Source organism: Ziziphus jujuba, chromosome 10 (assembly GCF_031755915.1).
Source record: "Ziziphus jujuba cultivar Dongzao chromosome 10, ASM3175591v1".
Lineage (NCBI taxonomy): Eukaryota > Viridiplantae > Streptophyta > Magnoliopsida > Rosales > Rhamnaceae > Ziziphus > Ziziphus jujuba.
In genome coordinates this window covers 1,715,582-1,777,051 of record NC_083388.1, presented here as the reverse complement: position 1 = coordinate 1,777,051, position 61,470 = coordinate 1,715,582, and the positions used below count along the sequence as shown (strand labels likewise).

The following is a 61,470-nucleotide window of genomic DNA, read 5'->3' as shown; positions in this document are numbered from 1 at the left end:
CTTTATTTGTTCTTGCTGATCAAGAACAATGAGGTCAAGAAGAAGAGAGAGAGAGAGAGAAGAAAGTACAGAAAACAGGGGAATACAGGGGAAGCTTATATCAAACAAGAGCGTAATTCAACATTTACCGAGACTATATAGTGCACATGATGGTCTTTTATTATTATTATTATTGATTATTTAATAACAATGTTTTTATGATTGTTTCGCTTTAAGTTTCCTCATATGAAATGAAAAAAGATCCATGTGGTTATTTATGGGATTTAAAGTAACAACTGGGGTCTACTGGGGATGATGATAGATGGTATACGCCATCAAGTGCCTCCCACGCGAGGGCTGTCGCTAATATCTAAATATTTATGTGGTGCTTTCCAAACTAATTGGAATTATCAAGAAAGAGACAAACTCTTGTTAACACCAGTCCCCAATTGTAAATAAACTAATTCAAGAAATTCATTTGAAAGAAAACAATTTTAAAGGCTTTAATTAAATTCGAATTTAGTACTTTTCTTTTCCAATGGAAAAAAAATCAAATTTAAAGTACTAAAAGGTATTAATTCGACCAATAATATCAAAATAATAAAAAGAAAGTACCGAAAAAGAGACCGAAATTAATTGAAACACTAGCCTAGCTAACTGCTATACGTATGTAGAAAACCGAATCGATTATTGATCAGAGTTTCTTAATTAATCAGTTCTTGGTGATGAAAATATGAAGTGGAGTCCTAAAAGATCAGAAAAGAAAGACTGGGGAAGAACGTGTAGAGAACAGAGTACGATCAGACTTTACACATATAGACACCGAATATACATATTTACATGCAAAAATTGAACGTAATTTAAATGGAAGTTGGAATTTTAACTATATATCCTTCAAAATTACATTTTTTTTTTTTTTATAAATTTTGCTAGTTGTTGTTTTATTAGTTCTGCTTCGGTGATATATAGAGTCTGTTCAAACTATTTACATACCATCCAATCTTTTATTGTTGAATGCAGATGTATAAGTCTAATTAATTGCATGATATTTTTATTTTTTATTTATATTTTTAATCAAGGTGTCATTAAAAGAATAATAGGATTAAAAAAAGAGAGAGTACTAATGAACCAAAGATCTCCATGTGGATAAAGTACCATGACATAGAAGTCATACACTAGCTTTATGAATAACTCCCTCAATACTAACAAAAATAAATAAATAAATAATATAATTCCCTCAAGATTCACTTATTTCATAATTAGGAGGTCCTATTTATATCTTAACTAATAAACAACTTCTCATTCACTTAATTACCAAAAAAGAAAAAAAACAAAAAACCATCTCATTCACTTGGAAAACATTTTGGTAGGCTACTTTTATATTTTATTTTGTATTGTTTTTTGCATTGAGATATTTTTTTTGTGAATAACTTTTAAAGAACCCAATTTGATTATTTATTTTATATTATGTACATAAAATTTTACCATTTCAACTTTGCATTATTAATTTTAGAATGACGTTTGATGATCCAAATGTGCTTTTAAGTGTTACTATTACTACTTTCGATTTATAACAGAAACATTTAAAAGATCTAATTAAAAGCTAATTTTTGAAAATATATATATATATATATATATATTTATATAAAAGCTACATGCATTTCACCATGAGCGGGATCAGTCTTGTTCCTAGTTGGAAATTACATATTAGTATTGTTTTCAACAACCTTCCTACTAACCTTAAATATTAATCAATATATATTAAGAATACTTTGTTTTTGGGAAAAAGAAATTAAAGAACCTTTAATATTAATCCATATATGTCCTTATAGAATACCCTAATGGAAAAAAATTATTATTTCTTAATATAATGATCTGAGTTTAATACAATAATAGTAATAATAATAATAATAACAATAATAGTAATAATTCATATATATATATATATATATATAAACATACATGTTTAATCCTTGTAAAGATAAAAGGAGAGACATTAAGCTACATACATATGTCAAGAGTTTTTTATGTATTTTTTATTTTTTTTATCCTTCAATTTTCTAACTAATAGTGAAGAAGGCTGTTGAAAAATAGTACATTTTATGAACTTTAGTAATTCTGTTGGTCCTGTAAAACTTGTAATGATAAATAAAAAGTTTAAAAAACCATTCAAAATTTTAATGAAGAAACACAGAGGAAAATAACGAAGGGTATTTTGTTGAAATTTTATTTTAAATAAGCATGCGAGAGATTTGTTGAAAGCAAAAATAAAAGACTGTTTTAAATTGGGTCTTGGAGATTACGTAAGCCCAAAGAACTTTTTAGAGCCTATTTACCAAAAACCACAAAGACCCATTATCTATACCATGCCATCAACTTGGCACGGTTGACTCGAGAAAACCATTTCATTTGAGAGTGCTTGTTACTTGTTAGGAGCTGCTCTTGTTCTTTTATAAGAGGCTTCTAATCATTTTATAATAACACAAAAATATTTGTTTCAAAAAAACATATATATATATTGAAATTTTTTTTTTAGCTAAAAAAAAAAAAAGAAATATACGATATATTTGGACTGATAATGATAGTATAAACCAATAAAGCTATTTGTCCAACTAGACCTTGTGTTTTTTTGATAACTTCCAACAGCTAGACCGAGTTGTTAAAGCATACTCATCAAAAAGAAATCTCTTCTTGCTGGATTCTAATATCAAGTATCATAACATAATTCAAATTCTTTTTGGATAGAATCCCAAATACATTCAAAGAAAATCATCTGAGAAGATTGAAGTTTTTTTCAAAAATACAAATAAATAAGCAATCAAACTTACTAAATGAAAAAAAAAATATATATATATATATATATATGCGAGAATTGATCATCTTCTAAGATATAAATTCCGGAGACATACCGGTGCGGCTTCGATGTTCTAATTAACGACATTTGTTCTTCATAAACATCAAGGAACTAATGGAATTAAGCTTGACATTAGCGAAATCATATACAAAGATTAACAAAAGTGAGCGATAGAATTAGACAAAATGTCCCAATATCAACACCATTAAATTGAAAGGTTCACTGAAACAGTGAAACAATAACCTACGAACACAAATTGTAACTAAACATATCATAATACACCATAAGATTCGTTGTAACTAACTAACCCTTTTTCCTAGCTAAAGATTCTACCACAAATTTTCAGGGAAGGAAAAAACAATATTATTAGTCAATATGGAGTACTTAGCTAGCTTCCATGAAAATCAGACCTGAATTCAAACTCAAATATAAATAGTATCAATTAGCTCCTTCTTCTTCATCGTCTTCCATAACATAAGTCTCATTAAGATCAAAATCCAACACTTTTCTAGGACCAGTATGACTGCTTTGTGAAGCTTCGGAAGTCATCAATGCAGCTTGATCTTGATCATCAACTTGTGATGATGAAGATTTACCACCATTACCGATTTTCTCATTGTACATACTTTTACTTGTCACATTATCAACTTTGACTTGGACTTTATTATTTCCGGCACCGGCACGGCCATCGATTCCGACTTCGGCGGAATCCTCAGCCAATGTGTGTGGATGATTTGTGTGCTTGTCTTTGTTATGGCTGGATCTATGCCCACCCAAAGCCTGAAAAGTTGGAAAAGATTTTCCACAGCTACTACACTTGAAAGAAGTCTTTGGCTTTTTTCTGACACCACCACCACCACCACCATCCAAACTGTTGACCTCCAATACTCCTCCCCCACTTTTTCTTGGCCTTTTCTCGGAATAAGAAAATTTGTCTTTCTTGGCTGTTGTCATTTTCCTTTTATTGCTGACGGCATCATAATCATTAGGCTGGTGCTGTCTACCTTGATAGGACCCATAATCGACATTCTTCTTCACATTCACATTCACACTCCATTGTTGTTGATGTTGATGTTGTTGTTTATCCACGTGATGATCCAGCTCCAGCTCCTGGTCTTCTCTCAGCCAATATGAATCGTCAGAATCATAACCACTGATTTTGGATCCAATTTTCTTCATCATCATCAAACTTTGTTGTTGCTCTTCCCCTTGCTCTTGTTCTCCGAGAGATAAAGACACAAGCCTCTCAGCAGCAACTTGATCCCCAATGCTTTTCCTGCCTCTTTTGTCGGTTTTGCACCAGGTCCGCAAAACCTCCACTGGCTCAAAAGTCCTAGATTCAGTGAACTCCAAACTGGTATTCTCAATCTGATTATAATAATCTTCAGCTTCGTCTTCGACATCATCATGATCAAGCTGCTGCTGCTTCATCTCTGTTGCCACCGCGGCCGCCATTGGAGGAGAACAAGAACTGCTTCTGCTTCTATCGGAGGACATCATCATCGGAGGTGGTTGAATCCCTCTCCAATCTCGGTCCCGGTGAGATCTCATGTGCCCGAACAGCGACTTCTTCGAGGGGAACTCCTTCTGACAAAGACAGCATGTGGATTTCTCTTTCTCTTCTTGTTGGCTGTTGCTGTTGATTTTAGCTGATGATGGTGATGGCGATGAGGTGCCATGATGGACATCATCATAGAGGACTTTGTGTTTCTTGAGTTTTAACTTCATGGTCTTTCTCGGAATGATAAGTCCATATTTACGAGCTTCTTGAATATGATACCTTTTGTGACCTCCCAAAGCTTTGCCGGAGCTGAATCCTTTGCCACAGTACTCACAGATTCGAGGAAGAGGAGGAGGGGTGGTGCTAATTTCATGATGATGATGATGTACTTGGTCGATCTGATTTTCTTCATTATCATCATCGATTTCGGTTTTGATCACTGCTGGTTTTCGTTCATCATCACCAATATTCCAATCAGAGCTCTTGATGATCTTCAGCTTCAGCTGCTGTTGTTTGTGATCTTCAATCTGGTTTTCCCGATCTTCATCCATAAAAAAAAAGCTTTTTCTTTCTTTGTTGTTGGAAAAGAATAAAACTAAGAAAAAAAAAAAAAGTAGCCGAGATTTGAAAGAAAAAAAACCAAGAGTTGATTAAGGAGGAAAAGCTAGAAAAGGAACTAGGGTTGAAGAGATGGACTAGATGAGAAGATAGAGGAAAGGAAGAAAAAAAAGAAAAAAAATCAGAAATTTGAGAGAAATTTGAAAGAGTAGTAATTAAGTTTAAATTGTAAATAAAATAAATAAATATGGATAGAAAATATTATATGCAGTTAGAAAAGTAGAAAATTGGGATATGGAAGAGTGTAAAAGGCTAAATTTTGGGTGAGTATAGAAGAAGGAAACCAATTCCGATTAGACTGAATAATGCTAAAATCTCTCATGAAAGATGTGTAATAAAGTCATTCTTCATTTAATTTCCAAAATTATAACAGATTTTTCTGTGCCAATGAATCTTTTATTACTCCAATTTATTAACCTCTTTTTGCCACCCTTTCTCTCTTTTGGCCTTTTCGGTTTCTCCCTCTTAATTTTCCTTTTCTTTAATCCAAGTTTTCTATATTAATCTACTCCCTTAATTTCTACCTATTTTTCTCCCTTTCATTAAGAAAAAAAAAATACTTTCTTACAAAAAAATAATAAGCATAATATATACATATATACTAGTGATTTTTTTGGACGATATTCTTTTCTATTTTTTTAAGATGGGACGATATGCTTGTATAGTTATTTGGTAATTAGTTTGTATCGTCACTCCTTTGATCTTTTTAGTAACATATTAATTAATATATAGTAGGCACTGTTTCATATTCTTTATGTGATTTTTTAAAGTCGTAGTTATTATTAATATATATCCAAACATAAAAGTTGGTGTTGGTATTATTAATATTATTTAGTTATTTATTTAATATTAATATTATTGTTATTATCTGTATTCAAAATTACCTAATTTATATCATATATATATATATATCAAGTTATATTTTTTGTCTATTCATTGGTATAAGATATATATATCAAGTTATATTTTTTGTCTATTCATTGGTATAAGATATATATATATCAAGTTATATTTTTTGTCTATTCATTGGTAATCATCTTATACATACATATATATATATATGTATGTGTGTGTGTGTGTGTGTGTGTATCCACATTGTAACAAAGTTCTTCCCAGCTTGAACAACTATTATAAGTAATACATTTTTGTAAAGCAAATCAATCTTGAATATGAATTCTATAATATGATGTGAAATTATTTTAAAACAAATGTAAATTTCAATGCAAATTCAGCACGTCGGACTAACATTTACAATAGCTTTGCTGAAAAAAAAAAAAAAAACATTTATCATAGCTTTCTGATAAGAAAACGTGTACAGTTATAATAGTTTTCTGATACAAAAAACATGTACATTTACTATATCTTTCTGCTACAAAAACAAGTACATTGACAACAGCTTCAGCAAATCATGTATATTTATGCTTATTTGCGATGAACTTTCACATTTAAACAATTTTACCATAATGTCCAAAAGAAAAATTCAAGCATTCCTAGATATTTGTATAAAAAGAGAATCTTGTGTCCTTTAAATTTTGGATTCAAGAGCTAATGCCAAAATCCTTTTCCTACGTAAGTAATTTGATATGTATACATAAATGATATCATCCATATGAAATTTGAAAATTAAATAAAAATAATAATTTTTTTAAGAATAATCCCTTAAACTTTCGTAATTCAAACAATATGGATTTACTTATTTATTTCGTTTTGATATATAATATGGATTTATTTTGAATGGTGATATATACTAATATAATACCAAGTTATATAGTAAATATATCTATATATTGAACTAGGTAAATATATAATATATATTTATATATATATATATATATATATATATTTTGAAAAGGAATTGTTGATAGACATTTATTTACCATATCGTCCTTATCTCTAGGCATTAAAAAGGCTGAAAAATGCAATCTTCCCATTAAGGAAGCCAAATAAAATTCCCAAAGTAGCCTAACTACCATTAGGGAAATTTTAAATGTATTTTTTGTTTGGCTGTGGGCTCTCTGTTAAAAGTGACACAAGAAAGCACCAAAGAGCATGTAGATGTTAAAGTCGATGGCTTATTATAAGAATAATGATAAAGATATCAAATACCAACTAATTGATAACTAATCTACCAATATGTTTATCAAAATAATAATTATATCATTATATTATTAGCCCTTTTGAGAGATGTATTAAAAAATGTTACACTTATTTTTTTAAATAGTTCGCTTTGCTGTTAGATAGTATAGCTCACCAAAATATTAAAAACCATCTTAAAACAAAATATGGTATTTAAAAAAAAAAAAAGCAAAAAACATATATGAATCAATATTATATGATTTTTAAATTGGTTCATTAAATCATTGAAAATGCTTTTAGTCAAACATCCTTTTTCTGTTGTAGTATGTACATACATTTGAAATAAGAAAATCAATAACATGGATATAGAAAGAAAATTATGTTAGAATGTAAAAACAATTCCAGAAAAACTTATGACTAAAATGGAACTAATGGCAATTAATATTCGAGAAGTTGAGAAAATCGTAAAAAAGTAATTCTACACAACATGGATATAATTCTTTAAAAAAAAAAAAAAAAAAAAAAAACAAACAAACAAACAAACGTGAATGAATAGAAGAAAATGTCGACCCTTAAGGATCGTGCGGATCCTTAAGAAAGAGATAGTTTGATGGTAAAATCTGTATTGAATTTCTAACAATTGTTTTTACAAATTTCCAAATATATATTGGAAAGAACATTTACAGTTATATATAGGTCTATGTACACATGCTTGTCCACATTATGTGGATTTTACAAGTAATATACAAATTGAGTTTGTAGTATTCTATGTATACTAGTTGGTTAATTCTTAGTCATTCCATCTTTATCAAAAAAACAAAATGTTAATTCTTACTCATAGGGAAGAGTTCAATGCTAAAAAGATCATCTTCATCTGGGGATCCTGGTATCATTTCATTATATGATAGCCTAATACTTTGCTGACTCCATTTCTGCGTGGAGAATTTGTCAATTTCTACTGATCTTCTTAATTGTTCAATGATGTTATTCTTCTTTATCATTGATATTCCACACGGAAGGTTATCAAGCATGTAGTTCTTATCTCTCTTCATTTTCCTGTTCCAAACATGAGAATTTCTCATAACCAATTTCTTGAGATCTTAAGATTATATATATATATATATATATATATCAATTACTTTCAAAATTTTAATAAAACAATTTTTAAGATATACACTGTTTTGATACGGTTCCAGGAATAAGATCCATAAATAAATAAATATATATAATTATCTTATTTTTAACGATATACTTTTTATTATTTGTATAAAGAAGGAAAATTTAAATCAATCCTCAATAAATATTGTTTTTTTTTTTTTTGGTAAATACCTCAATAAATATTGTTAAAAAAAATTATTTATATATATTTAAATATATAATAATAATAAAATAAAATATTAAAGCATTAATGTCGACGTCATGATCATATCTACATGGTGATCTGGAAAATTGAATTCGAATTAAGAAAAGGGAACAGAGTCTCAGCGTGTTGTGATTATCCAATCATAATACGACACATGTCCTTTAAACAGAGAAAAACTTAAAAATCAGAAGCATTGGTAGATTAAGAAGAAACAGAGGAGGAAGAAAAACAGGGAATCTTTGTCAATTGAAAAAACTTTCCGTTTATTATTTGAAACTAATTAGCTAGGAATGCTTAAGAAAATTCTTATATTTTTTGCAATATTAAAATTTGTTATAGATTAAGATCTAACTTCGTTAATATTTTATTTTTCACAACTCCGGAGTCTAAGAGGGATGTATTCAATTTAGAGTTTGATGGATTTAAAATGAATTATAGACTTTAAAGGATTTGATGAATTGTTATGGAATTCTACAGACTCCATAAAGATTTTGTAAGAATCCAATGAAATCTTTGGATTTAAAGGTGGATTTCATATTGACAATTTTCTTCACAATTTCCCTGTTAAAATCTTTTTAAATCCATTAAAATTCATCATTTTTTAAAGTCTTTTAAAATCAATGACTTTTTGAATACCACCAGATTTTAAAAGAATTCTATAAAGTCCTAATTGAATACATCTAGATTTTAATAGACTTTTATAAAATCCATCAAAATCTGAATTGAATATCATTAGATTTGTATGGACTCCTTTAAAATCTAAATCGAATACCTCAAAACTTTAAAAGACTTTTAAAATCTTTCAAATTCTAAATTGAATACATCCCCTAAGTTTATTATGGTTTTGATCCAAAAACTCTTACTTTGTATTCCACGGCCTGAGACTTGCAATTAATTTTCATAGATATTTATATAAAGAGCACCATATAAACATTCACATCATACTTATCAAAAATATATTTTCTATATATATATATATATATATTTGACATCATGGTCGTGTTTTTATCTGCCACAGACCTGTCAAGAATCACCATTGTTGCCTTTAAATTTTTGGCTGCTTCTGTAGCTACCACCTTAAGCGAAGGTCCTTTGGCCAACCTCATACGAATTTTTACCTGAAATTGTAATAAAACTAAACGATTAAATTAATTGTTCATTGCTTAAAGAATAAAATTTGAAGTTAGTTAATTGGATCTAGTACTGCTTTTTCTTGGGTTGTTGGCCGGATATTTAAAAAAAAAAGGAAAAAAAGAAAAGAAAAAGAAAAAAAGAATGATACTAATTCAATTTTTAATTCGGTAATTTTTTTTTAAAAAAAACAGGATAGAATTGGATTAATTGAATTATAATGATAAAATAAATAACTTTAATTTACTCTGATTTCTTGCCTTCTAACCTTTCGTTCTCGGTACAGCTTAGAAATATGAATAAGCTCGGCATGGTTTTTATACTCTTTCTTAATCCTTGTTACTTCTGCACGGATGATTTTCTGATTGGCTCCAAAAATAGAATTGGAATCAATTTTGCTTTTATATCCCACTGCGATATGCACAGGAATATTGCAATAAAAACATATAAAATTTAATTTAGGAGATAAAGGAAAATATAAAAAGTGTGTAAATTAGATTAATATACGCACAAGGGGTGTTAACCTCGTGAAGAAGAACAAGGAGGATAGGCTTATCACCACGGTTAAGCGGCAAACCATCCAATGCCCACCTCATAAAATGTAAAGTGGTTGCATTAATTTCTCTTGAAGCATCCTGGATAACCACCACCACCTTTTCCGCTTCCATGGAAGAAATTCTCATTTCTGATCTCTCTGAATTGCGCCTCCTAATTACTAGAGAAAATTCTACATATACAAAACTAAAATGAGTTATAAATTTAATATGGATAGGGAGCTCAAAAAACCTGAATGAACTTCAAATTAATTTACCTCAGCTTATGGGTTATATATAATATGAAGAAAATGAGAAAAATAATAGGTGGTGATGATGGAAGAACAACATTTTAATTTTAAAACAGATCAGAGGGCATATTCGAATATCTAAAGGAAGTCTTAGGAATAGATTGAAGGTTTAGAATGTCCTGTCCAAACTCTTTTTCTTGTTATTGTAACTTGTCGGTATACATGGACAAGATAGAGTTTTGATTATTTTGATAAAAGCAGAGTTTTGATTTCAGAAAGGTTAAAATTGCTGAGTATTTTTATGATTATGGATTTGGTCAATTTTGAGGAGTCAATGTTTGGTCCTATGATCAATATATAAAACGATTTTAATTTTTCAAGTTAATTTGTCTTTCTGAAAAAAAGCTAGTTTACTAAGACAGAGGAAAGTTTACTATAAAAAGAAACTAGTTTACCATAAATAATTGACAAAATGCCAACTCCAATATGTTGGATATATCCATGCTGGAAAACAGAGGAAAGTTTCCAAGTCAAATTAATCTCATCATCCAAAATGAAAGCCCCAATATTATTGCAATGGGCAATTAAGTAGTTTTTTTTATTATTATTATTACTTTTTTCATTTAGTGGTAATTCAAAAAAGGGAGGAAAAAGAAACAAATTAGTTCAGTCAGATAACTATGATATTACACCTTGTAATTCCATTTTTTGTATAAATAAAAAAAAAAAACACAAATGTAATTAAAAAAAAAGAAAAAAAGAATAACAATATAGACATCCGGTAAAGTGTAGGTAGTAACCAAGTTGGTCCATTCTGTATGCAGGTTCGAAATGAATACAATGATAAAGAGTAACTGGCTTAATATATGGGCCCCTTTATTTGCTTCTCTAGGTGCAAAAAGTACATTACAAATTACTATTAGAAGCTAATACATGCTTAATTTTTTCCAACAAAAACACTCTATTTGCTTCTCCAGGAGCAAAAAGTACAATGAAAATTACTATTAGAAGCTAACACACGCTTAATTTCTTCCACCAAGAAAATTTCACACCCAAACAAGAACAAGGATCATGTATAAGGAGGATTGTCTACCGATTCCAGTGTGAAGCCAAACAAGGCTTCTCTTATAGCTGGCATTTTTTTTCCCATCCTTATCTACGCATTTTTACTCTCAACCGTGAATGGCCAATTCAATAGATGACATCAAACACTTCATAGCAAAAAAATTAATATATAATAAAGTTCAAATAATATATGTGTAAATATGTATTTTCAGTGTTAATAGACAAGTATAAACAAGAATAGAGAAAAAACAAGTAAAGGAGCTCCAGGTTTTTAAATATGATGGTTAATTATTAATTGGTGTTATGATAATTTTTGGCCCAATAACCACTATGGTTTAGCTTATTCTATTTTTTTTTTTTTTTAAATTGAAATGTAAAAGAAGAAATAATAATATTAAGAAAAAGAGAGGCATATCATGCATGGTTGAATAAACGTATTTAAGAACCAAAGTTATTTTTCAAATATGTATGTGGAATAATGTCCCTAGATAATTTAATTAATCTTTTTGTTGGTTTATTATTTATTAAAAATGGGGAAATTTTTGCTTAGAAAATTGTAAATAGTTGCAGAAGATGAACATCGATGTACATGTTAATTATTGATAATATATATATATATATATATATATTTTTAAAAAAAAAAAAAACATGATCAAACGCTAAAACTAAAAAACTCGTGTAGCACATAGTTTGCTCATCATTAAGGTTCTTATCTGTACTTTTATCCATTAAAGACTTGACTAAATGATAGAATATTTACTACCCTTTCCGTTTAAACAGCATCCCATAATAACTACAATGTCTATTTTCCAAAACATATATATAAGATATATTATTATATAAAATAGAAACAATAATAACTAAATACTTATTTTTATATATAAAAACAAAAGTAGATCTTTTCATAAATTTATTTGATCAAGGAAGTAATTATTCTTCAAATTTATGATTTTCAGTATGCGGCCCCCCCCCCCCAAAAAAAAAAGAAAAAAGAAAAAAGGAAGGAGAAGATAAATTTTCAACCAAAAGGGGCTAAAAGATAATATTACAATTTAAGAGGGAGAAATATAGCAAAAAGAAAGAATATCCAAAAGATTCCTATTCCATCATCAACAAAGCTAGGGTTTGCGAGTATTAGATACAAACCATATAAATACTCAAATTCTGATAGACGGAAACTTCCTCTTTTCCGCCTGGTCCTTTGTAATTTGGTAAAGCACTCCGCCTCACTCACTCACTCCCTCACAGTCTCCTCTACTCCTTCTCCAATGGCTGTCACCTTCTCAGATCTCCACACTGAAGCTGGCCTCAAATCTCTCGACGATTTCCTTTCTTCCAAAACTTACATTTCTGGGTCTCTATTTTCTACCTCAATATATTTATTTCTTACAATTTTATTGTTGTTTTGAATAACAAGGATTTGGGTTGCTTGATTTATAAATTTTTTTTATATTTGGGTGGTTCAGAGATCAATTGACCAAGGATGATATAAAGGTCTACGCAGCGGTTTTGGCCAAGCCTGGGGATTCATATCCCAATGCAAGCAGATGGTACGACAGCGTTTCTGCCAGTCTCGCCCCAAGGTTCGTTTTCTGAATAAATTTGTGTTTGGGTTTTTGTTTCACTGTGAATTTGAACGAAACCCATCTTTCAAGATCCAATTTTTACAAACTTGGGACTTAGGATTTCTGCCTTTAGTTAGTAAGTTAGTTTATTTACTTGAATTTTGGGTTTTTCATTTGTTGGAGTAGATTCCCTGGAAAAGCTGTTGGTGTGAGTGTATGCGGCAAAGGTGCCCCTGTAGAAGCTGCTCCTGCTAAGGTAAGAAAAGGAAATTCCTTTTTTTAGTTTGTTTAGCTGATTTGCTTCCTTAGTAATAATTGATTCAACGTTTGCATGTATGGATTAATGGGTTTCATTCAACTGTATGGCTTCTTTACAAAGTTTACTTTCTTCCCCCCCTTCTGTGCGAGTTTTCTTTCAATCAAATGTATGATGGTGCTGTAATTAGAATAATGGTTTAGTTATCTGGGTATTGTACAATTTTGAATTAAATGTAATAACTAGATATAGGTGTCGACAGTTTGAATTTTTTTGTTTTTGTTTTTTTTTTCACATGTAATACTTCTAGACTTGAATCTTTTGACCGCTCGCTAAGAATGGGTATAATATAAGGGGGTAACTTGTTTCCCCAACCGACTAAATTCCTACATCAAATGCTGGACACAATTTTTAGTGCTGATGCTAACTTTATCATTTATTAGATTGTTGGTGGTTCCGTATGTTGATTTTAAACTAATCGTTGTCTTGTGTTTCTAAAGAACTTGTGTCGTTGTAAGGATTGCTATTTCCCGGTTGCTTCGACTTATAATTTACTTTTGTATTTCAACTTTCCAGGCTCCTGCTGCTGACGATGATGATGACCTAGATCTCTTTGGTGATGAGACAGAGGACGACAAGAAAGCAGCCGAGGAGAGGGAGGCAGCTAAAAAGGCCTCCGGCAAGAAGAAAGAGAGTAAGCTAGATTTCCTTCTATATTGATTTGCATGAATGAATTAGAATGGAAATACCCCAATTAATGAAAATGTTCCTTCCCTTCTGAATTTGGTATTTTAAATGGACTTGCCATGGAAACTGTATAAAGTTGTACGTCTTGTAAGGAAAGCTTTATCTTCAATCTTTTGACATTCAGTCACTTCTTGTAGGTGGAAAATCTTCTGTTCTTTTAGATGTGAAGCCTTGGGATGATGAGACAGACATGAAAAAACTGGAAGAGGCTGTTCGAGGTGTTGAAATGCCTGGTCTCTTTTGGGGTGCATGTACGGTTTGGCTAACTCCTCTTTCTTATTGACTGAGCATGCTTCATTTAATGCAAAGAAATCACAAGAATTACAGCGAAAAATATACATATATATATATATATTTTGACACTCTGGTATTGTTCTATGAGTGTTGAGTCTAAAAAAAAAAATAATATTTTGACTCTCTGGTATTGTTCTATGAGTGTTGAGTCTAACTCGTATTTTAGTTATAATATTCTTCTCTGATTTGATAGTGCTTGTATGTTTTTTCAATTCTGTTGCTCATTCTTGAATGTTGGTCCTTTAATTTCTTTTCATACTCTTTTTCTCAAATAATGTGGCATATCCTACTTATTTTTTTATGCACATTGACAACTCATCACTTTCATTGGTCTCCTCTTACCTAATCCTGATCAATTTTTCCTAATCCTGGTCAATTTTCTTTTATCAACTATGGGATTCGAAATTTGACGCAAGCGATGAATAAGCTCTGTTCTACTTTTAAATTTCCTTTGGTTCCTAATTTTCTATTATTAGTTACCCATTTAAATTTCCCTTCATTTTTCGCGTTTCAAAGTTCATACATCAGCATAAACTTGAATTTACAGTTTGGTTTCAAAGTATAGCTAACGCACTGTATATTAAATTGTGACAGCGAAATTGGTTCCAGTTGGTTATGGGATCAAGAAGTTGCAAATAATGCTTACCATTGTTGATGACCTTGTATCCGTGGATACCCTTATCGAGGAGCATCTTACAGTAGAGCCTATCAACGAGTTTGTCCAAAGCTGTGACATTGTTGCCTTCAACAAAATCTAAGTACCTTTTTGTTTGCGTCAGATTTCAAGTGTCCTTACGCTATCATATGAGCTGTGTTTTTTTTTTTTTTTTTAATTGCCACTGTTGTTTACAATGGATGATGAGAGAGGAAAAAAGCTGAACATAATTTTCTACTAAATAGTGTTTTTAATAGATGTGATTCTAGGCTTTTTGGATTAATTACCATTCTCTTCTGTCTCTGTTAACATTTATGGTGGAGTATGGACTTGTTTATTTTTTTATTCTCACTTTGAAAGTGTCAATCTGACCGCAAAGAGACGTAATATGTTTGTGGAGAGAATATATAAATGAATAATAAAATGTTTCTAAAGACAATTTCAAATCTACTTTAACAAAAAAACTAACAATAATAAATAAATTTGCTCTTCGAAACTTTCTAGATTATTCGTCTATCCTCTAGTAATTTTTAGTTGTGGCACCGAAGTGTCAAATCAAACAATTTCCAGGGGCATAAATGGTTTTTCGTCCTTTTTGTAACCAGTTGTGATTTTTTGACTTCTAATTAAGGTGTTGAAATGTCGAAATCGTTTATTTATTTATTTATTTATTTTGGTAAAAGAAATCGTTTATTGTTTTATGACATCAATTGACCCAAAAATAATGAACATACCAATGCTTTTTTTATTTTGTAAATTTTTTAAAGTGATTTGAAACTTAATTAATCTTAAATATTAGTAAATATTGTTGGCTAAAAAGAGAAGTGTAAACTGTTGGTTTTAAAAGTAAATAATTAAAATGAAATTCTCAATATGAAACTTATAAAACACTAGAAGAAGGAAAGAAAGCAAATTATATTATTTTCTTAATAAAATCTTAATTTATTTTAAAGGATTTTAGCCAAAAAAAAAAAAAAAGGCATGGATGAGTTTTAATATGAGAACTATGATTAATATAAATTCGGTAATAAATATTAAATAAAATTTATAATATGGTCATTTAGATAAATGGATTATAGACAGAATTTGGGTGTCTGAAGGGGAATTGAGAGACTGCATAAGGAGAAAATGGTAAAACCACCAGCAAGTCTCTTTCTGTCTGACCTTTTCTCTCACTCAAATCTTTGGCGTCTATCCCGATAAGTGACGACCTGCAACCCCGAGTCGTCTTCTTTCTCTTTGATAGTCTTGGACTCTGAGTCTCTCTCTCTCTCTCTGTATGTCCCTCCTCTCCAATCTTAGCTCTTTTGCTTTCCATAATAAATTCTCTCTGTGCTTCTTCTTCTTCTTCTTCATATTTGTTACGGTAATTTTATCGCTCATCAATTATTTCGATTTTGAAATCATCTGAATCTGAATTCATGCCCTGTCAATTTTTTTTTTTTTTCCTTTGTTCTTTTTTCAATTATCTGATCTTTGATTTTTTATTTTTTTTCGTTTGAATGGTTTCTTTTTTCCTTTTATTTCCGATTGATTAATTCACATAAAAAATAGGGTTTTTTTTTTTTTTTTTTGTTTTTTTACTGTTCTGCGAAAATCAGTAAGGTCGAATTTATGGGTTTTGGAATGAATTAGGCGTATCGTAATACCCATATTTTAATAAAATTGCCCACATTGTTTTATCACTTTAATTTTTTTCGTTGATGAATTATATTGTTTCAGCTCACTTGTTTGCCTCTACTTTTGTTGTCTGCATTTTTTTTTGGTTGCCGACACTTGAAATTTTTTGTACCCCATGAAGATAATGTTCTGATATTTTGTTTCAATGGATTTATATCATAAACTGTAGGTCTTTTTGTCTTGTGATGATCTAGATGCATTATTTTATAGGTACCCAATGAAGAATATTTCTGATTTTACGTTTCAATATATTTACATCATATAATTATGGTACATATATCATAAACTGTAGCTATTTTGGTCTTTAGTGATTTCTTGCTCTGTTGGTGATTCAAGTGCGATCTTCACTGTTAGTGTAAGATCCTACATGGTTGTATATGCATCAGGAGTCTTATTTTTGCATTATTTTCATTATAATTGCCTTGTTATTCTTAAGCTTCAATGCTAAGTTTGTTATCTTGGTTGGTTAGACGCCAAGATCCTTATTTTCAGTGCCTTGGATTTTAACTGAATTGCAATTCAGGAAAATTTTCCTGCTCCTTTATTTCTTTCCATTGTGTCCATCAAGTGGACTGGATTATTTTCAGTGCTATGGTGGTTATTGCTCTTAGATATGAGAAATCCTTCTTATGTCAGCTGGTTGATTACATTATTTTATATTTGAGAGTATGGTGCTGATTTCTTTTAGTTGGTAGCTGATTTGAAATGATGATCCAGATTTGCATCGCTTCATCTTTGGTTAATATAGTAATATACACATTGTTTTGGTTTCATTTCCACACTGCAGTCTGGTTTTGGTTGTCCTCTAAAATTACTTTCACTTTACAACTTTTTTATTGATTTATACTTATTTTAGGTAGAAAAAAAGCAATTTGGTTTCAAGAGTTGGTAGTTAAGGATGTCAAGTGTTGCAGCAACACACTGGTGTCACCAATGCAGGCAGCCTTTCTGGCTTCAGGAGGGGGATATCTGTTGCCCTGATTGTGGTGGAGGATTTGTAGAAGAACTCAGTGAGATGCATGGTCTCCCGCAAGCCTTCATGCCAGATTCAGGAGACTTTCCCCATCAAAATCCTGATTTTTTGGAAATGTTATATGCTCTGATGGGCCGAGGTGATCCTCTTATTGATGCTTTTGTGAGACAAAGAATGGCTGCAAGAAATCCTAACTTTGATGTTCGAGGGAGATCTAGCCTTGTATCTCAGCGGAGTTCTGGGGTTCCAAACCCCGTTCCGTTTTTGATATTCCATGGTCAACTTCCGGGTTTGGCCTTCTCTAATGGAATTCCAGGAAGTGGACATAGGCGAGTTGATATTGGTGACTACTTTATGGGCCCAGGATTGGAAGAGCTGATTGAACAGCTTACCATGAATGATCGACGGGGTCCTCCTCCCGCATCTCGTACCTCTATTGATGCTATGCCTACTATAAGGATTACACGTAATCATCTTCTCACTGAATTGCACTGTCCTGTGTGCAAGGATAAATTTGAGTTGGGGTCTGAAGCTAGGGAGATGCCGTGTAACCATATCTATCACTCTGATTGCATCGTTCCTTGGTTGGTTCAGCACAATTCATGCCCTGTATGCCGTGTGGAGTTACCTTCTCGTGGTACTGCTAGTGCTAGTGCTCGTAGCAACCGAAATTTGGGTGGAGAGAACAATAGCAGTGACAATGGTAGCTCTAGTAGTAGGGAGACCAGTCGCCAGAATAATGGAAGGAGAAGTCCTTTTTCATATTTGTGGCCGTTCCGCTCATCAAATTCAAACAGTCGTCAATATGGGGAAGCAAACAGTCATCAGTATGGTGAAACAAATAATCGTCAGTATGGTGAAACTGGAGGAAGTAGCTCATCAGCTACCCATGAACCGAATCACGAGATGGGTTACTCTGGTTGGCCCTTTGATTACTGAGGATTAAAAGTTGCCTTTCCTGATGGTGAGTGAAAAATGGCATATTGGTTAATAACGCTAGCCAAGTTTGGTGTGCGAATGGCTTTAGGGATGGTACATTGAAGGTATAGGTACTTGGTCTACACTGTGTTGTAAATATATGCTAGGTGGATTTTTCTTTTTAACTTTTTTGCAATTTTTCTTTTTCTTTTTGTTTTTGCGTTTCTTTTTTCTGCTGGTGGTATGCTAGGTGGATTTGAAACTGGAGGGTTCAATTTGTTAAGGAAAAGTTCTTATTGTATGAGCAAATGGGAATTTATGCATGTAATCTTGTTTTCTAGAGCTTAGCCAAACCAAATGCATTTCGTTTTCTTCCCGTATGCCAACAAACATGTTGGAAAATGATTCTCTTACTGATAAATGGTCTTATCCCTCTCAAGTGATGGCTGTTTTCATTTATTTGTGCGGTTGGATTTATTGTTTTGGGAAATGGGGATGAAAAGAAAATAAGCGTTTTTTCCTTCTTGACGTTGGTATTATAAAAATTAAAGCACACCTGCAGATTTTTATGCTCCTACTTAAAGCTCCAGATCGAAAATCAAGCCTGCTAATCACTTCTTCCATGCTAAACACTTATTATTTGCACATTTTTGTGCTCCTACTTAAAAGAGCAAAAATAAAGTTTTACAAATTTTTTGTAAAACCTGTTTGGGTGTCATTAACTTTTACCAACTATTACGACGTGGCATTATTTAGTATCCAAAATTTTGTATAATTAATTCGATACTTGTAGTAATCGTGAGTAATACACTTATATCATATATATATATAGGTATATGTATATCTTTATTTATATTGCCAGGAAAGATAATAATATGTGTATTTTGCTGTTCTTACATTTTATTTGCATTAATTGAATTTTTGTTAGCCTTTTCCGATTGAGTTAACAAATTCTGAATCTTTTTATCTCAAAAGAAATAATTTATCGTCTAGTACGTAGACGATTGGATATCTCTTAAATCGATCTATTTAATCCTATTGACCATATTTAAAAGGGGAAAAAAATGGAAATGAAACCTGTAACTTTTACCAAGCTCTTGAAAATTCAACTATTCAGTACATAAATATGTGGATTTCGTCATGGATTTTCTGTATTCTCAATTGTCAGGCAATGCAATTCAAGAGTCAGAATTTTCTTAGAAGCAATGGATGATTGAATTTTTATATCTTTAGAGAAGCTGTTTTCAGACCTCTATAACTTTAAACCAAACCTAGTCATTCCATTTCTTGGAATGGTACTTATGAATGCCCAAACTTGCCTAGTAATTCGGAGAAAATGACAAATCCTGAACCTCCGATAATAAGTGAAAGTGTGACTCTTCCTCCGGGAACCAACTGGGGTAATTTCAGAGATGGAGATGGAGATGAGTATCTATCGGACCATGACATTGCAGCCGGAAGAATTCCAAACAGCAACAATACTAACAAAAATGGTAAAACAAGGTCCAGACTAACTGTATCAGTTTCAAATTGATCAAGAAAATTGAAGAACATAGAAAAGTAAACATATAGTAACGATAAAATTTTATTAATATAAGTTTTTTAAATATACAAAAGAATAATGTTTTTACCTCCGTAGGTTCCAGCAAAGTCCAGTGCTTTGAAAAATATTTCAGGGTCTAGAAGTGAAAGTGCCAATGGTGGAAACAAAGTTAGAAGGTATGGCAGAGGTGTTCTGTCACCAGATGGTAGTTTTAGCACTGAGACATAACACCAAACAACATAAGTAACTTAATGAACTTGTAGAACAAGAAAAGGAAATGAACATAGATCAAACATGGATTATTCATAATGGTGAAAGTGAAGTGGAACACTTACAATCAGCAAGAAAGTCTGAAAGACCCAATACAAATCCAATGTATGATGTTGCAATTGCAAGAAGCGAGAACACCTCAACTATAGGCTGCAGAAAATTTTTAACAAGAAAAATAAGAAAATTTTGTTCTTTAGAACCCTATGCTTTTATTCTTTAGTGTAAAGAAGCACGAGTGAACTTACTCCTACAGCTCCATTTGAAGATCTCAGTTGTTCTAATGGATCTATAATCTTATCAGAGGCCATTTCAAGATTTGTGATGGTTCCAAGAATAACAGCATTCCATACAAGAAATAAAACAAGTGGTATAGCTGTGCCTAGAACAATTGCAGTCCTGCATAGAAATATGGTAAGATTTCTAAGTTGGCTTGCATTGTTAACTTATACGAAGATAATAGAGCTAATCACTTTCTATGCCTTTTTTTTCAGTCAATAGTGCAATGATATTTTTACCTTATTTTTGACAGGTTTCCTTCAAGATTCGTACAAAGAACGGGCACTACATTCTGGAAAAACACAGACAAAATTTCACAAACTTATTCGATACTGGACAGCTGCAAGTTTGGTGAGTTTTACCTGGTAGACAAATGAAAGCACAATTATGGGTATGCTCATAGGAGCAGCTTGAAAGTTGGCTTTTAGAAGTGCTTCCCAATGCAGATCACCACTTGCAACTGCCTAATGAAAAGAACTTAATGTATGCTAGTCATAAGATGCACAAGACTAAATCCACTGCTGAATAACTCCATGTGTATGCCGACATATTTAAACAGAAAAGCTTAACAAGTCATTACTATAAACAGAAGATATTTATCAGACATGGATTGAAATATGCAATTTGAATTCCACAGAAAATGATATTTTAAATAATGTAGTTTGTGAAGAGGGATACTTTACCACAAGAGCTGCAAAAGAAACAATAATTCCCAGTACTAGAGCCCCATTAAATGCACCAAGTAAGCGCTGGCTAGAATTGAAAATAAGTTCAGTCATTACACAGGCAGGTATTACTTTCTTTCTTTTTTCCTTGAAAAAGAGCTACGTTTTTCATTTTACAAAAGAGAATGGTTAGATGAAAGAAAAGCAAACCTCCCAAAGTAGCATATGCCTCCCAAAACCAATGAAAACAAGGTCGCACTTTCCCATCTGCAACCATAATGCTGCCGTCAACACCTAACAAACACAAAAGATACACTTGAACTAACATAAAACTACTCGCAAGGCTAGAAATGGAAAGCACAAATTTGATACAACAATTTAAGCATTCAGGAAAAGTGTTTCATGGTATTTACAGTGGAATGCCGAGAAAATTTGTCAAAATATCTGAAGAACGAGATATTTGTCAAAATATTTGGCAACAAGGAGTGCATAGTGTATAAAAATGTATGACCAACTGCAAGATAAAGAAGATTGTTATGAGATATTGACAAAATAGGGTGCATAAATATTGTACTAAGCTATAATAATTAAAATTTGGATTTGAAGCAGTGAATTCAAGAGTAACAGGGTTTGAAAGGAAATACAGGTAAAACGAAAAATTTGGGGGAAAATATTATATGTGAAAATTTGGCTAGGAAACTATATAAAAACTATGCATGTGTTTGTATGCTAGGTGTCTTCTCTTATGGAGGACTTATAATTCAATTAAGTTGTTTTCTTCTATGTGTCTGTGATGGCCTGTATACTTTGTGACACACTTTCTTATGAATGTTTCAACATACTTCAATCTGTAAAATGGATTTTACCAGCCTTTATACAACATACTTAGCTGTATTATCAGGAAACTATATCAGCATTTGTTTAGTCATTTCAGTAATATGCATCTTGTATTTTGATATTTAGTGATAAAAATGCATCAAAGTTTGTTGTATAATATAAAGCCTACCAAGCAATTTGAACTCCAACTGTCCCCAAAGTCCTCATGGCCATCGATACCTGAAATCAGTCACAAAGAAAATGAGGTATGTTTAGCTTTAGGTAGACGCGTAAAGAACAACAACTTCAAGGGCAATCTTTTTGGAGTCACCATGTATCTTTTTCTTCTTGAAGAAGATAACAAATTTATCTCCACGGATTAATTTCAAGAATTCAACAAAAAAAGGATGAAGAAATTACCAACGAAACACCACCAGAACCAAGTTCGCACATAGTGTTTACATTTACTTCAGCAACTAGCAGCCCCGTTGCAACCTGCAATATGTAGGGTTACATTAAAGTTCCTTCTTTCATATGCTCAAATTTACAAACACTTAACAAAGGGTTACATTAAAGTTCCCTCTTTCATATGCTCAAATTTACAAACACTTAACAAACAAATGCATGCTGGAAACACGAACATACATTTCCATCATTAAAGATTTACAAAGGCAAAGTTGAGCTCATGATCAATTTCCATTTAAAGTCATCCATCCTTAGTGAGAGCTTAGAGAGTGAGAGAGATAAAGAGCAACTGTAATTACCATGAAAACCCAAGACAGGATACAAATAACTGCAGAAGCTAGAAATCCAGATTCTTGAGTAACAGCCGGTATTGCAAGGATTCCAGCACCTACCTGTACCAAATCTAATACCAAGTGGCTAAAACAATGTATATATATATATTACACCCAATTCATACATTAGCCACAGAGAGCAACTGAAATTCATATCAGACTAATCTAAAACATCTACTATTTTTTCAATTCTACTCTTCTACCTGTCCTTCAGATATGTACCATTTTTAAGCAATCAATCTCCAAGTGTCCTTCAAATATTACCTTTTTATATATCTAAATTCAGAGTAAAAAAATGATAGAATTCTATATTGATGGGAATTGGTTGTTGTGGTCAATGTAAGTAGGTTGCATACCGTTGTTCCAGCTACAAGGAATATTGCACTCGATAAACTTCCTGTCAAACACATCATAACATAACGTGTATGTAAGAAAAATCACAAAAATAAAAGCTTCAGAATCTCCTCCCCTTGCCATAATCGCCACAAATGTATATGTTGAGAGAAAAAGGGGAAGATAAAAACCGGGTTCTCTTTTCAATGTGGCTTGGTTGAGGTTGGAAAAGAGTCTCTCGAATTCAAATTCAGAATCATCGGATTGAAGTTGCCTCCTTGAGAAGCATTTGAAGTGGTTTCTTGGAGCAGGAACCACAGGATCATAGGAAGAGGATCGGTGTGTGAAGGTCCACTTTAGGAGTGCATGGTTGTTATGGTACTTGGGAAAATCCAGACACTTTAGGAGCTGTTTTCTGGAAGAAGATGAAGATGGAGTAACAGGAAGTGGAATATGGAAGCAAGTAGGTGAAGACAAAAATGCCATGTCTTTTCTTGAGTGTGTTGAGTTTGTCCCTCAGTCTTCTTTATGTGTTTCAGCTGGGAGAGAGACTTGCTCACAGAAACAGAGAGCGAGAGAGAGAGAGAGAGACAGACAGACAGAGAGCGTGTCCACAGCATAACCGAAGCTTTTAACTGATACCTACCCAAGACCATCTCCAGATAACGTGGGCCCTCCCTCCCTTTTTTTTTTTTTTTTTTTTGGGTTATACAGATTTTCATTTATTATTATTATTATTTTGGCTTATTATTATGGACTTCTATATATACCAGTTTAATACCACCTTTTATTTTACAAATTTTGTGGATAATATTGAAATTTTTATTTTTTTTAATAAAATGTTGGTACTTTATTTATAAACTAGTTTTGCTGTTATATGCAAATTCATTAAATTGGATGTGCTCAATCAATTGTATATAATTATTAGCTAGTATGAGTAAATGTTTCAATGTCTAATCCACCGACTTTAATTTGGACATATGTGCAAATATTGTAGCAAAATTAACTAGTAAACCATCATTTTTTTATTTTTTATTTTTTTTCCCCTTTGATAGACTAGTAAACTTTTGTTAGAAATTAAATTTTTGAAGACTAAAAACCATACAATGGCAAATACAGTTTAGCTTTAATAACGCATAAAACAAAGAGGATATAAATAAAATGTTTCATTGGTCTTCCTTATTAGTTGTTTTTGTTCATATAGATAAAATGATATAAATCCACTAAAATTATTATATAAATTTTTTTTCATAAAAAAATATTATAGAAAATTGGTTTATCAAATTTATTAATTTATCAAAAAAAAAAGTTTAATTATAAAATAAAAAAAAGAAAGGACTTGTTTTTATAATTCCACTAAATTATTATATGAAATTGATTAGTCGAATTTATTATTTTATTAAAAAAAACAGTTTGATGACAAAAAATAAAAGAAAAAGAAAGGACTCTTTTCAAAACAATTTAAAAACCAGGTTAAGGCAATCTAATCCTGACCTCAGAATACAGTATCCAAGGTACCAAACAAACCCTATCTAGCAACTCTCAAAACCCTAACCCTCGGTCTCCCCCATATAAAGATTGTACTCCACCATTTTGTCCCGTGTCTCCTTCTTTGGACGTATAGCCTCTGTATCACTCGCATTAACCAAGCACTCAACCATGGTGGCCGCCAAGAAGACCGTAATCTCTCTCTCTCTCTCTCTCTCTCTCTGTGAACTTGTTGTTTGAGTTTGTAGTCCATCATTTGCTGTAGATCTACCAAACTAAATCTTATTCAGTCTTATTCCCTTTCTATTTTCTTTTCTTTTCTATTTTATCAAATGGGTTGTGATTTTGATAATCACTGATGGCGTTTTTTTGGTTATGGTATTTGTGAATCTGCAGAAGAAGACCCATGAGAACATCAACAACCGGCTTGCTCTCGTTATGAAGAGTGGAAAGTACACCTTGGGCTACAAGACAGTTCTCAAATCCCTCAGAAACTCCAAAGGTAATTATTTATTTAAATTTTGTATTTTTGTGTGTTTCGAATTTTAGTGTCAAATGGAAACCTTTATTTTTTTCTTGATAAACAGTCCAAAGTTATTTTGTTTTCCCCCAAATCTGCACACCTAGTTAACCCTAATTGTGTTAAACTGAGTTCTCAGATTCACTCTCCTTTGAAATTTTCTCGAGGGGAGTATTTTCTTGGAAATTCGTCTTAAACCATTGATTAGGGGATGTGGTGGTGGCAGATGTTTAATCTTTATTCTGTATCTTTTTGACATATCTTCCTATAGGTTTTGAGTTGGTTGTTTTTTGTGAAAAGGGATACAGTGACCATATAGACTGAATTTGTAGATTTATGAAGGTGATTTATTCGGAAAATTTTTGACATTCTGATCCTAATGTGAATCAGCTTAATTGTAAATTTGACCTACTGAACATGGGTTTTTTTATAGATATAATGATTTAGCATTTCTACATAATATTCGTGGATATTGTTCTTTTACTTGATTTGTGATTTGATGAATTTGTTGTGATATTCATTTATTACCTCCGCAGGGAAACTGATTATCATTGCCAACAACTGCCCTCCTCTCCGAAAGTCTGAGATTGAATATTATGCTATGTTGGCTAAGGTTGGAGTTCATCACTACAATGGGAGTAAGTGTCTAACCTTAGATTTCGAAATGTGTTCATTTCTATTGCTTCATGCTTTTGAACCTTCATTTGGGAAATATGTATTTAGATTCCATTAGTGGACTACGTATTTATATTTGTTTGTTATCCAATTTGATATCTGATTATATTGGTCTTTTGAGGGCTGTAACGTGTTTCGATATTGTTCCTGTTTTGAGGTGCATAATGTGCTGCTGAGTTATTCAGTGTTTGTTCTTGTTTCTTGAAATGGAATCATGCATGAATGATGTTTTGTCTACATGTGTTCCTTCCCATGTTTGGGTGGTTGCCATGCTTGAGATTTATTGGAACTCAAGCATCTAGATGAATTGATGAACTAGGTTATTGAGCCTGACACACTGGCTTACTTCACCATTTGGAAAATTAGTATAACCTATTCTGTAGGCCTCCTTGTTTTGGGTTTGTCTAAATGTTCAAAGTATAGTTCCTTTTCAAGATTACTTTGAAAGGCTGCACAGCTGTGGAGGAGTCTTGAACAACTTAGCTCTTTCTTATTTAACGAGAGGAATAGCAGTTAATGTGGAAGAACTGGCAAATTTTTGTTGTGTTTAGGTAGTTAGATGAACCTATGGATAGGAATAGCAATTTAATGTTGCTGCCTTTTTTTTAAAGTATACTCCTTACCGTAAGAGAAGGATAAGAGGAAATATAGTTTAATATAATTTTATGCAGCTTTATATACTCTCGCCGTTATCTTACTTGAGCCTTGCAAGTGAGGGGATTTGGAATTTTTTTTTTTTTTTTTTCTTCTACGGTTTCTTAATTTCTGTAAAACATGGACTTGAAAATTTTACTTGATTATACCAGACAACGTAGACTTGGGAACAGCATGTGGGAAATATTACAGAGTATGTTGCCTGAGCATTATCGATCCGGGTATGTGCTTTGTTGGTATCTTTTTTTTTTTTTTTTCCCTTTTTATTTTTGGGTTTTGCTTTGAAACTTCTGATTTATGTTATTTTGTGTGTTTGTCAGGTGATTCGGATATCATCAAAAGCATGCCTGGTGAACATTGAGTAGGCTATGATCTATAACAGATCGTAGATTTTGGTCGATCTTTTGTTCTTTTCCCTTTTTTTGGAATTGTGATGTGGGAATTTTATTCGTGAGGTTAGCTTTCAGTGTTATCAATGACGATGTTATTAGAATGTTTTATGATATACTTACGGGTGACCTATATATTTGTTACGTGCGTCGATCAATTCCATGAACAACTTTGACTTAATTTTATTGCGTTATTTTTTCTTGGTTATTATTATTACTACTATCTGGATATGTTTTTTTATTTCACTTTACTAGTTGCATTTATAGAAATTTTTTGCATATATTGTTAAATATAATAGAATTGTTACCCCTTAATCGGTCAGCAGGTATGTTATTATTTTGATGCCAAAAGTTTGTTTCGGAAAAACAAGGTTGAAAGACATGAGCACAAAGCAAATGGTAATTAATCAAATATACATTTAACATGTCAAACCTTTTATCATCTAATTGTTGTTATGACTACAAATTCCATTTTCGTCGCAAATAAAACTAAATGACTGGTTTCTTGAGATGTTTACAAACTTTACCTTATGACGCAAATGATCCATTTTACGTGAAGTTTGCAAACTTTGTCTTAAAAAGCATTGCGTTTATTTCAGGCAAGTCTTCAGATAAGACTTGAAGGCAAAATAAAGAATAGTAATAATAAAATAAAATGAAATAAAAGTCTTTTGGGTAGGACGTTTCACCAAGAAATCCGTTTTTATATTTGTGTTTTCGTTTATAAGCTATATAATTTTGGATAATAATTTACAGAAGAAAAATAAAAAGAATAAAATACATAAGCGAACAATTAAATTCATGAACAAGTAATACTCTCAAATCTAGCAAAAAATAATATTATAAATTGCATAAATGTTTTCTTTTAATTATAGCAATTATATTTAACGAGGTGTTTGTTAGATATCCACATTATCCAATCTATTTTATGTTGTTAACATTTCTTAATCCTATATAGATGTTTGATACCAATTTTACATCACCCCAATAAATATCCAAATTTTAATGAAGAAATTTATATAATTCTGTTATTATTGAAACAATAAAATTAACAATATGAAAACAAAATTGGTAAATATTTTTGGTGATTTAGATGAATTACATGTGGAATGAAAGTGAGACGAACATAATAAATCTTGACTTTGTTTGATAAGCAGAAATACTTTACCAGCTCGAAACTTCTTAGTTTTCCGTTTTCTAAAATTTCACTCGCTTGTTGTTCTTCAACTAAACGAGATTTAAAAAAATCTGTTTCCAAATTAAAAAAGTAAAAAAGAAAAAAAACTTCTGAGAAACCCCCAAACCAAACCGCATATGAAATGAAACCCAACAGATTTTAGATTTAAGAAAAGCGCAAAAAAGCTTGTAATGTAATCTGGTTTTTACGCATCGAAAATCGTCATTGATTTGCTTTAGTGTTTCATTGGAAAAAAACCAGAAAATCCAAGGAAAATGGATAGTTTCAGCGCAGAAGATCTGTCGAAGATCGGAGGCATCGCAACGGTGTCGCTTCTTCATTCATTCATCCCAACGCATTGGTTACCTTTCTCTATCGTTGGCCGAGCCCAGAAATGGACGCTTTCTCGCACTGTTCTCGTCAGTATGTGCTTGTTCTCTCTCTCTCTCTCTCTCTCTCTCTCTCTCTCTCTTCCCCCTCCCCCAACCCCCCCAAATCCTTTCTTTCTTTTTGATTTCCAACTTTCAGATCCATGAGACCCAGAGCTTTAGCATCAGTCTTATGCGCAAATAATTTGTGGGATTTTTAGTGCCTTTACTGGGTATTGTTAGTTTGGCATTCTTAGAGCATTATTTCAATGTCTAGTATTTTGTTGATAAAAATTTTATTTTGGTGATGATGTTGTATGGTAGATGAATTTGGGTTGACAACGTTCTGGATCTAGAATAGGAAATTGTGCTTTACATTTAAATTAGGGCTAGTAATGCTTTTGATTTTTTGTTTGGGCTTGGTGATTTTGTTTTTCTCCGGAATATGCTCCACGGTATTTGCATTTCGATTTTAGCTCAGTATTATTATCCTGGTTGCTAAATTGTTATATAGCTTGTAGGCTGTCAATCTCTTTGAATTTGGTTTGGTGCAAAACAAAGCAACCAATGCTATTTTGTTGTAAAGCTAGTTTGTTTAATGCTCTATGTAAAATGAGAATTATGTAAAGCTAGTTTGTTTAATGCTCTATGTAAAATGAGAATTAAATTGTTCTTGAAAATGAAATAGACTCGGAGCTATTCTTTCTTTAAGCTACTTGTGCGTCTGGTTCTTAGTGGTGAAGCAATAGCTAATAGGTTTAGATGGTACTGATCTTTGTTATAATTGTTGGCAGCTGCATTTGGAGCAGTCTTGCATGTAATATCCACTGCAATCCTCGGTATAACAGCGGTCACTATGGCAAATACCATTGCTGGCGAAGAAACAGTGCATAAACTCGCTTCACTTTTGCTTGTAATTCTCGGTGGTAGTTATATATTGTTGTTTTTTACTGGGAAGGGTGGTCACAGTCATTCCCATAACCAACCCATGGAAAAAATGGCTGTTGCCGGGCTTGTCCTTGTTCCTGCATTGTCTCCTTGTGCAACAACACTTCCGGTATTTCTCGCTGTTGGGAATTCATCTTCCATGATGGTTCTTGCTATCATAGTGCTGTTATTCAGGTATCGTAGATAGAAAGCATTCAGTTTCATGTTTATTTTGACCTGTTTAACTATTATCTGGATTAATTCATTTAGTTCTTCCAAACAATATGACAAAAATATAAGCATGCAATGAGTAGCAACCCAGAAAAAAATAAAAAATAAAGAAATAAAAATAAAAAATAAAAGAGAGAATATAAAATCTGTTTAAACTTAATTTGGCCCATACCGCTAAGTATTAGACGCTGAAAATAAGCTAGAGGTGGTCTGAATAGTAATAATATGAACAAGACCACACTTTGCTTTACTTTTGGGGTCAAGCATATCTCTAAGTTTGCCCATCCAGACTTTGTTATTTGGTTTTCTCACAAGAACTTTGTCTCGAGAAGAAATGGGTTACCTGTGATAATTTCTTGGCTGGTTTTTTTAGTTTCCCAGACAGAAGCTTAGCTTCTGGGTGTAGCATTTCTGCTTTATTCACTTGTTTGTTTGTTGTCTTATCTTGTCTGGTGTACCAAATTGTCCATAAGTTGGTGAATCTGAGTTTAAGATCTGTCTACCTAGTTTGGTGCTATTACTAGTGATTGTCAATTCTTTTAGTGCGATTTCAAAGTTAGATGATCCATCGTATAACTTCTCACAAAGTGATTTTGAATTACAGCACCATAACTGTGATGACCTCGCTGGTTGCTCTGTCATTCTATGGTGCTAGCCAGCTCAAGTTTCACTGGGTGGAACGATATGATAAACTTCTTGTAGGTTCGGTGCTAGGCTTGGTAGGAATTCTGACACTCATTTTCCATGATCATGATGGAGAAGGAGGTTCCACTGAACAGCATTTGCATAGAAAACTCATCGTTTGAAGATTCTTTTTTCCTGAAATATGTTTTAACTCTTGTCAGTGAGGCAAATGTTGACGCTAAAAAATGGTTATCAATCTGTATTAAGTAGAACTTGTTGTAAGTTGTTCTTTAATGTGCATGCTGTAATGATAATTGACAAATGAAGCTTGTTTTCTTCAATTTGTATACCGGTTTTCTGTTTTTGTTGGTGGTTTTATGTAATTTTATGATATTCATTGTGTTATACAGTGAACTTCTTTTTACAAGGGAATTACACTTTTCAAGCATTTGAACTCTTTATGTTCTTTGATAACTTCAATTATCAGAGTGGTTTCTTATGTTGGACTTAAACGACTTTGGAAAACTACGGGGAACAAAAAAATGGACCAACCAATGTGATAATATTTATAATTTTTGGTTTTAGTTTTCACTAGAGAGACAATTTGAATTTAAATTTGTTTTAACGTGAGATGCAAATTTCAAAGAGAAAATGTGTGTTTCGTCAGTAAAAAACTCTATAGTATTTGATTTTGGCTAATCAACTTTTGAAAAACTTAAAATCCCGATCAATTTCTATAAATTATCTTTGTATTAAGAAAGCGGATAAATGGAAATATCAAAACATATGATGTTATAAAAATTAAAGGTGAAACCGATCTTCAATGGGTTTTAGAAATGGATCACCTTTCTTTGGGGGAAAAATAAATAGCAGTAATAAAAACAAATGGATAAATAATACTAACAAAAATTATTTAAAAGAAAAAATAGATTAGTGAAAATTTTTATATCATTAAAAATAAGTTTTATTTTTATTTTTATTTTTATTTGAGGATCAATTTAGGATGTACTATGATAAATTAATTTTATATTATTATTATTTATTATTTATTTTTAAATAAAGAAGAGCCGCACATGGTAATAATTGTATTAACAAAGGAGTGAAAATAATTCTCCCGCCAACTCAAGTATCCCCAAAACCCTCTTCTCTTCCTAATACCTCCCGCCTTCTGAGTAAATGTCTCTAAAACCCTCTTTTCCGGCGGAGATAGGGTTTTCCAAAAATAGGGGTTTCGCTCCCAAGCATACAGAGTGGTCGAATATTAGGGTTTTGAAAAAGCTTTGAAAATGCCGGAATTGACGTGGAGGCATCAGACTCTCATTCAAGCTTTGCTTTCTCGTGGTCCACTGAAGGAGGATCAGTTCCATCGCATCTTTACGGGCCTCACCGGCAAAAACCCAGGTCCTTCTTCCCTTTTTTTTTTTTCTTTTTTTTTTTTTGATGTCATTCCGATTTCCGTTTTTCCTTCTTGGAATTCAATGTTTTGGGGTTAAAAAAAAAAAAAAAATGATCTTTTGTGCAAAATATGTATATGCTTTGTACAACAACGTTTAGAAATAGATGCAAATTCTAAAACTTTTGTTTAAATGCTTGAGCATTCTCGGAAATCAAGTGGGGGGCGTTTGATTGGTCTTTAATCGTTTCTGGTAGTTGTTCATTCTTTGTTACAGAAATTAAGGGGTTTGGAAACAAATATGTAAGAAGGAAAAAAAATAAAAATTAAAACACTCTCTGTATGTAATTGTATCCATTTAAACAAAAAGAATTAAAAATGGGACAATTGCAAAATACAACCATTATAATAGAATTTTTGAAAACGATTCCCACCATCTGATCTTCACTCTCAATCTCAAATTTGCCCATTGTTTTCTCCTCTTTTTGGAACCTTTATATTTTGAAGTGCTCTCTCTTTATTATGGATATTTGTATGCACTTGATTTAAACCGATGGTTTAAAGTTACAGGTTTTACTCTTTTGTTTTTTTGTTCCCCTGAGTCATGCATGTGTTCTAAACACCTCTTTCTTCGTTGTCTGTTCACCAGAAAAGTTGGATTAGCGTTGGATTAAGAAATATGTATGTTATATAACTATATATTTATGAATCTATGTATTTTTTCATGAAGTTACTCAGAGGAAAATAGATTTGAGATGTCTTTTCAGTTGTTGGTGTTGGATACTCTTGTTCATAATCGAAGTAGAAATTATGTATTCCGAGCAGCGATTACATTAAACCTTATACTTCATTTAATTTCTAGTCTTCTATTTTCTTTGTTGGTAAGAATCATTAGCAGTTAGTTGAACACATTATTGTTATCATTTTACCCCAGGTTCTCATCAGCAGCTCTTTGATGATTTTCTTCTGAAAATAAACAAGGAACTTTCTTATGTTCAGTTTGAGTTGCGAGGCTGCAGATCTCAATATGATGGTCAAGTTTATTATGGAGTTGTCAATAATGTTTCTGATGAGCAATCCAAGCTAGGAACGAAATATTCGGTTTCCCAGATTGCTTTCTATAAAGCTATTGTAAGTATCATTAAGAGTTTACACTAAAGCCTTGTTCCAGTAATATTATATATTTGTTCATGTGATGGTTCATTTTATAATCAGAAAATGGTGAGATAGCATTCAATTACAGCATTCTGATATTTGTGACTATATATTCTTACGTAATGAGTACTTTATGAGTATAGTTGACTTAAAGGATGTCTCATGCACTATAATTTGATATTTACTGTTTCAAATATCAGATTGAGGCTATTGTGCAAGATGCAACAGCTCAGGGAAGCATATCCAGCATTGATGCTCTTAATCTACGGTTGGAGAATCAGGTTCAAAAATTGTGCTCATCAACTGATTTTCTCTTTTCTCAGGAAATATATAAACTAATAATGTGCATTAGCAAATTACACAAGCAAATTGAGCCTAGAACTTGTTTGACCTTATTGAACTTTATAACTTTTGGCCTTTTCTTGTTCTTCTGCAAAGTGAGAATGCAGAAATAAAAGAAGTCATTGTTTTCAAGTTTCATAGCATTAGTATTATCCTCACTATATGTGTATTAATGTTGTTGGTACTTTAGTGATTGACGTGAGTAGTTCCTTGCTTTACAAGTTGAAAAGAACAAACTGAAAGTGATTAACTGGTATAAGACTCAAACACTCGGTGGTTAAAAACTGAACCAAAAGTAAGATGTTAGTAGTGTTCCAAAGCTTACATTTCAAAGATCAGTTTTAGAAACGAAAACTATCAGGTTTTTAGTTGTTTATTAAAGTTCCAGATGTCTTATAGAGCAGTTTCTGTGAATGTATCATGCAGTGAAGTTTTCTTTTGGTAATTCATCTAATCTCTTTCACCTAGTCTTTTTTTAGAAATGAAAACTATTAGGTTTTTAGATGTTTATTGTGGTTCCAGATGTATTTAATAGCAGTATCTGTGAATTTATCATGTAGTGAAGTTTTCTTTTGATATTTTATCTAGTGTCTTTTATAGAGAATTTTGTCTATGTTATGTTGAACTGCACCACAATAATGTGAGTCGTCTTGTTTTATGTTGGATACATACTGCTGATCAGAAAAATTAGTTCACTTAGAATTTAATGTTGCCAGAAAATGTGGTTGAAAATTAATGAGAAAGCTGCTGTAGCCGAAGTTCAATGATAATCGTAAAAAAGCAAATCCAAGTCCTTCTGTTTAGGCAGTTTTTGTTTGCAAATTTAATTCACATTACGCCATCTTCTCATAGACAAAGGTACTTCAGTTCATCTATGTAATATTTTGCTCAACAGTTCTTATGGTCTATATTCAGGTTATTATTGGGACAGGCTCACAAGGAAATGGAGATTACATTCCTGCACTCAGAAATTTCTCAATAAGTCAGAAGGAAAAAGCCCTTAATGAACTTGTATTAGACCAGTGGCTTAACGTAGTAGATGGCAACATTGTACTTGGAATCAGATCCTTCCTAGATCTGCGAAGTTGGTTCCGCAATAATGATATTCCTTCATGTGAGGTCTGCAATGAAGCTGGAGTGAAGGTAGTGTTTGTCCCTCTTTGCCATACATACATGTGATGTGACATATAATCTGTTATTCGTCTGTTTTAGGTCAATCCAATCTTTTCCTTTTCTTTCAGATTTTCATTTCCTTTTTAGTTAGCGTTATATGCTTCATTCCGAGTGCTTCAATCTAAGTGTTATTTTTCAAATCTGAATATGCTTTGCATGACTCATTATACTCTTCTTCTTCAAATCTGAATATGCTTTGCATGACTCATTATACTCTTCTTCTTCAAATCTGAACTATGCTTTGCATGACATACTCTTCCATGACTCATTATACTCTTCTTCTTCTTCTTCTTTCCCTACATCTTTATATTCAAGCACCTTGAGACTGTTGAGGCAAACACTTTATATACTCATTATACTCTTCTTCTTCTTCTTTCCCTACATCTTTATATTCAATCCCCTTGAGACTGTTGAGGCAAACACCTTATATACCTATCAAATATTTTGTCAGCACTTTAAACCTGATACTTTTTCTGGTTCTTTGTTTGACAGGCTGAGTTGTGCCAAAATGAAGCTTGTGTGGTCAGAATCCATAACTACTGTCTAAAGAAGCTGTTTTCCCAGCGGAAGGTATGGACATGGATACTCATTTCGTGTTTCTGCATAAACAGCTTTATTGTGTTTAATCCATGAACCCAGTGCTGAATTTTTAGGGTGGAAGAGTTTGTCCCAGCTGTGGGACACAATGGAAATATGGACCGAAGTTAGAACTTGTTGAGCATGATGATGAGCCAAATATGCCCACTCAAAGCCAACCACCTCCAAGACCTAGAATAAAGAGGCAAAGAACCAACAATGAAACTGAATCCGGACCCTCACAACATTCCCAACCCAGTTCTGATATGAGAAGAGCAACTCGAAGTTCTAACCGTGCTAGATAAACTACACTTGAAACCCATAGTTGTATCTATTATAGTAGCTATATGAACCCCGTTCCTATGTTAAATTGACTGGTTATATTTGCTTATAAAGTAAAATGAACTACATCTTAAGAATATTAGCAATTACTGATAGCAAGACTGCTCGTTAATCCAACCCCGTGCTGAGATTCTTTTGGTATAGTGAAAATGAGGGAGGTGTCCTCTTCTTGTTCTTCAAATGTCCATTTTTTAGTCTTAAGACAACATGCTTGGCAAAGCAACTTCTATGATGGAGACAATATTATGCCTTTTATATCTCCAAATTTCTACAATAATGGAATTCTTCTATATATAAAGCATTTTTTTTTTCTCCTTATTATTGGAATGATTTGAAATTTGAATATGTACTGTTACCAATTAGCGTACATCTATCAATCAAATATTTGATTGCAAATCAAATATTCCAAAGTAACAAAACCTTTGTTCATATATTTGATTACATCTTTCAATCAAATATAAAGCATTTGCAATATAACAGCAATCCAAACGGATTGAAATATCAAAACTCCCTCTGTTATTTCTAAAAAGAGGAAGAAGACGAAGAAGACGGATCTGAACAATACCTGAAGCAGACGACGAAGAGGAAGACGGAGAGGAAGAAAGAAGAAGAAGACGACGAAGAAGACGGACAGGAAGAACGAAGACGAAGAGAAAAAAAAAATGGAAGAAGAAGATGGAACGAAGACGAAGAAGAAGACAGCGATGAAGAAGAGGAAGAACGAAGACGAAGAAAAAGACAGAGATGAAGAAGAGGAAGAACGAAGACGAAGAAGAACAAGAAGAAGAAGAAGAGGAAGAGGAAGAGGAAGAGGAGAACGAGGATGAAGAAGAAGAAGACGGAGACAAAGAAAAAGAAGAAGAACTCAACAACTTACCGCCATTGTTGCAGAGAGAGCAGTTGCAGAGAGCAGCAGTGTTCTCAATTTTTTATTTATTTATTTTTTTTTTTGGGGGGGATTTGAGAGATCCAATTAGAGGGAGTGGGTTTATTTATATAGCATTGTGCGCCACGTAGAATGACATGGTGGTCAGCTGTACCACTGCCATGTCATAACGCGTCGCAGTAAATGAGCCTATGAACTAACGCCTAAACAGAATGAGCTTCTATGAAACAGGCCTCTCTCAAAAGAGCCCAGAGATATCTCGGAGTTCCGCTCTTGTATCCAGCTCCGGATGAACCTAAGTATGTATTAAACTAAATAAAAGCATACACCAGCGTCCAATACTGACTGATTAAGCTCGCATTAAAAATAAACTCAATATTACTAATAAATCGGAGGGGAAAGCATGAAAAAGTACAAGTCTCCAAATTTAATTAAAAAAAAAAAAAACAGATAATCAAGTAAGAAACTAGGGAAATGATAAAAAAGACAAAGAGCGGGTAGGGGTTAGTGAAGCAAACAGTACCTGCAAGTGGATTTTGGAGTCGTCGATTGGGATTTCATTCTTTAAAGCTTTGGAATCGCTTCGATATCTAAGGGAGGTCTCCATCTGAGATTCGGGTCACAAACTCCACAACCGATGCTTGAAAACAGCGTCGAGAAGAACAACGCTTCTAGACGACTATTGAGAGCCTCTCCTCCTTCAGAGAGTCTATGGTTCTGTCGGCACCATCCTGTGAGAAAGGTTGGTTTTCTAGTTCCTGTGTTTATACTTTGTAGCTGAAGGGCAGATATGCTTCTCCCAACAGTCTTATTTTAATCAAATTTCGACTGTTGGATGGATGTCTGACTTCCATTTTCATCGAATTTTGATGGTTGAATGGACGCCTAATTGTGAAGCCGTAGCAGATTGAAACACTGGCTTTTGCATTTCAAAATTATTTGATGATTTTTTTTCTTTCGATGCCTTTTTTATTCCATTTTTGTTTTTATTTTGTCACTCTTTCCTTCTCAACTCACCAAGGACATCCTTGTAATTTAGGCTGAACGGAGAAGTGACCATTCTTGGTCCTCAAGGTCGACCTGAAACGGAAAAAATCTATTAACAATTCCATTAAAAAAGTTCGACTTTATAGTATTTGTGATATATCAATTTTATAACCATATTGAAAAATTAAAGTCCATTTTGTTTTATTAATTGAAAAGTAAAGTATATCTAGTTAAAATGAGACATAATGGGTTGTACCTTTTAATTTATATAGCTAAATACTACATTAACTTTTCAAAATATATATATATATATATATATAATATCAAAAAAAAAATAAACTTTTTAAAAATATATGATAGTAAAATGTGTTAAATTTAAATACAGTAAATATAACAAAACATTTTGATCTACAAAAAAAACAATAAAATCTTGCAATATAAAGAAAGATAAAATATACATATTATAATAATCAAGTCCTAATCAATTCATTCAAACTAGCCAAAAATTTCATATCTTAAACTAAGATTTCACTAATCAAAGGATGACATCCTAACTCCTAACTTGTAATCACAATTTTAGTAGGAAGCTGATTTTAATTAAAAAAAGATAAAGTTTCATATCTTAAATTAAGATTTCACTAATCAAAGGATGACATCCTAACTCCTAACTTGTAATCACAATTTTAGTAGGAAGCTGATTTTAATTAAAAAAAGATAAAATTTCATAGTTCTAACTCCTAATTACCCACCTTTTTTCTTTAAAAAAGCCAAAACAATTTTTTTTATCAAATAAAAACAACTTAAAAATCTAAAATTTTCAATGCTTATCCAAGTTTTATTTCCTCTTCATTTATGTATTTATTTATTCTATGTGAGGACAAATGCTAAAAAAGAAAATTTGGGTTGTCTAGACGACGAATTCAATATAATTATATAAAGGGGAATTTGACCCAATGTCCCCCAGATAGGTGGGTGAGGATATTTACCCCTTCGTTTTCAGATTTTTTTAATTTACCTTTTAATTTCAATTTTGCCCTCAATAAAAATAAAAAATTACTTCTTTTTTTTTTTTTTTGGCCTTTTCTTCCGAGACAGCCTACAATCCAATTGAACAAAAAAAATTCCCAGGAAACAGCTTTCCTTTGTTCCTTTTTTCCTGACAAAATTCATAATCTCATTGAACTTTGAGTATGTAGAGCTTGCGGCTGCTAATGGACAAATCGATGGAGATAGGGGGTGTCGAGGAGGGAATTGTCATCGACGGCAGCGGAGAGGGGAAAGGGGATGTCGGAGGAGGAATGAGGAGGAGGAGAAAGAGGGGATAAGGAGGAGTCCATGAGCTTGAGGAAGTTACTGAAACAGTGAGGGCAGAGGAGGAAAGAGGAAGCAAAATGAAAACAAGAATTATAAATTCCTTTCCAAATAATTAAAAAAAAAAAAAACAAAAGCAAAGATTGGAGAGCTTAAAAAGAGACTGAAAAGAACGACTTTGTATTTTCATAAATATATTTCGGTTTGAGCAGTTTCTCTGTCTGGTCGGCTATCTGAGGTGGAGGCTACAATAAACTTGAACGCAATGAATCAAGCTCCCGATGCATAGCATGTCTCATTCTCATGTGCCAGAGGTCTTCAAAACAATTGCCTGAATAAATGGGGAGGCATAGCTGAAAATGTGAAGAGAGTTAGTGAGAAGCAAGAGGAATGGGAAGAGTGGTGAGAAGAAGAAGAAGAAGAGGAGGAGGAAGGAGGAACGAGTTTGTTGTACATTTGCTCGCCAGGAAAAGTGGTGAGAAGAAGAGTAGTTTTTCACCTTGACCTTTGTTTTTTTTTTTATATTAAAAAAGATAATTTGGGAATATTAAAAAGTAGATGGGTAAAACAAAAAATATGTAAGTGGAGTGGGTAATTTTCGTCATGCCGCTTAAAATAGAGGTATTGGGCCGAATTCCCCTTGTATAAACAAACTAGAAGGAAGAAAGGTTTTCTGTAGCCCTTGGGACATTTTCTGTCCAAGATTCCAATGTCAATTCTCTTGCACGAGTTGCTAGCGCTATTATTGGTCATTTGGCTGCTCAACTGTGGCAAATTTGAAAGAGATAATAATAATAATAATGGGAGTACAACAACATAATCATATTATAATTGATAATATTAAAAGTGAAACCCAAATGGATCAACGATCTTTGGAAAACTAAAGGATAAAAAAGGATAGATAAATAATAGTAATATATAATAGTAATAACAATAAAAAAAAAGTAATATAGATTAGGCAAAAAAAAAAAAAAAAAAAAACATAAATTAGTGCAAAGTGTCGAAAAGACTAAAATACTGCTCCCACCAGAGAGAGAGAGAGAGATTAAAATACTGTTTATTATTTTTTAGACGGAGGAGGATCAGTTCCACCGCATCTGTATGGGCCTCACGGGCAAAAATGGTTTTTTGTGCCGTTCCAATCTCGGTTTTTCCCTTTTTGCAATGCAACATTTTTTGAATAAGACTTTGGGGTAAAAAAAAAAAAAAAAAGAAAATTGATCTTTTGTATTATATATTTATATGATTTGTACAACAAGTTTAGAAATAGATGTAAATCAGAAATCAATTAGGGATTTTTGATTGTTTTAAATCATTCCTGTTTTAAATAATTCCTGGTAGTTGTTCATTCCTTGTTATAGAAATTGAGTGGTTTGGAAACAATATTTAGGGGTAAAAAAAATTTAAAATTCTCTCTTAATACAAATGGAAATCGGGAATTGATTTCATTATAGGACTTAATCTTTTAGAAGATGCCATGCTTCCACTCGGACTCGAACTGAGATGCTCTAGCACTGCTTTCTAAGAGCAGCGTGTCTACCGATTTCACCATAGTGGCTCCTTAGAGACCATATCTTCATCTAGAGGCTCCCAAGTATCTGGATCAACCGAACTTTCAATTCTATCTGAACTAGTCATTTTCAAATGACGTCCACAATGTTCACAAATATTCATTTGAAATTTAAAAAATTTCTTATAATTTAATCCCATATAGTATTCATCTCTATTTGGTAATAAATAAAGCATCCGTATTTTTTTTATATCTCTAAGAGATTTCATAAAATGGGCTTTTTAAAAACCCCCAATGACCACACCTCGCATGAAAGTCCATTTTGTAGGGTGTGACTAAACAAAATGGGCTTTCCTTGTTCACTAATAAATCGACTAATTAAACCCATGTTTCGATAATCAATTCGATTCCCAAATTGGATCGAGGGCAAACGCCTACAAAAAGATCGCTTGGATTTAAGAAAGAATCGCTTGGATTTATCCATGGTTTGTTTATTCCTTATCCCGAAAATCCTACTCCTATTTAGATTGGATCAAAACAAAAACGATAAAAAATGATTTAGAATTAATTAATAAATAGAATTTGTTTATATTTAATATATGTTATAGAAATGGTTATGTTATATATAATATGTCGTTTTTCACCAGTATTAAAAATGGGAAAATTGCAAAACACAACCATTATAATAAAATTTTTGAATGCTTCTCGTGAAGAAGCAGATGACCAGAAGCTCATCTCAACTTTGCAACTGCAGCTCTGGTTGAGCTTCCCTGCTCAATTGGGGATTAGGGCTTAAATGTAGCTGTCGGTGAAGTTTAAACCTTAGTGGTCCACGTGTCCTTGTCTTTTTTTTTATTTGTTTGGTTAGTAATATGGTGTCGTTTAATTTGTTTTTGTATCCTTTGTTTTCAATTGAATGTCGTCATTTTGTGTTGCTTGGTCTGCTTAAAGGCTACGACTGCACGTCCACAATAACTTCATTGCACTTGGGCGACGTGCCTGTTATCAGGCTTGCTATTGGTTAGTGGTTGCCACGTCATGTCTAGGGGCAGTTACAGTTGCTCATAGCTACTTCATTTTGTTATTCAATTCGTAAAGAAAGCTCGTCATCCCCGAGCTTGAGGCAGTCTGTGTTTTCCGCCATTTTTGTTCTGTGTAAAGCTCAATGAGCTTGTTTTCTTGATGAATTGGACTAGTTGAGACCTGGGTTTTCTTTCCCCAATCTCAATTTTAGTGATTCAGGTTTATTTTCTTTGACTTCCTACATCAGTTGGGATCAAAGCATTGGTTTCGATTCTCCGATGGCCAGCTCTGACGAAGGCACCTCTAGTGCTTTTAAAGACTCTCTAGGCATTTGAGCATTACAGACGTCCATGGAAAGAGTGGAGAAAGAGCTAGAATCCCTCACAGGAGAGATTCAACAGCTTTGTTCCATTCTCACCAGTGGGACGGCTGCAATTCTGATAGCCAGTGGGTTGCAAGCTCAGATCCACCCTCACACACACACACTCTTCGCCATTGCAGATCCACCAAACTACTTCGCAATCTACTCAGCAAGGTTTAGATCTGACTAAAACCCCATTTCCAAATCGTCCTCAAATTCCAACTACACAACTTCTACCATTCGCTCAGAACTCCTAGGTAAAGATGATTCTCGAGACAATTCACTCTAGATCTGAGCTCTGAAAGAAGAAATGGAGTTGAATCGAGGACATATGTCCATAGAGCAAATTCCATGATATTAAGTTAAAGAATTGTGTAGGTTTTCCTATACACAGGTATGAAATGGATCTTTTTTTATACACAGGTATGAAATGGATTTTATGCATCCTATCCACAACCTTCCTAGTAGAGAGCTTGCCTATGCCCTGCTTATCCTGGTGGTGTAGATTACCATTAATGCGTAATTGTTGCTATTTATTGTTATGGTTTTGGGTCTAGGTCCACATGTATGAATGATTTTGGGCTTTAGGTCGTTGGTTTAGTTTTGAGATAAATAAATAAAATAATAATTTTGAAATATGTTTTTGTCGAGAGTTTCAAGGAAAAGCCAACTGTGTGGAGTGTTCGAGGTTTTCACGTTCTTTCAAAGTTCTTGTCAGTTTTAGTTTTTTTTAGAAAAACACAGAAAAACAGGTTTTTGAAAAATACATGAAAAAACACAGACAGAAAAAATAGTGACTGTGGTAAAATAAAGGTACACTGATAGTTCGAAGAGAAAAGCTTCAGAGGTGCTAGATTTAAAAGTTTTTGCAGCTGTTATATCATGGGAAACGTTTCACAAAACTCCTGTATAGGCGGGCAAAAACGTCTTAAGGACACTATAGTATCATACAGGCTTCGGTCAAACTTCCATAATGTAAATCAATACAAAGAAATATGGGTTCTAAATTATCTGAATATTTTATGTAATTTTATATAAATTATTTTTACGTTGTTTCAATTTTCCACATGTATTTACATATATATATATAAACACACACACATATATATATATATATATATATATTTATATATTTTTCCTAACAATCTTAAGACGTTTTCCTTTTATATATGTATATATATGTGGAGATTTGATTTATTTATTGTGTTAATTGGTTGTTGTTTATATATATATATATATATATATTTGGATATGTGCTTTAATGTGTGTTTCAAGTTTGGAAAAAAAAAATATGTATATATATATTTATTTATTTATTATTTTCTTTGTACCTGCACAGTGTATTGTAATTGGGCATTTATATAATATTTTTTTAATCAAATTGTTTACCCAATCAGTTTGATGCCCGTGATTCAATTTGTTTGTATATGTGTTATTTTTTTATTATTTTTTTTAAGCTTCGTATGTTTTGGTTAAAAAGAAAAAAAAGTTTTAAGAAATTGTGTATAATATTGTGGGTGGGTATGTTTTCTTTTTTGTTTTATCAAAAATTTTTCCAGAAATTAGCTTGCTCATAATATTATGAATTTTTTGGCTTTTTTAAGTATTTTTCCGTCACCGAAATAGTGAAAAAGAGGTGAAAAAGTTGAACTGGGTTGGAAAAACCCATTTACCAGGAAAACAAATCAAGAAAACACAGGTTGAAAATTAGTTTATTGGATCGGAAAATGGGTACAGGCTGGTTCTGGGTTAAATGGATCTGAATTTTTAAATTCTCATAGACCTAATCCAGTTTTAAGCCCAACCCATGGTTAGAACAGGCTACTGTTCAACCAAAGACCCAAGCCTAAGAGGATTCGGCCAACTGATTTTGGACCTGCCATGTGATGTAATGAGATGCTGACAAATGGTGCATAGTAGCAAGGTCACGTTTCGCCAAGCTGTGAAGCCACATGTCGACATGTGTTGACCTGTAATAGGTGACACGTGTCGACGCGGGATGAGCACCACGTGTCACATTAGAGGCACCACGTGTCGATTTGTTACAACTGACACATGTCGTCATCTTGACGGACACGTGTTGGCCCGAGAAGGAGCCATGTGTATGCACAGGGTGACACGAAGGATCTTGCCATGTCATTGCGAGCGCCATGTAGAAGCGCTATAGTGACCCGATGTTGTGCCATGTCAACACACTGGTGATGTGGCATATCCATGTCAGCACGACGATGATGTGACAGTGTGCCATGTCAGTATATGATGATGTGGCATTATGCCACGTCAGCACAGTGACAAATGGTAGTGACATCAGTAATGATGTCATCATTATGTAATTGATGATGTCAACCAGGTGTGCCACGTGGCAGTGCCACATCAGCACGGCGACACATGGCAATGATGTCAGCGATGATGTCATTATTGTGTAATTGATGATGTCAGTCTGGAGGGTGTATAAAGCAATTTTGTGGGCGTATACAACAATTTTTATGGTGTATATAGAAGCCCTAAAAATCGCATTTTTTGTGTTTACCTGTTGAAAATTACTTATAATTAGTTTGTTGAGTTAGAAAATAACAACTAATTGATTTCTGTTTTTGTGATTTTACAGAAATGATAAGTGGAAACATAAGACTGTGCCCACTTAGACTTCTAGGATTCAGATGCCTCCTTCTGCTAGTCACGTAGAGAAACGTAAGAAGTTCAATGGAGTAAACTTCAAGAGGTGGTAGCAGAAGATGCCATTTTACTTTACCACGCTAGGACTTGCGTGGTATTTGACTGAAGATGCGCAACTTAGTAGTGAAGAGATTGATAAGGAGACACTCATGGCAGTGGATACATGGAATAATTCCGATTACTTATGTCGAACTTATATCCTGAATGGCCTTTCTGATGCCCTGTACGGAGTATATTGTACGAAATCAGCTAAGGAGTTGTGGAAAACACTGGACAGGACGTACAAGACTGAGAATGCTGGGTCCGAAAAGTTTATTACAGCCAATTCTTGAACTATATGATAGTGGATACGAAGCCATTAATGAATCAAGTACATGAGTTGCAAATGGTGATTTAAGAAATGCTTGCTAAAGGGATGATCATGAATGAAGCCTTACAAGTGGCTTATATGATTGAGAAACTACCTCCAAGTTAGCTCCAAGTTAGAGTGACTTCAGGAATTATCTGAAGCATAAAAGAAATGAGATGGATATGGAGGCTCTTATTAGCAAGATTTGCATTGAAGATGATAACCGGAAATCTAATAAAAGATCCTCAAAGGCCGTGATGAAGACTAATGTTGTGGAGCATGGTCAGAGTTCCAAGAATAAAAAACAAACTGGAAAAGCTTCAAAGTTAGGGCCTAAAGGAGGAATCTCCTAGAAGACCAAGTTTCAAGGCAGGTGCCTTAACTGTGACAAGATGGGTCACAGAGCTACAGAATGTAAGCTGCTAAAGAGAAAAAAGAACAAAGAGGCACAGGTGTTGAAGGACATCACTCGAGATGTTGATGACATTGATCTTAGTGCTATGATCTCTGAGATGAACTTAGAGGGATTCAATTCTAGAGAGTGGTGAGTAGATACTGGTGCGACCCACCACATATGTTCAGATAGGAGTATGTTCACTTCCTTCGAACCAAAGAAGAATGGGGAGAAGTTGTTCATGGGTAATTCCGCCACTTCAGAAATCCAAGGTGAATGCAAAATAATCATGAAGATGACCTCTGGAAAGGAACTGACTCTAAATAATGTACTGTAAGTTTCAGATATTCACAAGAATATGATAAATGGATCGTTGCTGAGCAAACATGGTTTTTTTGCTTAGTGTTTGAGACAGATAAGGTTATTTTGTCTAAACTTTGGATGTATTAAGGAAAGGGCTATATAGTCAACAGTTTGTTTAAACTTAATGTAATGACTGTAAACCCCAAAGAAATGAATAAAGCTAGTAGTTCTACTGTTTACTTGCTTGAATCTTTTATTTTGTGGCTGGTAGACTAGGACATGTTAATTTTAATTTTCTGTGGAGGTTAATTAACTTAAACCATATTTCCATGTTTGAAATTGATTCCAATAATAAGTATGAAACTTATGTGGAACAAAATCAATGAGGTCATCATATTAAACAATTGATAGAAATAATGAACCTTTGGATTTAATACATAGTGATGTATGTGATTTAAAATTCACACCGACTAGAAGTGGCAATAAGTATTTTATAACCTTTATTGATAATAGCACGAAATATTGTTATGTATTCTTGCTTGAGAGCAATGATGAAGCTATAGAGAAATTTATTCTCTATAAATAAAAGTTAAGAATCAACTCAATAGAAAAGTTAAAGTGATCAGAAGTGATCGTGGTGGAGAGTATGTAACTCCATTTGGAGAATATTGTGTTCAACATGGCATAATACATGAAGTTACTCGACCATATTCGCCACAATCAAATGGTGTGACTGAACAGAAAAATAAAACTTTGAAAGAAATTATGAATGCAATGCTGATAAGTTCTGGAGTACCTCAAAACTTGTGGGAGGAAGCAATTTTGTCGGTAAACGACCTTTTAAATAAGGTGTCTCGGAAAGATTAGGTAAAGACACCCTATGAATTGTTGAAGGGAAGATAACCTTCCTATAAATATTTATGAGTGTGGGGATGTCTAACCAAAATAGTGGTATCTACACTTAAGAAGGTAAAGATAGGTCCTAAAACTGTTAATTGCATCTTCACAGGATATGCACAAAATAGTAGTGCATATCGGTTCTCATGTATAGGTCAGAAATTTCTGATATACACAAGAACACAACAATGGAATCGAGAAATGCATCATTTTTTCGAATATATTTTTCCGTATAAAGTAGAAAAAGGACCGAGTTCGTCTAAACGAACTTACGATGCTATCATTGATGATAATAATGAAAGTGATCGAGAACAAGAGAATAAAGATGAGACTGAGGTTGGGATTAGATGTAGAAAAATAGTAAGAACCGAAAAATCCTACGGTCTAGATTTCCTTACTTATATGCTAGAAAGTGAACCTCAAAACTTCCAAGAGGCTATAAATTCTCCTGAAGGGAATTTATGAAAAGAAGCCGTAAAAATTGAGATTGATTCCATTCTACAGAATCACTATTGGGAGTAAGTAGATCTTCCTTCAGGTTGTAAACCTTTGGGTTATAAATGGATTTTTAAAAGGAAGATGAAAACAGATGGAACAATAGATAAAAACAAGGCAAGGCTTGTAATTAAAGGTTATAAGCAAAAAGAAGGTCTTGATTATTTTGATACTTATTCAGTCTTGATTATTTTGATACTTATTCTCTAGTAATGAGGATAAATTTCAAAAGGATGGTACTAACAATCGCTACATTGCAGGATCTAGAAGTACATCAAATGGATATGAAACAACATTTCTTAATAGAGATCTAGATAAAGAGATCTACATAGAGCAACCCGAGGGTTTCTCTATTCCAGGACAAGAAAAGAAAGTCTGTAGTTTGGTAAAGTCCTTATATAGACTTAAACAAGCTCCAAAGCAGTGGCATCAAAAATTTGATAATGCCATGCTAAAAGATGGGTTTAAAATAAATGAATGCGACAAATGTATCTATGTAAAAGATACAGAGAATGGATATGTCATTCTTTTTTATATGTAGATGACATACTCATAGTAGGTAGTGACGACAATATGGTCCGAACTACAAAAGCCATGTTAAATTTCAAATTTGACATGAAGGATATGGGGCTTACAAATGTGATTTTAGGTATGAAAATCACAAGGACTTTGAATGGAATCATTCTTAGTCAAACATATTATGTGGATAAAATACTTGCTAAGTTTAGTAATGATGATACTAATATAGCCAGAATACCCATAGATATGAGTTTACACTTATCCAAAAATAAATGAGAAAATGTACCTCTAGTGGAATACGCTAGGGTGATTGGAAATCTGATGTACTTGATGAGTTGTACCAGATCAGACTTAGCCTATGCAATAAGTAGACTGAGTAGATACACGAGTAATCCAAATGAAGATCATTGGAAAGGGATCGTTAGGGTACTAAGATACTTAAGATATATTCGTGAATACGGACTGCACTATACAAGATATCCAGCTGTATTAAAAGGATATAGTGATGCAAATTGGATATCAGATATAAAGGATTCAAAATCCACTAGTGGTTATGTATTTACATTAGCGGGTGCATCCGTGACATGCAAGTCTTCAAAACAAACTATGATAGCTCGATCCACGATGGAATCTGAGTTTATCGCATTGGATAAATGTGGTGAAAAAGCAGAATGGCTATGCCAATTTTTAGAGGACATTCCTAGATGGCCTAAACTTGTGCCAACAATAAGTTTACATTGTGATAGTCAATCTGCGATTGGCGGAGCACAGAATATTATGTATAATAGAAAGTCTAGACACATTCATCGTAGATACAATTACATTAGACAATTAATCTCAACTGGAGTTATATCAATAGACTATGTAAAGTCAAAAGATAACATTACGGATCCGCTAACCAAAGGGTTAAATAGAGAATTAGTTGAGAAGTCATCGAGGGGAATGGGATTGAAGCCCGTGAGTAAAGTCGATATGATGGAAACCCAACCTAGTTGACTGGAGATCCCAATATCTAGGTTTAATAGGACAACGCAATTGGAAAGACTGGTATGGATCACTGTGATGGTTAATCCTCTGCCTATACCTATGATGAAACAATGATAGAAAGAGGTTAAGCATAAAGTATGCTTTTAATGATTCTTATAAGTGTGTGTGGTAATCTATGTATAGTTATGCTGATTACATTGGGAATAGGAATCACCTATGTGAGAGAGAAGAGTGGCCACTTCAAAGTAAAATTGTTAAGGGCACAATTTTTTAGAAACTCTCATAGAACCAAGGAAGTGTTCAGGGCCAAAATGAACACAACAGTGAAAACTGAAGTATACCAGGAAGGAATTGTGTGTGAACTTTGTTGACATTTACACAAAGGACGAAATGGTTCAAAGATATCGCATCTACCATAAGTTAGTAAAGTAGATGTAATCTCACAAGGAAAAGTTCAAAGAGTAATATCTACATATCCTATATAGGTTCCAACTGCATAGCTTTACCACCAAAGTCATGTTCTGTTTTAGAAGTCAAATCATTCATCTGGGGGATTGTTATAGTTTTGGGCCCAGGCCCATATGTGTGATTGGTTTTGGGCTTTGGGTCCCTTATGGTTGGTTGAGTTTTGAGACAAATAAATAAAATAATAATTTTGACATATGTTTTTGTTGAGAGTTTCAAGGAAAAACCAACTATGTGGAGTGTTTGAGGTTTTCATGTTCTTTCAAAGTTCTTTTCAGTTTTAGGTTTTTTCAAGAAAACACAGAGAAAAAGGTTTTTGGAAAATACGTAAAAAACACAGAGAAAAAAAATAGTGACCATGGTAAAATAAAGGTACACTGATAGTTCGTAGAGAAAAGTTTCAGAGGTGCTAGATCTGAAAGCTTTTGCAGCCGTTGTATCCTGGGAGATGTTCATCACAAAACTCCTGCACCGATAGGTGAAACCATCTTAAGGACACTATGGTATCATACAGGCCTCGGTCGAACTTCCAGAAAGCAGATCAATACAAAGAAATACAGGTTCTAAATTATTTAAATATTTTATGTAATTTATTTTTACGTTGTTTCATTTTTCCACACGTATTTACATATATATATATATATATATATATTTATATATATTTCCTAACATTTATTCTATATCTCACATCACATCTGTTTCTCCCATTTCAGGTTCATAAGCTAAATTTGGATATTGAGGCATGAGATTCAAATTAGCTTCTTACTAGATAATCAAAATTGTGCAAGTTCTATTTCTTCTCATGTTTTACTTCTTAATGCTAGGCTGATACTTGAACTCAAACCAGACTTTTAGGGCAAGCTGGATCAATTTTGCTATTCTAGCTGTGTTACCAACATTTTTTCTCTCTCTTCTTCAGCTAGTGTTATTATGCGTGCGGTTTAAACAGGTACAGTTCTCTAGAGCTTATCTTCATTTTCTTTAGTTGATGCATATGCTTCTTGAGTTTAATAGATAGTCATTAGATTCCAACCATCTACTTCAGAGCCAGATGTTTGCCTTATATTTCTTTCTTTAGCATTAGAAACATCCTATTTGATACAAATTCTTTATCAGGATTTAAGTACACCCAAAGGAGAAGTAAAGTTCCCTTATTATTCAAACTTCTATTGAAATTAAGGTTCTAGGTACTGGAGTTTCAAAATCATCGTTAAAAGGTTGTGGCATCCCTTTAGACGAGCCACAATCCCTTTAGACAAGTTTTATAAGCTTTCCATAATTGTACTTCGTTGTATTTTATTTCTGCTTAGCGGAAGGATGGGGAAGAATTGCTCGGCTTCAAAGGAGGCTATCTATTTCACCTTTTTAAAATTTTCACCACATATATATATATATATACACCATTTTTCGGTTTTTTTGGGTAAATTTGTCTTTTACTTTGATTAGGCGTCAAGGCCTCTTTCTTTCAACCTTGTGGTTCTTATCAGTATGTCTTTTTTGACTTATTTTTTGCTGGTAAAATTAACCAGTACACTAATATGTTTTTTTTAACGAGTATTTGAGTTTTACAGTTGCATGTTCTTGAGTAAATAAAGTGAACAATTTGAACCAATTTAATTCTTGCCAATTTAAAGCTTGAAACAACATTGACGTTGGCCTTAAAGAAAAGGTTATGGACAAAAAAGCAATGAAGATGTTGAAGAAATGTGCAAGAGATCAAAGTTTTGGAGATTAAAAGAAAAGCAGAGAAACATAGACACAAACAGCTAGCTAAAGATATGAAATAGCCACATATATAAGCAATTATTTCATATATACGCAATGTTTTTTATCCCATATTATTCTCCATAAACATGTTATTATTAAATTATTAATTTCTAATGACCAGTAAAATCTCTGGATGAATTAAGAATATATCAGAGGCAAAACAAATTCTAATTCTACAGCAGTAGGAATCTTTCCTTTAATATGCTGCACGGCATGATCTCTGATCTTCTCTTCCTTTCTTATGGTTTTACTATTCTTGATCCGTTTGAAAGGTGGGTTGTAGTTTCGAAATGCAGAGGGATGGACAATGATTTTCTGCAGTGCTACCAAATTCTCTGCAAAGTAGATGATAAGTTGATCTTCATTTGGAGTACCCGAATAGCCTAATATTTCTACTTCCTCGAGAGGCCAATTTGCTGGTTCGATTATAAATTCACACATTTCATCCAGAAAATAATCAAGGAACAGCATCTGCAGAAGGAAAAATAATAATAATGTTCATTAATGTCATATAAAATAAAATGAAATAAAATAATCTGCGAAAATTAATCAAGTAAGAACATATATATACATATACCATTAACTCAAGTCTCTGCAAACAAGGAGACACCTTCAGAAAATAAGTAATTCTAGAACGCAAGAGATTGAGATTTTCCTTCGGATTAACTGTCAACTTCAGCTGCTTGAGATTTATTAACATAGGGTATTCGAGATTCCTCAAATGTGTCTGAAAAAACATTATTATTATTATTATATAATTAAAGAAGGAAAAAACAAAAAAAAATCATAGATGGTTAATTAATTATATATATACTATATATGCTAACCTGAATACTAAGATTTAGGTGAAGAATCTGCAGCTGAGAGAGACAAGATGAAAGTAAGGTGAAGGTACTGCCAAGTTGTTGGCCCTCCAAACCGAAATTGGCATTGATGAATAGGTGAACAAGCTTAGGTACATTCCTCAAACGGAATTTATAACTAGAATTGGACAGAGAATATAATGAAACAAGGTTTTGAGCATCATGGATTTTAAGGGTTTTCAAATCGATACACCGGCTAATCTCTAAATGCTTCAAAGGCCCTCCCAAAATTCTCAATTTGATCAATTTGGTAGAAGCAACAATTTTTAATCGTTCAAGAAGAGGACAATTAGACAACAACCACTCCACAACCTTTCCACTGATGTCAACGCATGCTAAATTAAGCACTTTGAGGGAGTTAAGCGCAATGGGATCAAATTGCTCTTTGCGAAGAATATAGCAGTCGTAAATCACTCTAATTCCACCAAGTTCAAACAATTCCAATTCGAGAATATGAACTCTGTTTTTCATGGCAAAATCAATCCAACTATCAATGGAAGATGAATGCTTACGACTCAGATCAAAATCGATCCGAAACCGATCGATGCCGACGACCATGTTGTTTGTTTTGCTACGCTGAGTAATTACACTGTTTACTTTGTCGATGTACTTTCGCCTCTCATGCTTGAGTAGTTTAGCATAGTTCTTTGAGTCTAATATGCGGTTGAGAGTTTGGTGGGCATCGAAGTCCAGATTTTTGTTTAGGGTCCAGATCCAGCGCCATCGCTTGGAAAGGATACTTGTAGCCGCCGCCTCTTTCAGCGGCAACCCACAAACTATCCTCCCCAGAATCTCTTCTGGCAATTCACTGATTCTATCCCTATTATACTCATCACAACCTGGGTTGTACCCATCTCTCTTCTTTTTCTACATAAATAAAAATTCAAAAATAACAACACCAACAACAACAACAGAATTGAGACGAGGACTAAACATACGAGTAAGGAAAAAAAAAAAAAAAAAAACTTAAAGGAAAAAAATAAAATAAACCAACAACAACAACAGCAACAAAAGAACTGGGACAAGGACTAAACATACACGAGTAAGAAAAATAAAACTTGAAGAAAAAAATAAAAATTGAGAGATGTTCTTCCTACCTTGTTCTGAGACCTACAACGTTGAAGCGGATTCTCCATCATTACCTTCCCCCGACCGAACTGAACTATTTTTATTTTTTGATCTGACGACCGAACTGAACTAACCACTTTTCTTACGGTTTTCTGATATATATATATACATGTATATGTATAACGTGTTCCCGTACCTATATCTAGGTATAGCTACTCACAAGCAATTGAAAAATAAAAAATAAATGAATATTTGATGTAGGCTTGGGCCAAGCAATTTTTACAACGAGAAGCCCATTATCTGTTTTCTCTCTTTTTTTAGAGGGAATTTAGCCCAATACCCACAAAAATAAAGGGTTAATGATATTTACCTCTTCTTTATCAAGTTTTTTTTATCTACCCTTTGCTTTCTATTTTGCCCCTAATAAAAACAAAAAATTACTTTACTTTCCTTTTCTCATTCTCAAAGCCAATAATTCCGAGTTCCTGCGCCTTTGCTTTCCTTTCTTTCTTCTTGCCTGAGAAAACCGACAAATAATCCCATTAAAAATCCTGCTCGACCTCTTTTTTCCTTTCCTCCGTGAAAAAGCATCCCTCCTTGAAAAATCAAATTTACGTCTTTTTAATTTTTTCTGTGTGAATTCTTAGCTAATATTGCTATATTGGTGGCCTTGATATGTAATTGGTGCATTGTAAGGTAATTTGCAACTTGCAAATTTCTATGCTGATACCGACAGTGTAGAGCTCAAAGGCCTGAAATAATTGTTGAATTGAATTATTTCTTAAGGCATTGTATCTGCAAGTTGCAAGTGTATATTCTTTTCTCAAAGAAGCCATTCCTAGTGTTTTTAGAATCCACCGGCTACTCTCAAGAAGATATGCTCCTTCAGAAGCCCAAAGCTGGGGTATGTATAGCTTCAAATCATTCTTAATCAGAATGCCTAAATTACCCTTGAATCAGGCTTTCTGATCTAGATTTGGATGTGGGTTAATATCAGTTACTGAGTAATACAATGCTTGCAGCTCCTGAAGCCTACTTTCACAATTATATGTGATAAAGATTCAAAATGCTTCCTTTGATAAAGATTCAAAATACTTCCTTTTATTGATTCGTGGAACCCATAGCATCAAAGATACACTGACAGCAGCTAGTGGTGTAGTGGTACCTTTCCTCTCTTTTATTTTGCATGATGGTGGGATAAGCAATTTGGTTCTGGCTTTTGCATATTCTGGGATAGTTGTTGCTGCTCGTTGGATTGCTAAGGTCAACACTCCATCCTTGCTTAAGGCTCTCAATGACTATCCTGACTACAAAGTTAAGGTAAACAACATTTATTTTATTTAAGAAATAAGTTAATTTCTTATTCAATTGCATATGATCTTGTTTCTCATTATGATTAATATAGGTTTGTAAGTCTGATACTATAGGAATGTTGTCTGAAATTTCACATGCTTGGGCTTGATTGGGTTACCCCCTTTATAAAAGGTTATATGAGTGTAGAAAGATATATCTATTGTCACTTAGCACACAATACTTGCTTTGTAATGCATTCATGTAAGGTTTTGTTTGAAAACTCATTGTTTTAAGGTTTTATGTCATATGTACCAAGTTGTTACATAGAAAAATACATTTAGATGGCTGCATAAAAAGTTTCTATGGGCTATATGTAAATGAAACTAGTTCTGTATATTGACTTCCTTTAAATGTTCTAGGCTTCTAGGATCACTTAGTGTACAAAGGACACCAAATATTCTTGCACAAAAGAGAACAAATATCTGCTACAGATTTGTGGGGTGCATTCCAAGGCCAAGGATATGCATTACTATTATGGTCGATTATATTGTTCCAGCGGTTCTTCAGCAACTTGGCGTGCTGAAATACAGTTCAAAGCTTGCCAAATTGATTGTGGCTAATAATGAAATAGATTCAAGCAGTGAGGAGGAAGTTAAGCTATGGACTTGCTCCATATATGCTGTGGAGAGGATGAAGGAGTTGATCAGTAAAAAATCAGGGAAGCAGGTGTTGCTGAATTCCTTTGACATTTCTAGCAATTTTGTACTTGTATATTTCCTTTTGGTATTTCAATGATTTTCACTCTTTTTGTTTAGATCAATGTATGTCCTTTTATTATTTTTCTTTTCCTTTTTTTTTCCCAATAGTATATATAATCTTTCTCTCTGTTTTCTCAGTGTTTTCCCATTATTTTTATTTTTTTATTTATTTATCTTTTGTATTTAGGTGCTTAGTGTGGAGTTAGACCTTTGGCTTTGGTCTTTTGGCATTCAATTTCCATCTTTGCAACACCACTGAACACTTTCAACATATTACTGAGCTCACCATATCTGATGGTGTCCTTCTTAATTTATGCTTCTAACTATAAGATTATAGGAACTAGCATAAACTGTAAGTTTTGGGGCGAAGTCATTAGACAGATGTTTCTATAAATTCCTCGCATCTATTTTTCTTTTTGCATGGTTGTAGCTTTTCTTAATTTTGAGAAGTACTACTAATATTAGCCTTGAGTTGATGAACCAAAAACTTATTGTTTTAAAAATTGAACATTTGATATGTTGCTATTACCTATTTTGAGATATCTGTCACTTGTATTTTTCTATTCGCTGTAAAATATTAGTGGCTTTGTAATGTCGCAGCAGGTGTCATAGCTTTTTATGTTATTTTTAATTTATGTTTAACAACTCTATATGTACATGGAACCTCTAGATTATATTTCATTGTTTGCCCTTTAAAGATGACAAAATAGAGTTGCTAAAACTTTTAAAACATCTTCAGCAGGTGTCTGTTTATAGGCTTTAGATTCATTAAACATTTGATATTATACAGAATTACATGTAGTAGCAACGAAATTAATTATTTTTGTACGTGGATTGGATTAATATAATGTAACAATCCTTTTATTAAAATGAATGGAATGAAAATTTTGTTTATTCATGTCCCTATTATTTTTCATACTTAAATCACTTTTCAGAAAGTGAGATATAGATTTAATAAATATTTCCAAAGTTGATAGTATATCAGCAAAATTTTACATATTTTTGTCAACAAAATTTTATAAAATATAAATATTATATTTTATTTTTGTATTATATATTGTAAAATTTTTCCTTCCTAGATATAACACGCATTTAAAATTAAATTAAAAGAATGCAGAGAACCAAAAAAATAATAATAATAATAATAAATTATTAGAATGATAAAAAGAGAAGCGCAGGGTGAGAAAGTGATTTTGTGTGCTGGATGAAAGCTGCTGCCCAAATCCAAAACTTCCAAGTCCTGACAACATTTGATGGAGCATAAGACACATGGTAAGAATCATCATGTCTTTTGGCACTTTTGATGCTTGACAAAATTAAAATCACTTTTTAATTATCCTATTCAATTTTTGTATGGTCCATGGGAATTCATTTCTAGATCTCTTTGGATCCTAATCACATGCATACTTACACCATTTCCTTTAAACTTTTTTTTTTCTTTTTTGCTTTTTTTTTTTATTAGTTTCTTTTACTTTTTAATCTTTCAAACGTATCAACCGTAACTTATCAACCTTTTCAAACCTATCAACCATAACTTATCAGCCTTTTCATTTATGGTTTAAGTACAACCAAAGGAGAAGTAAAGTTCCCATATTATTCAAACTTCTATTGAAATTAAAGTTCCACGCAAGAGAGTTCAAAATCATCGTTAACAACCAAGTGAAGGATCGTGGCATTCCTTTAGACAAGTTGTATAAAGCTTAACCGTATGTTTTGTTTTTTAACTGCGGTTTCCATTAGAACGTCAAACGCTATACGGTTCTCCTTTTTCTTTTCTTTTTTTTTCGAAGCATACTGCAATTAAATAAGGATGTGAGTTTATCTGGATGCATTTGCATGTTCTGAAGTAAAGGAAGAAGTAAACAATTTAAAGCAATTTAATTCTGTGACAAATATAATATGTGAATATATGTAAATACATGTGGACAATTTAATACAAAATAAATAAAATTAAATACAAAATAATTAAAACATTATAGAACTTGTAGGTCCTTGAAATTGATCTGTTTTCTAGAAAGGTTGACCGAGGCCTGTGTGATACCATAGTGTCCTTAAAATGTTTTACGCCCACTGGTGCAGGAGTTTTGTAGCGAACGTTTCCCAGGATACAACGGCTACAAAAGCTTTCAGATTCAGCACCTTTGAAGCTTTTCTCTTCGAACTATCTGAGTACCTTCCCTTTACCACTGTTTTTGTTCTCTCTCATTCAACTCCAAAATAAAAATCTTTTTTTTTTCATTATTTTTTGTAAAAAACTATAGAAACGTTATCAAAGAACGTGTAAGTAACCAACTCTAAACAACAAAGAGTCGTAAAGCCTTCAAACTCTCAACTTTCCACGTTCAAAAATCTTTTTATTTTATTCAAAAATAATGTTTTTCCAAAACAGAAACAAACAAAAACCCAAAACCTTTTAAGGCCCAAATCATTCACATATACATGGGCCCAAACTCTAACAATCACCCACATGAATGATTTGACTTCTAAAACAACCATGACTCTGGTGGTAAAGCTCTACAGTCGGAACCTGCATAGGATAGGTAGATGTTACTCTTTGAACCTTCCATTGTGAGACTACATTTTCTTTACTGACTTATGGTAGAAGCGATATCTTTGAACCATTTCGTCTTTTGTGTAAATGACAACATAACCCACACATGATTCCTTCTTGGTACACTTCAGTTCTCACTGTTGTGTTCATTTTGGCCTTGAACACCTCCCTGGTTCTGCGAGAGTTTCTAAAGAATTGTGCCCTAAACAATTCTCCTTTGAAGTGGCTATTCTTCTTTCTCACATAGGTGCTTCCTATTTCTTATGTAATCAGCATACCTATGCATAGATTACTAAACACACACTTATAGGAATCATTAAAAGCATACTTTTATGCTTAACCTCTTTCTATCACTGTTTCATCATAGGAATGGACAGAGGATTAACCCCCCACAGTGATCCATACTAGTCTTTACAATTGAGTTGTCCCATTGAACCTAGATTTTGGGATCTCCAGTCAACTAGGTTGGGTTTCCATCGTATTGACTTTATTCACGGGCTTCAATCCCATTCCCCTTGATGACTTCTCAACTAGTTCTCTATTTAACCCTTTGGTTAGCGGATCCGTAATGTTATCTTTTGACTTCACATAGTCTATTGAGATAACTCTAGTTAAGATTAATTGTCTAATGGAATTGTGTCTACGACGAATGTGTCTAGACTTTCCATTATACATAATATTCTGTGCCCTGCCAATCGCAGATTGACTATCACAATGTAAACTTATTGCTAGCACAAGGCCACCTCCGAATGTCCTCTAAAAATTGGCGTAGCCATTCTACCTCTTCACCACATTTATCCAAAGCAATAAACTCGAATTCCATAGTGGATCGAGCTATCACAGTTTGTTTTGAGGACTTCCATGTCACAGCTGCACCTGCTAATGTGAACACATAGTCACTAGTGGATTTTGAATCCTTTATATCTGATATCCAATTTGCATCATTGTATCCTTCTAATACAGCAGAATATCTTGTATAGTGCATTCCGTATTCACGAGTGTATCCTAGATATCTTAGTACTCTAACAATCCCTTTCCAATGATCTTCATTTGGATTACTCGTGTATCTACTTAGTCTACTTATTGCGTAGGCTAAGTCTGGTCTGGTACAACTCATCAAGTACATCAGACTTCCAATCATCCTAGCATATTCCACTTGAGATACACCTTTTCCTTTATTTTTGGATAAGTGTAAACTCATATCTATGGGTGTTCTGGCTATACTAGTATCATCATTACTAAACTTAGCCAGTATTTTATCTACATAATGAGTTTGACTAAGAATGATTTTATTCGAAGTTTTCGTGATTTTCATACCTAAAATCACATCTGCAAGCCCCATATCTTTCATGTTGAATTTAGAATTTAACATGGCTTTTGTAGTTCGGACCATATTGTCGTCACTACTACTATGAGTATGTCATCTACATACAAATATAGAATGACATATCCATTCTCTGTATCTTTTACATAGATACACTTGTCACATTCATTTATTTTGAACCCATCTTTTAGCATGGCATTATCAAATTTTTAATGCCATTGCTTTGGAGCTTGTTTAAGTCCATATAAGGACTTTACCAATCTATAGATTTTCTTTTCTTGTCCTAGAGCACTGAAACCCTCAGGTTGCTCCATGTAGATCTCTTCCTCTAGATCTCCATTAAGAAAAGCTGTTTTGACATCCATTTGATGTACTGCAAGATCCCGCAATGCAACGATTACCAGTATCATCCTTATGGAATTTATCCTCGTTACTGGAGAATAAGTGTCAAAATAATCAAGGCTTTCTTTTTGCTTGTATCACTTAATTACAAGCCTTGCCTTGTATTTATCTATTGTTCCATCTGCTTTCATCTTCCTTTTAAAAATCCATTTGTAACCTAAAGGTTTACAACCTGGAGGAAGATCTACCAATTCCCAGGTGTGATTCTGCAGGATGGAATCAATTTCACTTTTAACCTCTTCTTTCCATAAATTCCCTTCAGGAGAATTTATGGCCTCTTAGAAGCTTTGAAATTCACTTTCTAGCATATAAGTAAGAAAATCCGGACCGTAGGAATTTTCAGTTCTTACTCTCTTGCTACGTTTAAGCTCAACTTCAGTTTCTTGTTCTTGATCACTATCATGATTATCATCATAAATAGTATCATAAGTTCGTTTAGACGTACTCGATCCTTTTTCCACTTTATATGGAAAAACGTGTTCAAAAAATGATGTATTTCTCGATTCCATTATTGTGTTCTTGTGTATATCAGAAATTTCTGACCTATACACAAAAAACCGATATGCACTACTATTCTATGCATATCCTATGAAGATGCAATCAACAGTTTTGGGACCTATCTTCACCTTCTTAGGTGTAGGTACTACTACTTTAGCTAGACACCCCCACACTCGTAAATATTTGTAGGAGGTTTGTCTTCCCTTCCATACCTCATAAGGTGTCTTTACCTTATCTTTCCGGGGCACCTTATTTAAAAGGTCATTTGCCGACAAAATGGTTTCCCCCCACAAGTTCTGAGGTACTCCAGAACTTATCAACATTGCATTCATCATTTCTTCCAAGGTTCTATTTTTCCGTTCAGCCACACCATTTGATTGTGGCAAATATGGTGGAATAACTTCATGTATTATGCCTTATTGAGCACAATACTCTCTGAAAGGAGTTACATACTCTCCACCACGATCACTTCTGATCATTTTAACTTTCCTGTTGAGTTGATTCTCAACTTCCATTTTATAGAGAATAAATTTCTCTATAGCCTCATCCTTGCTTTTAAGCAAGTATACATAGCAAAATTTCGTGCTATCATCAATAAAAGTGATAAAATACTTATTACCACCTCTAGTCGGTGCGAATTTTAAATCACATATATCACTATGCATTAAATCCAAAGGTTCGTTATTTCTATCAATTGTTTGATATGATGACCTCGTTAATTTTGCTTCCACATAAGTTGCACACTTATGATTGGAATCAATTTCAAATGTGGGAATATGATTTAAGTTAATTAATCTCCACAGAGAATTAAAATTAACATGTCCTAGTCTACCATGCCACAAAATGGAAGACTCAAGCAAGTAAACAAAAGAACTACTAGCTTTATTTATTTCTTTAGGCTTTACAGTCATTACATTCAGTTTAAATAAACCATTGACTACATAGCCTTTTCCCACAAACATCCCAAATTTGGACAAAATAACCTTATCTGACTCAAACACTAAGTAAAAACCATGTTTGCTCGGCAGCGATCCAGATACTAGATTTTTATGAATGTCTGGAATATACAGTACATTATTCAGAGTTAGCTCTTTCCCCGAGGTCATCTTCAGATTACTTTGCCCTCACCTTGGATTTCTGAGGTAGCGGAGTTACCCATAAACAGCTTCTCTCCATTCTTCTTTGGTTCGAAGGAAGTGAACATACTCCTATCTGAACACACGTGGCGGGTCGCACCAGTATCTATCCACCACTCTATAGGATTAGATCCCACCAAGTTCACCTCAGATATCACAGCACTTAGGTCAATATCGTTAACCTCTTTAGTGATGTCCTCCATCACCTGTGTCTGGTTCCTCTTTCTCTTTGGCAGCCTACATTCAGTAGCTCTGTGACCTATCTTTTCACAGTTGAAGCATCTACCTTGAAATTTGGCCTTCTTGGAGATTCCTCCTTTTGGCCTCAGCTTAGAAGCTTTTCCAATTTGCTTCTTATTCTTGGAGCCCTGACCATGCTCCACAACATTAGCCTTCAACACGGCCTTCGAAGTTCTCTTATCAGACTTCCTGTTGTCATCTTCTATGCGAAGCTTGCTAATAAGAGCCTCCATATCCATCTCCTTTCTCTTGTGCTTCAGATAATTCCTGAAGTCACTCCAACTCAGAGGTAGCTTCTCAATCATACAAGTCACTTGTAATGCTTCATTCATTATCATCCCTTCAACAAGCATTTCTTGAGTCAGCACTTGCAACTCATGTACTTGATTCATTATTGGCTTCACATCCACCATCATGTAGTCCAAGAATCGGCTTGTAATAAACTTTCCTGAACCCGCATTCTCAGTCTTGTACTTCTGGTCGAGTGTTTCCCACAGCTCCTTAGCTGATTTTGTGCCACAGTATACACCATATAGGACATCAGACAGGCCATTCAGGACATAATTCCAACATAAGTAATTGGAATTATTCCATGCATCCACTGCCATGAGAGTCTCCTTATCACTCTCTTCATTACTGGGTGGCACATCTTTAGTCAAGTACTGCACAAGTCCCAGGGTGGTCAAGTAAAATAGTATCTTCTACTGCCACCTTTTGAAGTTTGTTCCATTAAACTTCTCAGGTTTTTCTGCATGACTAGCAGAAGGAGGCATCTGAATTCCAGAAGTTTGAGTGGGCACAGTCCTGTTGTCTCCACTTACCATTTCTGTAATATCACAAAACAGAAATCAATTAGTTGTTATTTTCTATATTAACAAACTAATTATAAGCAATTTCCATAAGGAAAACACACAAAAAATGATTTTTTGGGTTTCTGAATACACCACAAAAATAACTGTATACACCTAAAAATACTATTCATAGTCACTATTCACCTGTACTGTTCATGTCACATGTCACTATGCTGACGTGGCAGTTAGTCATGTGGATCATATGCTGATGTGGCAGCTATGGCTGACGTGGTAACTGCCACATCATCATGTTGCTGACATGGCACTCACCACGTCATCAACCTGCTGACATGGCATTATGCCACATCATCACTGTGCTGACATGGCACTGCACCACATCATCACTCCGCCGATGTGGATATG

General features: G+C 33.3%; 10 protein-coding genes and 1 long non-coding RNA gene across 14 annotated transcripts; 6 read left to right on the top strand and 5 right to left on the bottom strand.

The window, feature by feature from the left end:
- Positions 1–3,168: 3,168 nt before the first annotated feature.
- On the bottom strand, positions 3,169–5,077 carry LOC107410437 (uncharacterized). The gene has a single exon (XM_016017867.3). It carries the CDS (start codon positions 4,883–4,885, stop codon positions 3,272–3,274), a length of 1,614 nt encoding a protein of 537 aa, XP_015873353.3. The 5' UTR covers positions 4,886–5,077; the 3' UTR covers positions 3,169–3,271.
- A 2,775-nt stretch (positions 5,078–7,852) lies between these two features.
- LOC112490549 (uncharacterized) lies at positions 7,853–10,289 on the bottom strand. The gene is made up of 4 exons (XM_025070473.3): positions 10,034–10,289; positions 9,791–9,933; positions 9,412–9,509; positions 7,853–8,084 (listed from the first exon to the last, which is right to left on the bottom strand). Exons 1-4 carry the CDS (start codon positions 10,203–10,205, stop codon positions 7,853–7,855), a joined length of 645 nt encoding a protein of 214 aa, XP_024926241.3. The 5' UTR covers positions 10,206–10,289.
- Positions 10,290–12,532: 2,243 nt separating this feature from the next.
- Positions 12,533–15,171, top strand: LOC107410441 (elongation factor 1-beta). Its single transcript, XM_016017871.4, has 6 exons — positions 12,533–12,725; positions 12,838–12,954; positions 13,123–13,192; positions 13,769–13,886; positions 14,077–14,190; positions 14,828–15,171. The coding sequence occupies exons 1-6, from the start codon at positions 12,640–12,642 to the stop codon at positions 14,989–14,991; spliced, it is 669 nt and encodes a 222-aa protein (XP_015873357.1). The 5' UTR covers positions 12,533–12,639; the 3' UTR covers positions 14,992–15,171.
- Positions 15,172–16,009: 838 nt separating this feature from the next.
- LOC107410461 (E3 ubiquitin-protein ligase RZF1) lies at positions 16,010–18,799 on the top strand. 2 transcript variants are annotated; one of them, XM_016017894.4, is made up of 2 exons: positions 16,010–16,165; positions 17,425–18,799. In XM_016017894.4, exon 2 carries the CDS (start codon positions 17,467–17,469, stop codon positions 18,478–18,480), a length of 1,014 nt encoding a protein of 337 aa, XP_015873380.1. In that variant the 5' UTR covers positions 16,010–16,165; positions 17,425–17,466; the 3' UTR covers positions 18,481–18,799. The 2 variants fall into 2 exon arrangements, with proteins under 2 accessions (XP_015873380.1, XP_015873381.1); XM_016017895.4 differs by having other exon boundaries at positions 16,099–16,254.
- Positions 18,800–19,526: 727 nt separating this feature from the next.
- On the bottom strand, positions 19,527–23,778 carry LOC107410448 (uncharacterized). Its single transcript, XM_048467905.2, is given in 15 exon segments — positions 19,527–19,940; positions 20,091–20,219; positions 20,338–20,422; positions 20,518–20,668; positions 20,788–20,840; positions 20,911–21,012; positions 21,232–21,301; positions 21,424–21,480; positions 21,627–21,685; positions 21,688–21,727; positions 22,220–22,269; positions 22,450–22,524; positions 22,794–22,886; positions 23,183–23,223; positions 23,351–23,778. Coding segments are annotated over 15 exon segments (1,482 nt in total). The 5' UTR covers positions 23,646–23,778; the 3' UTR covers positions 19,527–19,758.
- Positions 23,779–24,680: 902 nt separating this feature from the next.
- LOC107410442 (large ribosomal subunit protein eL30) lies at positions 24,681–27,066 on the top strand. The gene is made up of 5 exons (XM_048467922.2): positions 24,681–24,839; positions 25,044–25,149; positions 25,704–25,805; positions 26,649–26,717; positions 26,817–27,066. Exons 1-5 carry the CDS (start codon positions 24,819–24,821, stop codon positions 26,855–26,857), a joined length of 339 nt encoding a protein of 112 aa, XP_048323879.1. The 5' UTR covers positions 24,681–24,818; the 3' UTR covers positions 26,858–27,066.
- An 860-nt stretch (positions 27,067–27,926) lies between these two features.
- LOC107410444 (uncharacterized) lies at positions 27,927–30,669 on the top strand. The gene is made up of 3 exons (XM_016017877.4): positions 27,927–28,485; positions 29,225–29,552; positions 30,193–30,669. The coding sequence occupies exons 1-3, from the start codon at positions 28,338–28,340 to the stop codon at positions 30,392–30,394; spliced, it is 678 nt and encodes a 225-aa protein (XP_015873363.1). The 5' UTR covers positions 27,927–28,337; the 3' UTR covers positions 30,395–30,669.
- A 640-nt stretch (positions 30,670–31,309) lies between these two features.
- Positions 31,310–35,450, top strand: LOC107410447 (uncharacterized). Its single transcript, XM_016017880.4, has 6 exons — positions 31,310–31,613; positions 32,540–32,736; positions 32,961–33,041; positions 34,018–34,245; positions 34,768–34,845; positions 34,929–35,450. The coding sequence occupies exons 1-6, from the start codon at positions 31,499–31,501 to the stop codon at positions 35,154–35,156; spliced, it is 927 nt and encodes a 308-aa protein (XP_015873366.1). The 5' UTR covers positions 31,310–31,498; the 3' UTR covers positions 35,157–35,450.
- Positions 35,451–35,596: 146 nt separating this feature from the next.
- LOC125420791 (uncharacterized) lies at positions 35,597–37,162 on the bottom strand. The gene is made up of 2 exons (XR_007239066.1): positions 36,603–37,162; positions 35,597–36,424 (listed from the first exon to the last, which is right to left on the bottom strand). It is a non-coding gene; the product is annotated as an uncharacterized LOC125420791 (long non-coding RNA).
- A 12,961-nt stretch (positions 37,163–50,123) lies between these two features.
- LOC107410446 (F-box/LRR-repeat protein At3g26922) lies at positions 50,124–52,239 on the bottom strand. 2 transcript variants are annotated; one of them, XM_016017878.4, is made up of 4 exons: positions 52,084–52,239; positions 50,951–51,853; positions 50,701–50,850; positions 50,124–50,594 (listed from the first exon to the last, which is right to left on the bottom strand). In XM_016017878.4, the coding sequence occupies exons 1-4, from the start codon at positions 52,123–52,125 to the stop codon at positions 50,262–50,264; spliced, it is 1,428 nt and encodes a 475-aa protein (XP_015873364.1). In that variant the 5' UTR covers positions 52,126–52,239; the 3' UTR covers positions 50,124–50,261. The 2 variants fall into 2 exon arrangements, with proteins under 2 accessions (XP_015873364.1, XP_015873365.1); XM_016017879.4 differs by having other exon boundaries at positions 50,734–50,850.
- A 264-nt stretch (positions 52,240–52,503) lies between these two features.
- Positions 52,504–54,786, top strand: LOC107410449 (uncharacterized). 2 transcript variants are annotated; one of them, XM_060812274.1, is made up of 4 exons: positions 52,504–52,958; positions 53,077–53,374; positions 53,767–54,073; positions 54,293–54,786. In XM_060812274.1, the coding sequence occupies exons 2-4, from the start codon at positions 53,349–53,351 to the stop codon at positions 54,362–54,364; spliced, it is 405 nt and encodes a 134-aa protein (XP_060668257.1). In that variant the 5' UTR covers positions 52,504–52,958; positions 53,077–53,348; the 3' UTR covers positions 54,365–54,786. The 2 variants fall into 2 exon arrangements, with proteins under 2 accessions (XP_060668257.1, XP_060668256.1); XM_060812273.1 differs by having other exon boundaries at positions 52,504–53,374.
- The last annotated feature ends 6,684 nt before the right edge of the window (positions 54,787–61,470 follow it).

Excerpts from the sequence above, each read along its gene's own strand:
- LOC107410437 (XM_016017867.3), bottom strand. The coding sequence starts at position 4,885 with ATGGATGAAGATCGGGAAAACCAGATTGAAGATCACAAACAACAGCAG.
- LOC112490549 (XM_025070473.3), bottom strand. The coding sequence starts at position 10,205 with ATGAGAATTTCTTCCATGGAAGCGGAAAAGGTGGTGGTGGTTATCCAG. Across the intron at positions 9,510-9,790 it reads AGCTGTACCGAGAACGAAAG|GTAAAAATTCGTATGAGGTT; the intron begins GTTAGAAGGCAA and ends TTACAATTTCAG. Across the intron at positions 8,085-9,411 it reads ACAATGGTGATTCTTGACAG|GAAAATGAAGAGAGATAAGA; the intron begins GTCTGTGGCAGA and ends TGTTTGGAACAG.
- LOC107410441 (XM_016017871.4), top strand. The coding sequence starts at position 12,640 with ATGGCTGTCACCTTCTCAGATCTCCACACTGAAGCTGGCCTCAAATCT. Across the intron at positions 12,726-12,837 it reads TCCAAAACTTACATTTCTGG|AGATCAATTGACCAAGGATG; the intron begins GTCTCTATTTTC and ends TGGGTGGTTCAG. Across the intron at positions 12,955-13,122 it reads TCTGCCAGTCTCGCCCCAAG|ATTCCCTGGAAAAGCTGTTG; the intron begins GTTCGTTTTCTG and ends TTGTTGGAGTAG.
- LOC107410461 (XM_016017894.4), top strand. The coding sequence starts at position 17,467 with ATGTCAAGTGTTGCAGCAACACACTGGTGTCACCAATGCAGGCAGCCT.
- LOC107410442 (XM_048467922.2), top strand. The coding sequence starts at position 24,819 with ATGGTGGCCGCCAAGAAGACC. Across the intron at positions 25,150-25,703 it reads ATCCCTCAGAAACTCCAAAG|GGAAACTGATTATCATTGCC; the intron begins GTAATTATTTAT and ends TTACCTCCGCAG. Across the intron at positions 25,806-26,648 it reads AGTTCATCACTACAATGGGA|ACAACGTAGACTTGGGAACA; the intron begins GTAAGTGTCTAA and ends TGATTATACCAG.
- LOC107410444 (XM_016017877.4), top strand. The coding sequence starts at position 28,338 with ATGGATAGTTTCAGCGCAGAAGATCTGTCGAAGATCGGAGGCATCGCA. Across the intron at positions 28,486-29,224 it reads TTCTCGCACTGTTCTCGTCA|CTGCATTTGGAGCAGTCTTG; the intron begins GTATGTGCTTGT and ends AATTGTTGGCAG. Across the intron at positions 29,553-30,192 it reads ATCATAGTGCTGTTATTCAG|CACCATAACTGTGATGACCT; the intron begins GTATCGTAGATA and ends TTTGAATTACAG.
- LOC107410447 (XM_016017880.4), top strand. The coding sequence starts at position 31,499 with ATGCCGGAATTGACGTGGAGGCATCAGACTCTCATTCAAGCTTTGCTT. Across the intron at positions 31,614-32,539 it reads CCTCACCGGCAAAAACCCAG|GTTCTCATCAGCAGCTCTTT; the intron begins GTCCTTCTTCCC and ends ATTTTACCCCAG. Across the intron at positions 33,042-34,017 it reads ATCTACGGTTGGAGAATCAG|GTTATTATTGGGACAGGCTC; the intron begins GTTCAAAAATTG and ends GTCTATATTCAG.
- LOC107410446 (XM_016017878.4), bottom strand. The coding sequence starts at position 52,125 with ATGATGGAGAATCCGCTTCAACGTTGTAGGTCTCAGAACAAG. Across the intron at positions 51,854-52,083 it reads GTTGTAGGTCTCAGAACAAG|AAAAAGAAGAGAGATGGGTA; the intron begins GTAGGAAGAACA and ends TTATTTATGTAG. Across the intron at positions 50,595-50,700 it reads TGCAGAGACTTGAGTTAATG|ATGCTGTTCCTTGATTATTT; the intron begins GTATATGTATAT and ends TTCCTTCTGCAG.
- LOC107410449 (XM_060812274.1), top strand. The coding sequence starts at position 53,349 with ATGACTATCCTGACTACAAAGTTAAG. Across the intron at positions 53,375-53,766 it reads ATCCTGACTACAAAGTTAAG|GCTTCTAGGATCACTTAGTG; the intron begins GTAAACAACATT and ends TAAATGTTCTAG. Across the intron at positions 54,074-54,292 it reads GTAAAAAATCAGGGAAGCAG|GTGCTTAGTGTGGAGTTAGA; the intron begins GTGTTGCTGAAT and ends TTTTGTATTTAG.